This window comes from Acipenser ruthenus, chromosome 29 (assembly GCF_902713425.1).
Source record: "Acipenser ruthenus chromosome 29, fAciRut3.2 maternal haplotype, whole genome shotgun sequence".
Taxonomy (NCBI): domain Eukaryota; kingdom Metazoa; phylum Chordata; class Actinopteri; order Acipenseriformes; family Acipenseridae; genus Acipenser; species Acipenser ruthenus.
The window spans coordinates 13766308-13838396 of NC_081217.1; the positions used below are offsets into that span (position 1 = coordinate 13766308).

Genomic DNA, 72089 nt, shown 5'->3' on the forward strand with positions numbered 1-72089 from the left:
GTGTAGGCTGCTATTTCACACACTTGGTACATCGGCTTGCTGCTTTTTCCCAGGCAGAGATCACACACTACAGCTGCTGCAACGTACCCGAGGATTCCCTTCAATATTTCTTTTGGTGTCTTAAAATTAAAGACTGTTTCGTGGGGAGACATTGGGTGGGGTAGTTCTTTTAAAAGTGTATTAAGATACTTTTTTGTATACTATATGTATAGTAAAAATACGATTATTTATCATACATCTTGAATATCCAACGCACTTTTTATTAAACCTGAGATAAAAGTGTTTCAAAACGCTCCCTATTGCATTTTCCCATTCTGACAAATGATGCGATGTGGCTGATTTAAAGTTCTTTAATTCCAAAACTACACAGTAAACATCCCCGAATGAACTATACATATAGTAAACATACCATTCTTTATCATACAACTTTAATATCCAATGCACTTTTTAATAAACTTGAGATAAAAAGTGTTTCAAAACGTTCCATATTGCATTTTCCCATTCTGACATGCGACTGCCAGCTGAACTTTGATCTTTGGGACTTTGAATGTCATGAGGGGCACTTTGCCCAGTGACTGGTGAATTGGGGCAGTCCTTAGAATAAGTAATACAAACGGCAGGAAAAACAGACTTGTTAAACAAAATTAAAAGGTTTTATTGAATAAAAGAAAAGACTGGCATGAGAGCTGAACACATTGCAAACACTCAGTTCTGCAGTTACACAACACAGAACCTGAACACACAACCGGGGAACTTTTTATTAGAGAACACAGACCGAACCTTTGCACATTTTCCAAATAGCACCTGCTACAGCACCACAGATAGCCCAACCAGCTTCATGCATTTCTGCAGAACCCCAGTCCTGCACACATTTACCTAAAATACATTTATTGGATCCCTGGGCAAAGAATGACAGCTTCAGCATGGGCACTGGGGAAAAGGTCAACCCAGTCACCCTCCTTTACATTGCCCCTTCCTAAGTTACTTTCTGGCCCAGGAAAGAGGAGGACTGTCCTTGATAACAGAAGGGAGGTTGGTGGTCAGTGGGGCTGAGGAAAGGGGGATCAGTTTGGGCTCCCAAGGCGGTTACTATGTCCAGCTGGTTTGAAGGAGTCCGATTGAACCTCTCCACTGTCAGGTTTGCACATACTCTTTTTATTTATTTTTTATATATATATATATACTCTAAGCACACTCTTAAACTCAGGGGAGACGTTAAATAGGACATTAAGATGTTTCGGACTCTTGTAAGTGGATTGTTCGTGCACTAAAATATATTGGATAGAGGCTGGTAGAAGGCTCATAGCAAACTTCTTAAGCAGGCAACTATATATCCAAGCATTCTCACTTAACCACTTCAACTCCAGATGTAAAAATGAAACCCCTTCCCAGGTACCAGATTTTGAAAATAATAATAATAATATTTTCAAACCTGTAATTGCTATAAAATGTTAACATATGATGAATAAAACACAAATAGACTGTGTTTATCATTAATTAATCCTTTATGCTGCTGTCTACTACATACAGATATTCAATATAGAGATAAAAACTTTTTTTTTTCAATGAAAACAAAAACGCTGGTAATAACGATAATAACAATAATAATCAGTAAATAGTAATTATCAAGTAAAAATCAAACAACATCAAAACGTGTGCCAGTATTGACTTGCTCTGTGCCATTTATTGAAATGTTCAATACAACAGAACCCGGGGTTGCCTTCGCAATCACTGCACATTTTTCTTGTGTCTTTTCTTTTGTTTTCATTTTCGTAGCAGACCCTGCACCTTTTTTACCGTGTCTGCTTCTCTTGTGTCGGAGGGATAGTCAAAAATGCTTGTACACAGCTACTTTGCTCAGGCATTGTGATTGGTCTGGCTGCCACATTGCCTGTACCCAGTGTTGTGTTTTGATAGTATTTCATCACAGTACTGCCATTTCAAACCAAACAGCTTCCCGTTTGCATCTGGCTTACCTGTAAAGTAGCTGCATGCTCTTCTGTTTGTACAGTTTGTACTGTTCTTTGCTCCACATCCTCTTCATCATAATCTCTGAGTGATAAGTTAGCATCACTGTTGCTGGTATAGAAATCCTCCGATCCCGTTGCGCATAGAAAGACCAATTATGTTGCCATGTTTAGCTTTCACTAAAAACTATATAAATTATAGACAGCATTCAGAACTGGGCAGACACATGGCAAATGACATTTAATAGAGAAAAGAGTAAAGTATTGCACACAGGCAATAAAAATGTGCATTATAAATATCATATGGGAGATACTGAAATTGAAGAAGGGATCTATGAAAAAGACCTAGGAGTTTTTAGGACTAGGGAGTGGTTAACATGTAGAAAACAGAAAGTACTGATTAGAGGAGAAACCTCAGAATGGAGCGAGTTAACCAGTGGTGTACCACAGGGATCAGTATTAGGTCCTCTGCTATTCCTAATCTACATTAATGATTTAGTTTCTGGTATAGTAAGCAAACTTGTTAAATTTGCAGACGACACAAAAATAGGAGGAGTGGCAAACACTGTTGCAGCAGCAAAGGTTATTCAAAATGATCTAGACAGCATTCAGAACTGGGCAGACACATGGCAAATGACATTTAATAGAGAAAAGTGTCAGGTACTGCACACAGGCACTAAAAATGTGCATTATAAATATCATATGGGAGATACTGAAATTGAAGAAGGGAACTATGAAAAAGACCTAGGAGTTTATGTTGACTCAGAAGTGTTTTCATTTAGACAATGTGGGGAAGCTATAAAAAGGCCAACAAGATGCTTGGATATATTGTGAGAAGTGTTGAATTTAAATCCAGGGAAGTAATGTTAAAACTGTACAATGCATTAGTAAGAGCTCACCTAGAATATTGTGTTCAGTTCTGGTCACCTCGTTACAAAAAGGATATTGCTGCTCTAGAAAGAGTGCAAAGAAGAGCAACCAGAATTATCCCGGGTTTAAAAGGCATGTCTTATGCAGTCAGGCTAAAAGAATTGAATCTATTCAGTCTTGAACAAGAAGACTACGCGGCAATCTGATTCAAGCATTCAAAATCCTAAAAGGTATAGACAATATTGACCCAGGGGACTTTTTTGACCTGAAAAAAGAAACAAGGACCAGGGGTCACACATGGAGTTTAGATAAAGGGGCATTCAGAACAGAAAATAGGAGGCACTTTTTTTACACAGAGAATTGTGAGGGTATGGAACCAACTCCCCAGTAATGCTGTTGAAGCTGACACCCTGGGATCCTTCAAGAAGCTGCTTGATGAGATTCTGGGATCAATAAGCTACTAACAACCAAACGAGCAAGATGGGCTGAATGGCCTCCTCTCGTTTGTAAACTTTCTTATGTTCTTTCTTATGTTCTTATAACTAAACAAGTAAAACTAATAATAAAAAATAAAAAAAAATTTAAAACACTATATATATATATATATATATATATATATATATATATATATATATATATATATATATATTTGTAAAAGCTGAATGGCTTCCTGCAATATATCACAGCCTTCTAAACGCCCACAGCTAGACTGGAATCGCTACATGACACGCAATTGGATACAAATGTCACCTGACCTTTCCCCAACTTTCATTGCACATTCCACAGTACTAGCACTGCCATAGAGAATGAAACCTGAAACGCTAGACTGAGAAACCGATCATTGAATAGAATGGGAAACTTGACGTACGCAGGTACGGCATGGTACTGTAAGTGGGTTTTCATTTGACGTACGTGCGTACGTCATGGTGTTGAAGTGGTTAAATTCAGTTTATCAGGAACATAATCAAAATATAACAGTCTTGTGGTAGCCATTCAGTGCTTTAAACTAAACGTGACCTCTCTCTGTTTTTCTCTTACAAAAATCCTGTTCAGGCAAGTTCTGAACCACCTGCTTCTCTGTTGAGGTCATCCATCATTAATAGAAGACTCTTTTGTAAGCATCTTCTCAGACGTATGACATACCATGGTCCTATGCTATGGCCCCCCTCATTTGTTCCAATTTCTTATATGTAATAGATCACTCATTATATAAACATTGGATTCCAAACCCCCAAACATCACTTTCCGCCTGGTACTGCAAACAAGCAAGGGTTACCAAAATTAATGACCTTCTCTTTAGCAAGCCTGCTGTATGCTTGACACAGATTGGTACCATTCTGCTTTGACTGAAGTTTTTACTTTAAGTTAATTTCTGCACTATATTCTCTTAGTTCCAAACTTAACAGTTCTTCTGTTAAAATAAAACATTTAGACTTCTATTCTGTTTGAATTATTCTAGAATACCTGTGTTTAGACTATTTTCAGATCTAGCTTACTTCTCTGAATAAGAAACTTGATGCTCGCATCGGCCTTTCTGCTCAAGGTTATAATAGACTAAACAGAAATGTAGAATGCTCTAGCATAACTATAGGTTAATATAGGTTAATAGCATATTGTAACTTTTTGCATGAACAGTGTGTATTTCAGCTGGCTTTATATTCTTTAAAACACGGTACAGTTATTACAACATTTTAACACACATACAGGTTCATAAATGTTCAATTTGTATCCCAAAGATCAGCCTGCCTCCAGTAGCTGTGACAGTCTTGGGTCAGTTTCTGCTCTCAGTGAGTCTGTCAAAGCCACCACAGGTGTGTCTTTAAAAGCCTGATACCTGCAAAAACTTAAATCTTGTTAGCAGAGCTTCCATCTCTACATTCCCATTCCCATCATCATTGGGCAAAAACATTTTAACTGAATCTGGGTCCATCAAAGAACTGCACACCCTTGCAACCAAGGTCTTCCATTAAAAAGGATCTAATGACTTATAGCACAAGGGGCGTGCCAGAACCGTCTGTGACACCACGAGTCCATTGTGCAGGTTTCCCTACTTCCGAGCTCACAGCACAATGCTGCAACAGTGATTTGAAATTCCAGCACTATCGAATGGATAGTACCCTTTCACAAGGGCCTCAGCCACTGTATCTACCTCATGTTGTAAGATTATCCATTGAAACCAGTACAAAACAACTGCCAAGGTCCAAGGTGGGGAAGGGGCCCAGAATGTCACTGGCTACCCTTTCCATTGGTTCTCCAGCTGGAAACTGCTGAGGGCAGTCTTTGTATCTCCAACAGAAATGTTCAACATTCTGACAACTGTGGCACCAGAAGTTGGTTTTCTGAGTGCCCGCAACTGTGGCCACAGAAGAAATTAGTTTTCTGAGCACCCGACAGTAGTATGCAGACACCCTCTCCCTGATTCGCCACAACTGGGGAAGGACCGCCCCAATTCACCAATCACTGGACAAAGTGCCTGTGGCAGAGTGTCCCGCCCCTTTGTTTATTATTTAATTATTTTATGATTTATGTTTATATTACGGCGAAGCGCCGCTTATTTTGTTATTGTTTTTGCATTTTAAAAACCTCGTGAGGATGCGTGACTGATCAGCTACTGATTATTTAACTAGCTGACAGTCACGCATCCTTACTAAACTCGTGCAGACTATGGCCGAGGGGTAATAATTAATTAACAGCTAGTTAACCCCTCGGCCAGAATATAAAAGTCTCCAGCTGTCTGCGCAAGGAGGAGAGTGTATTAGGAGTGAGAGCGGAGAGAGCGAGGAGAGAGAAAACAAAACTTAAAAATAACTGCTAAGCGTGCTGGTTTACACCAGCACGATACTTATTTGTTTGGCCAACGCGCCTTTTTGTTTGTCGTTTGTTTAAATCTTTTGTTTTGGTTTATTATTTAATAAAATGCTGAGCGCCATTGCGTTCAGCTTCACCATCACCATTCCATCCATTGTTTGGTTTCCGTTTACTTCCTGGTCCGTGACGTCACCAGTCACATGCCACTCAACAGCTGCTCGGTCATAGTTCCACTCAGGGCATCAAAGTCCTAAAGATCAAAGTTCAGCTGGCAGTCGCATGTCAGAATGGGAAAATGCAATATGGAGCGTTTTAAAACACTTTTTTTTATCTCAAGTTTATTAAAAAGTGCACTGGATATTAAAGTTGTATGATAAAGAATGGTATGTTTACTATATGTATAGTTAATTCAGGGATGTTTACTGTGTAGTTTTGGAATTAAAGAACTTTAACCCAATGTCTCCCCACGAAACAGTCTTTAATTTTATGACCCCAAAAGAAATATTGAAGGGAATCCTCGGGTACGTTGCAACAGCTGTAGTGTGTGATCTCTGCCTGGGAAAAAGCAACAAGCCGATGTACCAAGTGCGTGAAATAGCAGCCTACACAATGGTTAAAAAATATTCCCTAGAAAAAAAAAAAAAAAAAAAAACATTAGATATCAGTGCAGAAAACAATAAAAAAAAAAACATAAGCAATCAGTGCAGAAAATGTATAATACTTGTTCATAATCTTATTGTAAAATTTATCGTAATTTATCTCGTATGTGATCATGCCGCAATCGAAATAGATGAAAAGTATTTCAACCCAAAATTAGAACAGCGTGCTGACTTTACTGCAGGTGCACTGCTGTCATGGAGTCGGTGCTGTGTCACTCCCACTGCTCTCCAGGAGTCCCACATTCTTCTTAGCAGATTCTTGGAAGAGTAACTGGATTTATTATTATTATTATTAATTTATTTCTTAGCAGACACCCTTATCCAGGGTGACTTACAATTGTTACAAGATATCACATTATTTTTACATACAATTACCCATTTATACAGTTAGGTTACTGGAGCAATCTAGGTAAAGTACCTTGCTCAAGAGTACAGAAGCAGTGACCCCCTAGGATTGAACCCACGACCCTCCGGTCAAGAGTCCAGAGCCCTAACCACTACTCCACACTGCTACTCTATGCTTACATTTACTGCACCCCCCTCCCCTTTCCCCTCCAATCTTTATCTAACCGTATTCACAGAATGTTCCCGAATGAGATATATCAGTCTAGCCTTGCGTTAGTATTTATTTATTTATTTATTTATGTTCTTGTTAATTATACCTTTCACCTGCTGTCTCAATAGGCACTGAGTGAATCCTAAATGAATCCTAGCACATGTAAAGAGTAATTAGCTACAAGCCATTTCCATTGCTTTTCTTTTTCCTCCTCTTACTGTTTCATGCTGTTTACAATCATTCAGAGTGGTTCTGGGTTGTGTTGCTACAGCATAGAGCAATCATTTAAAAAAGAAAATCTAAATCTGTCCTTGCTTTTCAATATAAACGGGAGAGCTTTCTAAAGCTAGCATGCAACCTGCTTTAAGATTGTCTGGAGAATCCTAACTGCCTTGCACTGAACAGCCTTCCTCGTGCCATTCATAGCATGTGACAGTGTCACATGCAGCCCCGATCTGCAGCCCCGCCTGCTCTCTCTGTAGATACAACAGGTGGGCCTGGCTGAGCTGACACATGGCATGTGACAGAGTGCCCTATCGATCTGCTGACACTGAGCATTCCATAGTTACACACACTCTGCCCACTGCATTGTTATACACAGACTCTACCCACTCCATTGTTACACACAGACTCTGCCCACTCCATTGTTACACGCAGACTCTACCCACTCCATTGTTACACACAGACTCTCCCCACTCCATTGTTACACACAGACTCTGCCCACTCCATTGTTACACACAGACTCTGCCCACTCCATTGTTACACACAAAATCTACCCACTCCTTCAGGGGTGGAGAGGAGATCTGGAGGGGTTTGAATCGTCTCGGTATGGGACTCCTTCAGGAGTGGAGAGGAGATCTGGAGGCGTTTGATTCGTCTCGGTATGGGACTCCTTCAGGGGTGGAGAGGAGATCTGGAGGGGTTTGAATCGTCTCGGTATGGGACTCCTTCAGGGGTGGAGAGGAGATCTGGAGGGGTTTGAATCGTCTCGGTATGGGACTCCTTCAGGGGTGGAGAGGAGTTCTGGAGGGGTTTGAATCGTCTCGGTATGGGACTCCTTCAGGGGTGGAGAGGAGATCTGGAGGGGTTTGATTCGTCTCGGTATGGGACTCCTTCAGGGGTGGAGAGGAGATCTGGAGGCGTTTGAATGGTCTCAAGGTGTCTCATAACTACACTTCAATTTATACTGAAAACGTATTGTTTAAAATAAGATGGTGGCCCTGAACTATTTCCTTTTATTTGTTCTTAAGAAACTGTCATAAACCGATTTCTATCAATCAGGCCATCATGCTTCTCTCCCAGCCATCATCTTACAATATATATATATATATATATATATATATATATATATACCATAGATTAAATATAGGGCAGTATATATATATATATATATATATATATATATATATATATATATATATATATATATTCATATTCATATTCTCTTGCCAAAGCCTGATATAATACATGTCTTTGAACCTACAGTACTCTAGTTTTAGGCAGGTGTGAAAAAATGCTGTAAAGTAAGAATGCTTTCAAAAATAGACATGTTAATAGTTTATATTTATCAATTAACAAAATGCAAAGTGAATGAACAGAAGAAAAATCTAAATCAAATCCATATTTGGTGTGACCACCCTTTGCCTTCAAAACAGCATCAATTCTTCTAGGTACACTTGCACACAGTTTTTGAAGGAACTCGGCAGGTAGGTTGGCCCAAACATCTTGGAGATCTAACCACAGTTCTTCTGTGGATTTAGGCAGCCTCAGTTGCTTCTCTCTCTTCATGTAATCCCAGACAGACTCGATGATGTTGAGATCAGGGCTCTGTGGGGGCCATACCATCACTTCCAGGACTCCTTGTTCTTCTTTACGCTGAAGATAGTTCTTAATGACTTTCGCTGTATGTTTGGGGTCATTGTCATGCTGCAGAATAAATTTGGGGCCAATCAGATGCCTCCCTGATGGTATTGCATGATGGATAAGTATCTGCCTTTACTTCTCAACATTGAGGAGACCATTAATTCTGACCAAATCCCCAACTCCATTTGCAGAAATGCAGCCCCAAACTTGCAAGGAACCTCCACCATGCTTCACTGTTGCCTGCAGACACTCATTCGTGTACCGCTCTCCAGCCCTTCAGCGAACAAACTGCCTTCTGCTACAGCCAAATATTTCAAATTTTGACTCATCAGTCCAGAGCACCTGCTGCCATTTTTCTGCACCCCAGTTCCTGTGTTTTCATGCATAGTTGAGTCGTTTGGCCTTGTTTCCACGTCGGAGGTATGGCTTTTTGGCCGCAAGTCTTCCATGAAGGCCACTTCTGACCAGATTTCTCCGGACAGTTGTACCAGGGTCCCACTGTTTTCTGCCAATTCTGAGCTGATGGCACTGCTGGACATCTTCCGATTGCGAAGGGAAGTAAGCATGATGTGTCTTTCATCTGCTGCAGTAAGTTTCCTTGGCCGACCACTGCGTCTACGGTCCTAACGTTGCCCGTTTCTTTGTGCTTCTTCAGGAGCTTGGACAGCACATCTGCAAACCCCTGTCTGCCTTGAAATTTCTGCCTGGGAGGGACCTTGCTGATGCAGTATAAATACCTTGTGTCTTGTTGCTGTGCTCAGTCTTGCCATGGTGTATGACTTTTGACAGTAAACTGTCTTCAGCAACCTCACCTTGTTAGCTGAGTTTGGCTGTTCCTCACCCAGTTTTATTCCTCCTACACAGCTGTTTCTGTTTCAGTTAATGATTGTGTTTCAACCTACATATTGAATTGATGATCATTAGCACCTGTTTGGTATAATTGTTTAATCATACATCTGACTATATGCCTACAAAATCCCTGACTATGTGCAAGTGTACCTAGAAGAATTGATGCTGTTTTGAAGGCAAAGGGTGGTCACACCAAATATGGATTTGATTTAGATTTTTCTTCTGTTCACTCACTTTGCATTTAGTTAATTGATAAATATAATCTATTAACATGTCTATTTTTGAAAGCATTCTTACTTTACAGCATTTTTTCACACCTGCCTAAAACTTTTGCACAGTACTGTATCTTTCGTACACTCATTTCCACTGGACATTTTTACTTTCTATATAGTTCACTGAGCCCATAATTCAAACTCCCACTTACCCCTAATTATTCTCCACTCAGAGCTATAAAACCCTCTCACTCCAGTGGCTGGTGCACTTGGTTTACATGACCATTGCCTTTCTCTACAATGTTCAAGACAAATCATTTCTTCAAAAATATTTGCTATATCAAACTTAAAGTAATGTTAACAAGCTAACGAACAATTCCATCAATCTTACCTGTGCTGCACTTCCATTGGCTGCATGGGTCTCAAACTGCAGTTTCGAAAGAACCACGTGTTATAGTGCACATGGATTGTCATTGTGAAACACCTGGTACTGCTTCAGGCTAAAGGAAGCTCTCAGTTTCTACGCTTTATTCTTAGATATGTGTTACACTTTCTGGGTCATTTCACCTCAGTAGTGTCTTGTGGGTCATGTTACTGACTGAAAGCATGCTAGTCAATAGAGGAAGCAGCTGGTTGGTTAATGACAGGAAAGAAGCCTTAGTGAGGGTGGGGACAATTTCACCCTCCAAGTGACAAAGCAAGTGCAACACTATCTGAAAGCATGGTTTGCAAACAGAGATGTCTTAAACCAAGTGTAGTGTCAAATATCATGTTTCACAATAAAAATGTGTTTACTATAACGTGTTTCTTTGAAAACGTTGGGACCTACATAACGAATGGAGGTACACAGCAGGTACAAAGAACCGCCTTCATGTTGAACACTCCACTCCAGGGGCACAGTACTTCAGCTGGAAGAACTTGAGTTTTACTCTGAAATAGCTATAGTTTCTAGAAACTAAAATAATACTAATAATTATGTCAATGTTTTGTGGGCTGTGACTATTGGAGTGTGGCCTTCTGCACCTGCTGTGGTTAATGATCAAAGTAACCCATCCCTCCTCCACTTCCTCTAGTATAATCAACCCCAATAACACTTTACACACAGATACAGCACAACTACACCGTAGAATAAAACCCAATAACACTTTACACAGTGATACAGCACAGCTACACCGTAGAATAAAACCCAATAACACTTTACACAGTGATACAGCACAGCTACACCGTAGAATAAAACCCAATAACACTTTACACACTGATACAGCACAGCTACACCGTAGAATAAAACCCAATAACACTTTACAGTGATACAGCACAACTACACTGTAGAATAAAACCCAATAACACTTTACACAGTGATACAGCACAACTACACCATAGAATAAAACCCAATAACACTTTACACAGTGATACAGCACAACTACACTGTAGAATAAAACCCAATAACACTTTACACAGTGATACAGCACAGCTACACCGTAGAATAAAACCCAATAACACTTTACACAGTGATACAGCACAACTACACTGTAGAATAAAATACCTGGCCCCCATTACCATGAAACACTCCATAGTGCTGAATTTAGCAATGCTGAAAGACACTTCAGAAATTAAATGACAATCTATTTTATATATTTTAAAACCTGGTATTTGGTACTCACTGCATGTAGGCAGAAGAAATCGGTTTGCAAACCATGCTTTCAGTCTTTTCTATCAGAACATTATATACAGTGGTTCTCAAAAGTATTCACGCCCCTTGGACTTTTCCACATTTTATGGAATCAAAATGGATTTAATTAGGAGTTTTTGCCACTGATCAACACAAAAAAGTCCATAATGTCAAAGTGAAAAATAAAATCTACAAGTTGTTCTAAATTAATTACAAATACAAAACAGAAAATAATTGATTGCATAAGTATTCACCCCCTTGAGTCAATATTTGGTAGAGGCACCTTTGGCAGCAATTACAGCCATGAGTCTATTTGGATAAGTCTCTACCAGCTTTGCACATCTGGACACTGCAATTTTTGCCCATTCTTCTTTGCAAAATTGCTCAAGCTCTGTCAAGTTGGATGGGGACCTTTGGTGAACAGCAATTCTCAACTCTTTCCACATATTCTCAATTGGATTGAGGTCCGGGCTTTGACTGGGCCACTCCAGGACATTGACCTTTTTGTTTTTAAGCCACTCACTCCAGTGTGGCTTTGGCTGTATGTTTGGGGTCATTGTCCTGCTGGAAGATGAATCTTCTCCCAAGTCCCAGGTCTCTTGCAGACTTCAGTAGGTTTTCCTCCAGGATTTCTATGTACTTTGCTGCATCCATTTTGCCCTCTATCTTCATGAGCTTTCCAGGCCCTGACGCAGAGAAGCATCCTCATAGCATGATGCTGCCACCACCATGCTTCATGGTAGGGATGGTGTTCTCAGGATGATGTGCGGTGTTAGGCTTGTGCCAAACATAGCGCTTAGCGTTCAGGCCAAAAAGCTCTATTTTGGTCTCCTCAGACCATAGAATATTCTTCCACTTGGTCTCAGAGTCTCCCACATGCCTTCTGGCAAACTCTAGCCGAGATTTGATTTGAGTTTTTTTCAACAATGTCTTTCTTTTTGCCACTCTCCCATAAAGGCCAGTTTTGTGAAGCACCCGGGCTATTGTTGCTATATGCACAGTGTCTCCCAGCTCAGCCGTGGAACACTGTAACTCCTTTAGAGTTGCCATAGGCCTCTGTCTTGGCTTCCCTGACTAGTGCCCTTCTCGCCCGGATACTCAGTTTTTGAGGACGGCCTGTTCTAGACAGATTCACAGTTGTGCCATATACTCTCCATTTCTTAATAATGGACTTTACTGTGCTCCGGGGGATATTCAATGCCTTGGAAATGTTCTTATATCCTACCCGATTGGTGTTTTTGAAGAACATGATGTAGTTTTTGTTAGGAAATGTACTAACCAACTGTGGGACCTCCCAGAGACAGGTGTATTTAACCTGAAATCATGTGAAACACCTTCATTGCACACAGGTGGACTCCATTCAACTAATTATGTGACTTCTGAAGACAATTGGTTGCACCAGAGCTTATTTAGGTGTGTCATAGCAAAGGGGGTGAATACTTATGCAATCAATTATTTTCTGTTTTATATTTGTAATTAATTTTTGTAGATTTTATTTTTCACTTTGATATTATGGACTTTTTGTGTTGATCAGTGGCAAAAACTCCTAATTAAATCCATTTTGATTCCATGTTGTAACACAATAAAATGTGGAAAAGTCCAAGGGAAATGAATACTTTTGAGCGCCACAGTATATCTTTCATGACAGTTAGATAGAAGGAAGATGAAAATGATTATGGTGACCCAGGAGAGAGTCCAACGAAGAGCAACCAGAGTAACACCAGGAGTGCAACGAAGACCAGAGTAACACCAGGAGTGCAATGAAGCACAACCAGAGTAACACTAGGAGTGCAACGAAGAGCAACCAGAGTAACACCAGGAGTGCAACGAAGAGCAACCAGAGTAACACCAGGAGTGCAACGAAGAGCAACCAGAGTAACACCAGGAGTGCAACGAAGACCAGAGTAACACCAGGAGTGCAATGAAGCACAACCAGAGTAACACCAGGAGTGCAACGAAGACCAGAGTAACACCAGGAGTGCAACGAAGCACAACCAGAGTAACACCAGGAGTGCAACGAAGCACAACCAGAGTAACACCAGGAGTGCAACGAAGACCAGAGTAACACCAGGACTGCAACGAAGCGCAACCAGAGTAACACCAGGAGTGCAATGAAGCACAACCAGAGTAACATCAGGAGTGCAATGAAGCGCAACCAAAGTAACACCAGGAGTGCAACGAAGAGCAACCAGAGTAACACCAGGAGTGCAACAAAGACCAGAGTAACATCAGGAGTGCAACGAAGACCAGAGTAACACCAGGAGTGCAACGAAGACCAGAGTAACACCAGGAGTGCAAAGAAGAGCAACCAGAGCAACACCAGGAGTGCAAAGAGCAACCAGAGTAACACCAGGAGTGCAACAAAGAGCAACCAGAGTAACACCAGGAGTGAAACGAAGAGCAACCAGAGTAACACCAGGAGTGCAACGAAGAGCAACCAGAGTAACACCAGGAGTGCAACAAAGACCAGAGTAACACCAGGACTGCAACGAAGCGCAACCAGAGTAACACCAGGAGTGCAACGAAGAGTAACCAGAGTAACACCAGGAGTGCAACAGACCAGAGTAACACCAGGACTGCAACGAAGCGCAACCAGAGTAACACCAGGAGTGCAATGAAGCACAACCAGAGTAACACCAGGAGTGCAAAGAGCAACCAGAGTAACACCAGGAGTGCAACGAAGACCAGAGTAACACCAGGAGTGCAATGAAGCACAACCAGAGTAACACCAGGAGTGCAACGAAGAGCAACCAGAGTAACACCAGGAGTGCAATGAAGACCAGAGTAACACCAGGAGTGCAACGAAGACCAGAGTAACACCAGGAGTGCAAAGAAGAGCAACCAGAGCAACACCAGGAGTGCAAAGAGCAACCAGAGTAACACCAGGAGTGCAACGAAGAGCAACCAGAGTAACACCAGGAGTGCAACGAAGAGCAACCAGAGTAACACCAGGAGTGCAATGACGCGCAACCAGAGTAACACCAGGAGTGCAACGAAGCACAACCAGAGTAACACCAGGAGTGCAACAAAGTCCAGAGTAACACCAGGAGTGCAACGCAGACCAGAGTAACACCAGGAGTGCAATGAAGCACAACACCAGGTCTTAAAGGGATGAGCTATGAAGAGACGTTGAAGGACCTGAATCTTTTTGGCCTAGAAAAAAGAATTGTGGTGTCTGAACAGGGACTTGATTTAAGACTTTAAAATCTTAAAATGAGTTGACAAAGTTAACTCCAATCAATAAGCACTGAAACCAGGACCAAAGGTGACAGTCGGAAAATAAGTAGAGTAGGAGACTTTTTCAGAGTGATGAGGGATGGAATGGGTTACCATGTTGTTGATGCTGAATCATTGGGATCCTTACGACCCAACTTGACAAAGTTTTGAGATCAATCAGATACTAGGAAATGGAGGATCTTAGATGAGCTGAATGGCCTCCTCTCATTTGTAACTTTGTGTTCTTCAAAAAAAAAAAACTGAAAACTAACACATGGTGGGCAATATTTTGGTTGTGTGGGCAGTTATCAGTCTTCTGCTCCTAACATATTTCACCAAAAAAGTTGGGTCGAATCAGTTCAGTGTAGACCAAGCTTGAGACGATACTGTGGAACATAGATCAGCTTACATGCGGAGGTGTCTGCCAATAGCTTGTGGGTCAGCCACATTGGCAAAGTAGATCAGTGCTCAATGGTTTTGTTATCGTTGCAAAGTTTTATAGGGAGAAAGTAGGCTTGGGTTTCACATAAAACAATGGTAACCTATAGACAGTGAAAGCTGATGCTTCCACAGTAGTATACATCATACAGAACACAATTTCATAACCCTCATCTCAAGTGTGTAGTTTTTGTTATTTGTTTGTTTGTTTTTTGTCCCATAAACATGTTATATTGCCTAATGTGTATTAACACTGTGAAGATACTAAACCCTTAGTTCTAAGAAACTTTAATTATTTTTTTTTTTATTAGGTTGAGAAGTGATTTAGTAGATGAACTTGGAGCTATTATAAAGTTGTCTAAAAATGCTTTTGGTTTGTATGAAATTTGCATACACTACAAGTTCCTATCACCTTTAGTGGACAGATCTGAGTGCACTGTATACACTCCAAGGGCGTTGTAGCTGGACGTTTTTATTGTGACATCATTTTCACCTGATTCAAAGACATTTCAAATGGCTGTTTCAAATCAATACCAGGCTCCAATATAACTTAACAGTATAGGTAATCTTAATGTGATTTATTTACCATTTGATACAACCAAACACATTTCAGTGTTGCAGCTGGACAGTCATCTATGCAATTGAAACAATATGCTGCTTGACTAAGAACTGAAGACCGGGTTGTAAAAATGGTTTCTAAAATGATTTTTGTTCTTTGCTTGTTTGATTTTCCAAATGTGCAGTAGATCTGAATATAGTTAGTCCACTGGACTGAAACTAAGCTTCAGAAAAAAAGTGATTTCAAGCCAGGACACTTCTATAGCATTGTCTATGAAACAGCTGCATGTTCAAATTCAAATGTAAAATACAAGCAAAGAACCAAAAGATCTTTAACAGAAGAATGGGAGGCTGCCGATGCTGCTGCTGAAGGTAATTCAAGGGAGGAATGGGTTGAACTCTTTAAATGGTTTGTTCTCACATACCAAAACCTCCTGTCATTTAAAAAGCATTGGAGTTTGTGTTTCAGAAAGAAGAGGCACTAAATGAAGCACTTGCAAAGCTTTTCTCATTATCAAACACAATTCTTCGGATTGAGTGACAATGCCTCCACCGTTTGTAGTCACACAACTAGTTACATCATCTCAAACAGATTCTGCACAACTTTGCTGCTTCCTCATGAAAAACTGATTCAGCAAAAAGCCAGTTGCTGAAACACCAGAATGTGTCCCGCCCCAGCCCCACCCCCCATTCCCAGAGGACAATAGAAATGGAGTTCACACACCGTTTACACTCAATAACAACAAGATTTATGTTATTGTACAACTTGTATTCATAACAAATAATAATAATAATTATAATTAAAAAAAAAAAAAGATTAGTAGCATGTACAGTATTTTAATGGTGTGGTCTATACTGCAGAGCCTCAGATCCCTCTCTCTCTCTCTCTCTGTCCAATGGGGTGTCTTCAGGGAGGAAGGGCAGTCGAAGCCTCACAGAAGGCTGGGAAAGGGCTGCTATTTGCCAGTGGATGGGTGGAAGGAAGGATGAACAGACTGGTAAAGGGAAGGTAGAGGAGAAGTCTGGGATCAGTTGCTGTAGCTCTGTCCTTCAGGGGGCTGGGGGAGTTTCATGTTTTCCTTACACATCATGAGCCGTCGTAACTCGTGCAGAACCACCCTGATGCTGAAGGAGTTCTGCCACTTGGCCAGGGCCGACACTGCTCGAGTGTCCACCTGAGAAGACAAGCGTGTTAGTGACTTCCACCCACACCACGGCTCTCTATCTGCGCAGCATTCAAACACTGCAAGCACATTCAAGATGAAACATAGTTTTTCACAATATTATTAGATCAGCTCTTCTATAGCTATATATGGTGTAATGTATAGTAAAGACAGGCTGGCAGACATCTCCTCATATCCCGATTCTGATATTCTCTATAAGCAAGTGGATGTCTAGATACTGTATATGTAAGTGTAATTGTGGTATTCCTGATGGACAGTAATCAAAATGTATCTTATACAACAAGTATTGGGACAGATGAATAAATGTAGAATTGGGCTGGGGCATTTGTACTTAATCCTACCCTAAAAAACACAGTTGACATTCAATGACATGAAGTCCTTTTAGAGCTTCCGTTTACTAAACATCTACCTATCCCTGATAGATAATCTCCCTCTTTGGATTCTAGCAATGCAGAACATCATGACCATCCTTGTGGTTTAAAATAATCTTCACAGAACATCACATAGGGTGCTCTATGATACAAGCTGATATCCACTAGTGGCTAACCACAAGCAGGCTTACTGGCCGCTTTGAAAATCAACTTTTATCTCGCAGCACCCTACACTCGCTATGTCTTTTATAATACATGCATTCATAGAATATACTTAGACTAGCTAGTTTTATTGTGACATAATTTTCACCTGATTCAAAGACATTGCAGATGGCTGTTTCAAATCAATACCAAGGTCTACTGTACATTATAGTTACATGGGAATAATTTAACAGTATAGGTAAACTTAATGTGATGTCATTTGATACAAACATTTCAGACAGCTGCATCACATCAATATCAGGTTTTACTATATATTAAGAGTAATGATAGTGTTTTGAAGCTATCCTTTAATGCAGTAATGCTTATGAAGCTGCAGTTGGGCTCTTGTTGCTAAGTTTTGCACATGTGCAGCCAATTTAAAAAATGAAGGCGCACATTAAAAAAAAAAAAAAAATACACACACAACAGGTATAACAATGTCCCTGGCCCTGCTTTTTCATTTCCATTCACACAGATGATATTGGACATCAGACAAACACATTGATGCTGGGAGTCAGCCAATAAGACTCCAGAAAGCGCATGCTTTTAAAACGTCAGCACATTCACACACACACACACACACACACCGGGAGTCAGCCAAAAAGACTCCAGAGAGCACACGCTTTTAAAACGTCAGCACATTCACATAGTTGTTCTTGCTCTGCTCAAGCCATTCTTTCTTCTTGGAATGGAAGTGCTTACAGAATCATTCATGCATCAAATCTTTTAAAAATAGCAAGGTTAGAAAAATGAAGAAGCAACCAGAAATCCATAGTTTGTAAGAAATTAAGTAATTTGTATTGCTTACACTGTGTGTGTTCACACCTTTAAATTAGAGAAGAACAGCTACCCATTGTTTCTGTTGGGATTGGGTAAGTTTAGCAGCAGTTGTTTGGTAGCGGAATATAAAATATAACAGAGAGGCTTGAACTGTCAAGTACTGCAAGTCAGGGCAGTTTAAAATATGCACGTTCCATGCTCAGTTATTCTTGAGGTAAAGATGCACTTCCTACAGGAGTACAGCAAGTCATCAAGCAGGCTGTGTGCAATGACTTGCCAGAGTGTTTTTTTTTTTTTTTTATGTATTTTTTAGTTAATTATAGGCATACATTGTTATTGCCTTTTAATTATCGAGAATAAAAAAAAGTTTTAAGCAATTTTAACTGCATTTGCATGGTGGCAGATGCTGGCACACGACGGATGCATCTTTACTATAGGCTTGCCTACTGTTTTGTAGTTTGTGTATTTATCCCACTCTTATTGTAACAAGAAAGTAACTATTACAGGACAAGTTCAACACCCTCTTGAAGATCAATCCAATCCAATGTGCTTCTGCAGAGACTGGGGCACTTTATCAGCAATAATACAATCACCACTTAGAGTTAACTGCTGCTGTTAACATTACATTAGTCAGATAGATGGTGATCGTGGCGTTTTTCATCCGAAAATTGAATCTTTTTCAATTTTTTTTCTGCAGCGAATTTCGCATTTTTTCTCACAGCAATCACGCTCAAGTGTAAAAGGTAGTATTCAATTCCATAGGTTCAATTTTTAACCTAGAAAACGCAACCAATAAACGCTATAGTGTGAATAGCCCTTTAGAATGTCATTTCTTTTGTCATGAGGAGGGTGTTCTTTCGTGAGGTTCTTTTGTTCTCACAAAAAAAGATGCACTTTGGCGAAAAAAGATTGTGGACAGCCATCGCCGAGTCCTCGGGAGAGGTTTGCCCAAGACAGAGAGGACTTCGCGGGGCAGCAGTGCGAGGTACCTCCCTTACATTTGAATTGCTGATATCTCAGCCTCTGTTCGAATTAGAAATACAAGAGACCCATCATTCTGTTCCTCTGCTCTCACTCTACTGGAACATGGGATACTGGTTTGTTTCCAGTGAAAACCGAAATAACAACCATTAACAGCCGCCAGGTCCTTGGCTAATAATAAAGGTCGGGCATGAAGCTTCAATCTGTTGTGTAAAGGTTAGCGTGTTCACCTAGCACGCCAAAGATCAGTGCATCGAAAACTGTCGAAAACTATTTTTTTATCATATTATACTTTTATACTAACACAATTTATTGGTTTTTGTTCATGAGTGCGAACATCTAAAATGCTACAGTGTATTACATTTTATATATTAAATATTTGGTATGATGGTTATAGTAAACTTAAACGTCCTCACTTGAAAACTATTAACTATTAGGTCTATGTTTTTACATATTTTTTGCCAAGAGATGGTACAGCTATGGCCACAACATAATTTTGATGTTTTATTTAACGTTGTGTAATCAAAGAAACTACAGAATGATAACACTTAGGCTTAGGCTTTTAACTTACATCATGGTTTCATTTTAATAATAAGTTGTACACTGGCAAAGCAGGACTGGTTTTTTGACATAAATTTTTTTTTAAATAAAACTAAAAACACTAGCTCACTGTAAAATTACTGCAGAAAAGTGAAAGTTTTGACTATTAAACATTTTGACACAGGATGTTTTTTTTTTTTTTTTTCTTAACGTGAATTGAATAAATTGCAAAACGAAAACAAAAAACACTTAAGATAGCCTGAATAACGTGTTGCTTCTTTAAATTACAGTAAAGACATGAGTACTATACTGCAGCCTACGCACCGCATGGGCAAAAATAAGCAGGCGCTCATCACCCTTGTGTATATATATATCTGTTCTCATGGCGTTGCTATTGTACAAAAGGGTAGTTGCATAAATAGAAGAGAGTTAACTTTTAATGGAAGGATAGGCAGTTTATTTTATTAAACTGTCTGCATACAAGCAGCCATGTGCAAAACTCAGTACGTTCCTAATAGTATATACAACTCTATATACAGAGACACGCACGCACGCACGCACGCACGCACGCACACACACACACACACACACACACAAACCTAGTTCCATTCTCTTAAATGGAAGATTCACCACACAAGTAACGAAAACAAATGCTTCCAGGTAACGTTAGCAATTTTTTTCGTTATATTAATACATTTGGTGGCACTTTTTTTTATGAAAGTAAACGTTCTCAAATTAACATAAATGTTTAAATTAGAAATATATGTATTATTTTCTAGAAAAACTACATCATTTATTAATATACAAATTACAATAGGTGTATTTTTATACTCGCGTTTCTGGGCATACACGGTCTAGTTTTTTTTCTTCTAAACTCAGTGACTTAGACTGCTGGTTGTCATGCTGCTCAAGTATAAATTTGATAAAAATAATTTTAAATATTTTATTTATTCCGCTGCTAATCACAATTTTCATAATAATTTACAGACAATTGGTAGCTGAAAATGTCATTATCGTCTAACCCTATCGCAAAGGTCTACCAGAAGCCACAATAGTTGTGCAATAGTATTTAAGGCATGTCGGATTTCGAAATGTCACATTTATATTTGTCACAGTTTTTCATTAAGTATGGAAAACTACAAAGCGGTATGTAATGTGGTATGTTAATGTAGCATTATTACACAGGCTTCATTCGACTCGTGAAGAAAAATGATTTAATTATATAGGGAACTTTTGGCCATAGCTGTACTGCTGATTAATTCACTGTATTCTAAGAGATACATTACAACTGTACATGCAATACTGGCAAAACGCAATAAACACAGCCTCGATTTACGATGGTCTGTACTGTACAGCGAGATGTGTTTATATATTTGACCCATAACATTAATGTTATATTACATATGATTAGGGGTCTACTTAAATCGCGATAAATTTACGTATTTTTCACAGGTATTTGCGGAATAAAATTAGGAATACACAGACATTTCGCAGACCTGTTTAAACATTAAATAAACCTAAGTAGACAGTATTTCAGAACACTATAAAGCCTAAAAATAGTGCTACTTGCTTCCTTACTAAAACAGAGTGCTGTCATTTGTTAAAGGCAAGCATGCAGCATCCCCCAGCAGTTGACCTGCCCATACTATTGAGACTGCACGTTCGGCATCCACTGAATTGGTTGGAAGCTTTGCCAAGTTATACAGATGTGGAAATCGATTAGAAACAGCCCAAAAACTCGGTTACACAAGGACATCTGGCATACTTTAATGAAGGCAATGTATGCAGCACGTTCATTGTCATATTATTTGTCCCAACGTGGCTATTCCGGTCTAAAATTCCAACTGCGAAAAAGTAAGCAGCAGGTTGAAGCAAGGTGGCTGTGCTGGATCGTTTTAGTACTGATTTAACTTGCAGACAGGAATACTTTTTGTCTGGGCTGATTTTCCAGTTTGGTTTACGAAAGCTGTTTATTTTACGTTCTGTTCAGCAGCCTCTGTAGTAGCCTTTTGTTTAATGTGTGATTCTGAAGCTAAATAGCGATCGATCGTATTTTCTCTAAAGACACATTAAGATATACAAAACAATTAGGCCTACCTCAGTATGCATGTACAGTTTCTTTGGGAAATATCGTGAAACGATCATCAGCCGAAATATACCTTGCTTTTTTTGTCGTCCATTTCTACTATTTTACCTCCAATGCTGAAAACTAGATTTTAGCAACCTGAATCAAAACAATGCAGCACCAACTTTGTCCCACCCCCTACTGCACAGTACAGGTCACAGAAAGCAGTACAGACCCACTGATAGGCTGATTAAAACGTTGTCATTTGAATAGTAAACAAGAACGTTAAGCGCTTTGGAGAATTTTGTAAATGTTATTTGTGGACGTTTTTAGTTTGTTTGGTTTTTGCTTAAGTGCAATGCACACAGGACAGCGAAGGAATCAAAAAGGGCTATCTAAACAAGGAAGACATGTAGTTTTCGTCGCTTGCGTTGTGCAGTAGTTGATTTAAACAAGGTTTTTTTTTTCCTCTCTGTACTTGTTTGTAAGCATTGGCCCCTAAGAGGTGAATTTCGCGGTGACCTCTCAATTTCACAATTTCCACGAAATCGCGATTTAGGTAGACCCCTACATATGATGTAACTACTGCTTGGAACTTTTTGTCAATGCACAAACAGCATCCCCAAATTGCTGTCAGCCAAAAGGCTAAAATCTGTTTATGTTCCACATCGAACAAGCTGAAAGTGTCGGAGTCTTCCTGCTTCACAAAATTCCATCGACTCTAAATATTATTAACAGATGGTCAAAATTCTGTATTAAAAAAAGACATGCTTTTGGGATATTACTTTGTTAAAGTTTGTTCGTAGAAGGATGTTTTCTCTTATGAGTTGTAATGAATGCATTTGTACTGTGGGCTGGGTTTTGACATGTATAGAAACATTTCGTACTTTTGTACTTGATAACATTAATTTAAAAATCCAATTGCTGCCTATGATTAATACATTTTGTGACTGATGTGAAGGTATTAACAGTGGCGGCACCAGGCTCTCCCCGGTGAGGGAGCGGGGCTACACTCCACTTTGTGTGGGCACGTATAGAGTCAATGCTTTGATATGTCTCGCAAAACTCCAGTATTAGGATGGCGGAATCTGCTGCAGATTAAATGCCTGTTAATAATAATCATTAACACAATGTACAAGGGTGACAGTGCAGTATGAAGTAAGTGCTCTTTGTAAAAGGTGCTCTCGGCTCGTTGGGGCAATCGACCCTGGTGCAGATCTAATGTTGTTGCCCTGTGTGAATGCTAACCTGTCTGGGGGTGGATCGTTTGTAATCACACCAGCCCAGGGCTCACACAGCAGGTATGATCATATTTATCTAAACACTATAGTCTTCATACACTGTGAAGTTTCTGCTAGCTCTGAAATCAGATCTATTCTACAGAGTCATTTGGTAACAAGTTTGATGCTAATAGTAGACCCAGTCCTTCATTTCACATTTTGTATTATTATTTTGAATTTGGTTTTTAAGCATACAGATTTTAAAGCAGACCAAGCAGATTGTAAAATGGATGCATGTATGCTGTTTGTTCAAATCTGGTTTGGTACACAGTTATATACAAAGCTGCAATTTTCAACTATGGTATTTTTGCATAATTGTTACATTGTATTGTTGTGTGTTGTAATTATACAAAAGCGTTGCAAAGAAGAAAAATCCTCAGACAATGTAACGTAACAAAACCGGACAATTTCTCTGTCGTATCACTTTTAGTGCCTACTTATGTCGCACATTGATACAATGTTGAAGTAAAACCTTAAACACAAATGACATAGACATAATAAAAAATCCCCAAGTTTACAAATAGAGTCAGTTTTATTTCTGTGCTCTACAACAGAATATACAGGCTTTCTAGCACAAATATATTCTTAAAAACTAAGGAAATTCTTGGCCAAAAACGTTGTTAATGCATCAGTTAGGGTTGATATTAAAACAACAGAAGTAGGGGAATGCGATGTTAGGGTTTTTAACCCTAACTCTGCATTCCCTCCCACCCCCTTACAACCAGTGGAAGTGGCAAGGCAACACAAGCAACCACAGACAGCCATCATCAGTTAAGAGAACAACATACAACTCTCTGCAAAACACAGGAGACATCCATCATCATGGTCCACTAGGTGTATGAGGTCTGCTGCCATGCCAGTGTGTTGGGGGGTCGTGTATATCTGGCCACTGCTTATGCAGGTCTAGGAGGAGACAGATGCATAATAGTGGCACCAACATCACACTGTGCCTCTATGAATTCCACTACCATGTTCAATGTCCAGTGTGGCATCCACATGTTTGATGTGCGTCAGTTTGTTGGGTGGGAGGTGTGGAACTGCATGCAGGGTAACATGAGGGGAAGTGTATATGTGTGGTAAATCGTGAGACACAGGTGCATGACAATCCATGCACCATGCGTTCATGTGCTAAACTCACTTTCTAATCACCCTGTGTATATAATAGCCAGGAGTGCATTACCAGCTCAAAACCAACAACAGACATATTTTTGTGTGGTAATACATTCTGACCCATATTATTATTGTATATATTCTATGTTTCCTACCTTCTTTCTTGATTGGCCGTGATAGTTTCATTTTGTTTGTGTAAACTGCGACATGCTACTGTAGAAAATGCTGTATTCATAGTTCTGTCCGCGCGACGCTGCTGAGAATGCTTCGGAGAGAACTTGGTTCAATCATCCCCATTTTACGACAAGGTGAAATTCAAAAGGTGTCTGTCCAGGTCTTTTTCAGGTATCTGGTGAAATTCTCTCGTTTCTCCCACTGAACGCAAGTACAACTTTATGCGAGTAAGTGTTTTTCTTGTATTTTTATTTTCTTGCTCTTTTAAAAACGTTTGTTTAAATTCTTCTGTTATTGGTGAACCTTGTTTTTTTTCAAATTGTCTATATGTTTGTTGTAACCTATGTAGCCTATTGTTGTCCACATTATACTGCTTGTTGTGATTAGTGATAAATATAGCTGCTGTTGACATTAAGAGGCACTGACTGAAGGAGGTATAAATAAATGTATAATTATTGTATTATTATTATTATTATTACACATTTATTTAGAATGCAGTTACCTGGAGACATTTTTACATCTTCCAAAACTGTACATAAAATGAAAGCTTGTCGATCCTGACTAGATATGGGATGAGAAACAAAAACGAAAGTGTACATTCCTATTTTTTTTTGTTTTTGTTTTATACAACATTTTTTGGTTGTAACTGCAAGCCCCACGCAGCCCTCTAGGTCTTTCCGCAGCTCTACACACTGCTGGCTGTGTTACTCACCACCCCATTTGAGTTGTGCACGCCATTCAAATTGATCTTCGTAACAAATCTGACACAGGGAGGCATCTCAGGGTATTTGGGCCCACACTCCACCTTAAGGCTGTAAATCCTGTTCTCATAGATTGTCTGAAAAAAAGAAGTAAGCGAGAGAGACAGAGGGAGTATGGCATGGAGGGATGTACATAGCTTAAATAAGAACATTTTCCAAGTGTTACACATTTCATTTCTCCTAAACGTAGAACCATTGTCAAATATATGCATGTCAAATATTCATTTGTATTTTTTCATGTACACAGGTGCTGTACACATGCAGGTTCATGCACAGTCATCTTAGGAGTTTAAATAACAGAACATGGGAATGATTCTTGCAAAGATTCCCAGTATGTTCAAGTTTAAGCGCTTAGGAAATTAAACACAATGTAATATCCTTAGTCACATGGTCTGACTGCAGCTAGTGTTGGACGATACCAGGGTAAGTAAGGTGAAAGAATCACAGCCATAATAAAACCTTTCAGTTCAATAGCGGCGTTTTCAAATCAGCCCTATAATGGACTAGCTCCAAGTCAGTGAAGTGCAGACACCGTTTTGTCCATCTCCATGTGCTTTTTAAAAGTCAATGAGCAGGGGTGCAGCACATACTAGCTAAAATCATGCTGCCCTGCTTCCATAAGTCAAGCTACATTGCTTTGCAGACTGTTTCACAGCAGAAGTGATTCGCTGTGTATAAAATAAACCATCCTCAGGTCTGTTGAATGAATGTCTAAATATAAAATATACCATGGAGGGCTAAAAGCTAGTCTCATCACATTCAATACAGATTATTTTGGATGCTTGTACATGAAGGACACTACACAAATCTACAGGTAACTGATAAGGCATTTACATCCTACAATAGAATATATTGGAGACTGTACATGTTTCTCCATATATTCCTTGATTTTGATATTCAGTCATTTTTGCTAAGAATGTCATTACCAAGTTTCACAATGGGATAGTGCTAAAGATATATGTACAAATGTAAGTGTAAAAATGTACATGAAGACAGGTCGTCTCCTTGTATCCCCAGAATATGATCCGCTCAATAATTTGTGCTAAAGAATTGGGTCAGTGTTTCTCTAGATATATGCGTGGGATAAGAAATATGTCAAAGCACTGTTTTATGGAAGCATATGGTCAACTTGATATTTCTGTTTTTGAACAACTGGAGTGTAATGTGAGCCATGCTCTGCAGAATAAGAGCTCTCCTAGTGCAATCAGGAGGAATGTACCACAACAATATTCTATTAATCTTCACAATTAAATAGAGTACAAACCCACTGGCATATATGAAAAGATATATACTCTTACCTTCAAAATGGATATTTTATTAAAGGAAAAGTGTACAATTCAGCAATCAAACACACAACTGTAAGTTTCAGTAACACATGCCACTGTACTTGTACTATCATAGTATGCAATACCATATTGGTGAACAGGTCTGCCTATTGCAGTCACTCAAATACATTCATTTAAATGTTACAAACATTACCTACTGAATTACAAGTAAGTCAATAAATCTGTGTCTCGCATTCAAAGGGTTAAAAGTGAAACTCAATCCCTGTGTTGGCCATGTTATTATTATTATTATTATTATTATTATTTATTTATTAGCACAGACGCTCTTATCCAGGGTGACTTACAACTGTTTCAAGATATCACATTATTTTTACATACAGTTACCCATTTATACAGTTGGGTTTTTACTGGAGCAATCTAGGGTACAGCAGCAGTGTCCCCCACCTGGGATTGAACCCACGACCCTCCGGTCAAGAGTCCACAGCCCTAACCACTACTGCACACTGCTGCCTATGTTGGCTCTGGCCCTGCTATTTCAGTTCACTGTGCAGACTGTTGGAGCCACAATGGCATCAGATTCCTAGCCTCCTCTACTCCATAGCTGTTAACCCCTCTCAGACTGCGATCTCATTATTTAAATACAGAACCCCCCCCCCCCCCCTCCTATTCTGCAGGTAAAAACAAGCTCCCTGTCCCTGTGACAGTGCAGCAGCAGGCCAGTACTCACCCTGGGAGGTCCGATGATCATGCCTCTCCAGTGGGTGAGGGTCATGTCTTCATCATCCTCCAGTCCCCAGCTCACCGTCCCGTCCCCAACACCCTTCTGACCCTCCTCAAGCTCTTCAAGCAGTCGGAAATTCCGCGGAACCTTCACGCCTGCGCACACACACAGGTTACTGCAGGAACAGGATCAACTGTATACACACACTCTGCGGTCCTAGCCAAGCGAGACCACAGGGGCTACTAATGCCTCCAACTCAGCTACTTCTCTCATATCAAAAGACTGGTTTACTGGCATCATGCGATCAGGAATTGGAACTGGCTCTAGCCCTGCACCTAGTCCTAGATCTCATAACATGCCTTGTTCTGGTTTATTATTAAAATTCACTTCTTCAAAAGAGTTTGAACAATAAGGTCTCTGTTAAATCTGCTCTGAACTGATCCCACATATCAAACCTGGAGGTTTACTAATAAGAGTTGTTCATGCAGCTGTAAAGGAGAACCATTTAAAAAATATACATCATTGGTGATTTCTCCTGGCGAACATTTCCAAGTAAAGATTTAAAATAAGTGCTTCTCTAATACTCACAATCAGGAGTATGTTGAAAAATGTATTGCTGTGATATGGATTCACGGGACACAGTACCGTGTGTCCTGTAACACTGCAGGGGGGGTCTGTAATGGATTACACAGGACACAGCAAAGGCACAGTACCGTGTTTCCTGTAACACTGCAGATGGGGTCTGTAACACATTACAGTAAGAGGGCAGCATGTATAAAGGGTATGCTGTGTGCCTTTATAAATAATCTATAGATCTGATACAGATACATGTCACACCTTTACCTATATCAGAAGAGACAATTACTACAGTGCATCCCTACTTTAAGTTTTTTAAATGGTTGGCAATTTGTATTTTAATATTTTTAGGCAGATCACCTTTTTAAAGTGCATTTTTGTTTCAAGAATAAGGTAAACCGTGCTTACTTCAAACTATCATTACATTACCCTTAGAAGTGTCTCTTTAGCAGACAGAAGGTGGAAATCACATTCTAACCTGCATACTTTCTGCTGTGAAACAGCTTAGTAAGAAGCACAGATCATTGTGTTCAGATCATAAGGTTATGTTGCTGGTTGCATATACAACACATTTATGGGTGGGGTTTAAATGATAGGTCTGGCAGGTTTTCAGCAATATGATTAAGGCCCAGACTTATACATACAGGTTTATTGCTCAATCTAGTTTTCATATGTCTAAGATGGTTGTTTTTAGAAGTCCAGACTGAAACTATAAACTATAATGGTTCTTCCTGTTTAATTTAATCAATAAGGTTAAAAATATTTCCCCTTTTTAAATTTCTGTTTTACTTCCTGGCCTTCACAGAGATTGACAAAACTGCTGCGTACAATTGCTGGAGGATTTCTCCTATCAGTTTGCACTGGCACTCAAAGGAGGTGGTATGTGCCTACAAAAAACTGCATGTAAGGAATATAAACCAATTGAAGTGTCAGCCAAGTCTGTTTTTCTAACAGCTACAAATGAACTAGCGTGGCGAGAATCGAAATAACGCAATTACATTTCTTTATAAAAATTAAACAGGATGTGGACCTGTATGTAATGCACACACACAATTGTGGAGATTATATATATATATAATTATATATATATATATATATAATTATATTTATATATATATATATATATATATATATATATACACACACACACACACACACACAGATACACACACGACAAATGAATGAAAAGGCACATTATAATAATACAACACAGTACAGAATTATGTAATGTAGGTGTTTGGTTTAGCAATATGTTAATCGCTCAATTTAAAGTTAAAATGTTAAGAGCTGATGCAGCTCGAACGACATAGCAGTCTGAAAAACATTTTTCAACTCGTAAGTTTGGCTAAGCTGTCGCGTATTTTTTTCTTTTAAAACCAATCCCCCTTTTTGTTATTACTTGATACGCAGTGAGCCCGGACACGCGACTATTTACACGATTCTGTTGGTTTATCGTGCACCATTTCTCAGCTATTTACTTAAGCAGTTCAACACCGGTAACTGCAACGCTAAGTACACAGCATTAAACATTTATTTTTAGAAATATAAACAGACGAGAACTCGCCCGACATGAGCCAATGCATCCCATAATAATCCGGGTGTTTTTTTTTAAGTTCCTTTTTTATTTTTAATTTAATATCCGATTTGCGGATTGCCTCACCAGATCCGGCGGCGCCCGCCATCTTCTCGTTTCTTCGCGGGTACGCGCACGCAGCCATGCGCCCCTTGCTGTGCTTTATAAAAGTTCGCAGCGCCCTGACTCGCGCATACTCAGGCACGCGCATACGCTCGGCACATGCTTGCACAGAGCGCGCCCGTGAAACGCAGCAGAGAAGGCGGAGCGCGCCTTGGAAGTACGGGCACCGATGCGGTCAGTTCTAAATAGCGTTTAAAGGTAGTGGTGTCCAATATGTTTGTTTTTAGGAAAATGACATTCTTACCCTACCCTTTATCTGTATAGAATTATACTCCTGTGCCCTGGCAATTAAACTTATTTTTGAAAATATAAACAAACTGGCCAGACAAAACAGTCTACTTTCATAAGAGTGAATATGAGTGGTATATAACAAAGCAATACTGCAAAGATGGAAATGAGTTCGTGAGGAACGAGGTGATGCCAATACAGACTGAATGCTGGGATACATGCTGAATGAATAACAACTACTGTGGCTCCGTGGCAAATCTAGGGTGCTGTATTATTGGCTATTTAAGAACATAAGAAAGTTTACAAACGAAAGGAGGCCATTCAGCCCATCTTGCTTGTTTGGTTGTTCGTAGCTTATTGATCTCAGAATCTCATCAAGCAGCTTCTTGAAGGATCCCAGGGTGTCAGCTTCAACAACATTACTGGGGAGTTGGTTCCATACCCTCACAATTCTCTGTGTAAAAAAGTGCCTCCTATTTTCTGTTCTGAATGCCCCTTTATCTAATCTCCATTTGTGACTCCTGGTCCTTGTTTCTTTTTTCAGGTCAAAAAAGTCCCCTGGGTCGACATTGTCTATACCTTTTAGGATTTTGAATGTTTGAATCAGATCGCCGCGTAGTCTTCTTTGTTCAAGACTGAATAGATTCAATTCTTTTAGCCTGTCTGCATACGACATGCCTTTTAAACCTGGGATAATTCTGGTTGCTCTTCTTTGCACTCTTTCTAGAGCAGCAATATCCTTTTTGTAACGCGGTGACCAGAACTGAACACAATATTCTAGGTGAGGTCTTACTAATGCATTTCAGAACATATTTTAAAAACAGAGTGGCAGTGGCACTTTAAAACTGAAGACCAAAGCACAGGTCATGTGATCAGTATAAAGTCAACACCCTGGTCATGTGATCAGTATAAAGTCAAAGCCTGGGTCATGTGATCAGTATAAAGTCAACACCCCGGTCATGTGATCAGTATAAATCCCATTCCAGATTAGCATTGATACTGTTTTACTGCTCCATTCATCATTGCATATTTTTCATTGTCTTCACTTTGTAAAGGCTGTCCTTTGTTCCCTTTATTATTATTTATTTCTTAGCCGACGCCCTTATCCAGGGCGACTTACAATTGTTACAAGATATCACATTATTTTTTTATATACAATTACCCATTTATACAGTTGGGTTTTTACTGGAGCAATCTAGGTAAAGTACCTTGCTTAAGGGTACAGCAGCAGTGTCCCCTCCCAGGGATTGAACCCATGACCTTCTGCTCAAGAGTACAGAGCCCTAACCACTACTCTACACTTTGGAGTGTGTCTGCTGGTATTCGGGTCCCCAATCCGCTCTCCCACCGCCCTGCAGTCCTAATGAAGCACAGCATGTATTACATGCAGCAGCAACAAAAAATAACACCGGTAATATACAAATTATATTATTTAACACATCTCAAGAATTCAACTGAGTTTTCATGGCTACTAGTCACACAATCAATGAATTTTCAATTCCAGTGCTTTGTAACAAAATAGCTCTATAGTGTTGTTGAGGAGCCAGGCTGGGACCATGAACAGGAGCTCAGGAGAGGAGTGCAGTGTGGAAGTGAGTGAGGAGCCAGGCTGGGACCATGAACAGGAGCTCAGGAGAGGAGTGCAGTGTGGAAATGAGTGAGGAGCCAGGCTGAGACCATGAACAGGAGCTCAGGAGAGGAGTGCAGTGTGGAAGTGAGTGAGGAGCCAGGCTGAGACCATGAACAGGAGCTCAGGAGAGGAGTGCAGTGTGGAAATGAGTGAGGAGCCAGGCTGAGACCATGAACAGGAGCTCAGGAGAGGAGTGCAGTGTGGAAATGAGTGAGGAGCCAGGCTGGGACCATGAACAGGAGCTCAGGAGAGGAGTGCAGTGTGGAAGTGAGTGAGGAGCCAGGCTGGGACCATGAACAGGAGCTCAGGAGAGGAGTGCAATGTGGAAGTGAGTGAGGAGCCAGGCTGAGACCATGAACAGGAGCTCAGGAGAGGAGTGCAGTGTGGAAGTGAGTGAGGAGCCAGGCTGGGACCATGAACAGGAGCGCCGAGGAGAGGAGTGCGATGCTGGCCACACCATTCTGCGCTGCAGGACTGGATGCGAGTGCTGCTGCAACACCCCTACAGGTAGACAGGGCAGATTGCTGCTCCTCAGAGGAGTGGCAGGGACAGAAGAGGAGTGTGCTGGACTGTGTGGGGGTCAGGGACAGAAGAGGAGTGTGCTGGACTGTGTGGGGGTCAGGGACAGAAGAGGAGTGTGCTGGACTGTGGGGGTCAGGGACAGAAGAGGAGTGTGCTGGACTGTGGGGGTCAGGGACAGAAGAGGAGTGTGCTGGACTGTGGGGGTCAGGGACAGAAGAGGAGTGTGCTGGACTGTGGGGGTCAGGGACAGAAGAGGAGTGTGCTGGACTGTGGGGGTCAGGGACAGAAGAGGAGTGTGCTGGACTGTGGGGGTCAGGGACAGAAGAGGAGTGTGCTGGACTGTGAGGGGCCAGGGAAAGAAGAGGAGTCTGCTGGAATGTGTGGGGGTCAGGGACAGAAGAGGAGTGTGCTGGACTGTGGAGGTCAAGGAGGGGCAGGGACAGGTTTTCCACGCAGTGTTTGTATTTTCCTTGTTCATGTATTGCAGTGTTTGTATTTTTCGTTGTTCATGTGTCGCAGTGTTTGTATTTTCGTTGTTCTATCGCAGTGTTTGTATTTTCGTTCTTCATGTATCGCATTGTTTGTATTTTTCGTTCTTCATGTATCGCAGTGTTTGTATTTTCGTTGTTCTATCGCAGTGTTTGTATTTTTCGTTGTTCACGTATCGCAGTGTTTGTATTTTTCGTTGTTCATGTATCGCAGTGTTTGTATTTTCGTCGTTCTATCGCAGTGTTTGTATTTTCGTTAGTCATGTATCGCAGTGTTTGAATTTTCGTTGTTCATGCATCGCTGTGTTTGTATTTTCGTCGTTCTATCGCAGTGTTTGTATTTTTCGTTGTTCATGTATCGCAGTGTTTGTATTTTTGTTGTTTTATCGCAGTGTTTGTATTTTTCGCTGTTCCCGTATCGCAGTGTTTGTATTTTTCGTTGTTCATGTATCGCAGTGTTTGTTTTTTCATTATTCTATCGCAGTGTTTGTATTTTTCGTTGTTCATGTATCGCAGTGTTTGTATTTTTCGTTGTTCATGTATCGCAGTGTTTGTATTTTTCATTGTTCATGTATCGCAGTGTTTGTATTTTCGTCGTTCTATCGCAGTGTTTGTATTTTCGTTAGTCATGTATCGCAGTGTTTGTATTTTCGTTGTTCATGTATCGCAGTGTTTGTATTTTCGTCGTTCTATCGCAGTGTTTGTATTTTTCGTTGTTCATGTATCGCAGTGTTTGTATTTTTGTTGTTTTATCGCAGTGTTTGTATTTTTCGCTGTTCCCGTATCGCAGTGTTTGTATTTTTCGTTGTTCATGTATCGCAGTGTTTGTATTTTTCGTTGTTCATGTATCGCAGTGTTTGTTTTTTCATTATTCTATCGCAGTGTTTGTATTTTTCGTTGTTCATGTATCGCAGTGTTTGTATTTTTCGTTGTTCATGTATCGCAGTGTTTGTAATTTCGCTCTTCATGTATCGCAGTGTTTGTATTTTTCGTTGTTCATGTATCGCAGTGTTTGTATTTTCGTTGTTTTATCGCATTGTTTGTATTTTTCGTTCTTCATGTATCGCAGTGTTTGTATTTTTCGTTGTTCATGTGTCGCAGTGTTTGTATTTTCATTGTTCTATCGCAGTTTTTGTATTTTCATTGTTCATGTGTCGCAGTGTTTGTATTTTCGTTGTTCTATCGCAGTGTTTGTAATTTCGCTCTTCATGTATCGCAGTGTTTGTATTTTCATTGTTCATGTATCGCAGTGTTTGTATTTTCATTGTTCATGTGTCGCAGTGTTTGTATTTTTCGTTGTTCTATCGCAGTGTTTGTAATTTCGTTCTTCATGTATCGCAGTGTTTGTATTTTTCGTTGTTCATGTATCGCAGTGTTTGTATTTTCGTTGTTTTATCGCAGTGTTTGTATTTTTCATTGTTCATGTATCGCAGTGTTTGTATTTTTCGTTGTTCATGTATCGCATTGTTTGTATTTTTCGTTGTTCATGTGTCGCAGTGTTTGTATTTTCGTTGTTCTATCGCAGTGTTTGTAATTTTGTTCTTCATGTATCGCAGTGTTTGTATTTTTCATTGTTCATGTATCACAGTGTTTGTATTTTCGTTGTTTTATCGCAGTGTTTGTATTTTTCGTTGTTCATGTATCGCAGTGTTTGTATTTTTCGTTGTTCATGTATCGCAGTGTTTGTATTTTCGTTGTTTTATCGCAGTGTTTGTATTTTTCATTGTTCATGTATCACAGTGTTTGTATTTTCGTTGTTTTATCGCAGTGTTTGTATTTTTCGTTCTTCATGTATCGCAGTGTTTGTATTTTTCGTTGTTCATGTGTCGCAGTGTTTGTATTTTTCGTTGTTCATGTGTCGCAGTGTTTGTATTTTCGTTGTTCTATCGCAGTGTTTGTAATTTCGTTCTTCATGTATCGCAGTGTTTGTATTTTTCGTTGTTCATGTGTCGCAGTGTTTGTATTTTCGTTGTTCTATCGCAGTGTTTGTAATTTCGTTCTTCATGTATCGCAGTGTTTGTATTTTTCATTGTTCATGTATCACAGTGTTTGTATTTTCGTTGTTTTATCGCAGTGTTTGTATTTTTCGTTGTTCATGTATCGCAGTGTTTGTATTTTTCGTTGTTCATGTATCGCAGTGTTTGTATTTTCGTTGTTTTATCGCAGTGTTTGTATTTTTCGTTGTTCATGTATCACAGTGTTTGTATTTTCGTTGTTTTATCGCAGTGTTTGTATTTTTCGCTGTTCCCGTATCGCAGTGTTTGTATTTTTCGTTGTTCATGTATCGCAGTGTTTGTTTTTTCATTATTCTATCGCAGTGTTTGTATTTTTCGTTGTTCATGTATCACAGTGTTTGTATTTTTGTTGTTTTATCGCAGTGTTTGTATTTTTCGCTGTTCCCGTATCGCAGTGTTTGTATTTTTCGTTGTTCATGTATCGCAGTGTTTGTTTTTTCATTATTCTATCGCAGTGTTTGTATTTTTCGTTGTTCATGTATCGCAGTGTTTGTATTTTTCGTTGTTCATGTATCGCAGTGTTTGTATTTTTCATTGTTCATGTATCGCAGTGTTTGTATTTTCGTCGTTCTATCGCAGTGTTTGTATTTTCGTTAGTCATGTATCGCAGTGTTTGTATTTTCGTTGTTCATGTATCGCAGTGTTTGTATTTTCGTCGTTCTATCGCAGTGTTTGTATTTTTCGTTGTTCATGTATCGCAGTGTTTGTATTTTTGTTGTTTTATCGCAGTGTTTGTATTTTTCGCTGTTCCCGTATCGCAGTGTTTGTATTTTTCGTTGTTCATGTATCGCAGTGTTTGTATTTTTCGTTGTTCATGTATCGCAGTGTTTGTTTTTTCATTATTCTATCGCAGTGTTTGTATTTTTCGTTGTTCATGTATCGCAGTGTTTGTATTTTTCGTTGTTCATGTATCGCAGTGTTTGTATTTTCGTTGTTTTATCGCAGTGTTTGTATTTTTCATTGTTCATGTATCACAGTGTTTGTATTTTCGTTGTTTTATCGCAGTGTTTGTATTTTTCGTTCTTCATGTATCGCAGTGTTTGTATTTTTCGTTGTTCATGTGTCGCAGTGTTTGTATTTTTCGTTGTTCATGTGTCGCAGTGTTTGTATTTTCGTTGTTCTATCGCAGTGTTTGTAATTTCGTTCTTCATGTATCGCAGTGTTTGTATTTTTCGTTGTTCATGTGTCGCAGTGTTTGTATTTTCGTTGTTCTATCGCAGTGTTTGTAATTTCGTTCTTCATGTATCGCAGTGTTTGTATTTTTCATTGTTCATGTATCACAGTGTTTGTATTTTCGTTGTTTTATCGCAGTGTTTGTATTTTTCGTTGTTCATGTATCGCAGTGTTTGTATTTTTCGTTGTTCATGTATCGCAGTGTTTGTATTTTCGTTGTTTTATCGCAGTGTTTGTATTTTTCGTTGTTCATGTATCACAGTGTTTGTATTTTCGTTGTTTTATCGCAGTGTTTGTATTTTTCGTTCTTCATGTATCGCAGTGTTTGTATTTTTCGTTGTTCATGTGTCGCAGTGTTTGTATTTTCGTTATTCTATCGCAGTGTTTGTAATTTCGTTCTTCATGTATCGCAGTGTTTGTATTTTTCGTTGTTCATGTGTCGCAGTGTTTGTATTTTCGTTGTTCTATCGCAGTGTTTGTAATTTCGTTCTTCATGTATCGCAGTGTTTGTATTTTTCGTTGTTCATGTATCGCAGTGTTTGTATTTTCGTTGTTTTATCGCAGTGTTTGTATTTTTCGTTGTTCATGTATCGCAGTGTTTGTATTTTCGTTGTTTTATCGCAGTGTTTGTATTTTTCGTTGTTCATGTATCGCAGTGTTTGTATTTTCGTTGTTCATGTATCGCAGTGTTTGTATTTTCATTGTTCTATCGCAGTGTTTGTATTTTTCGTTGTTCATGTATCGCAGTGTTTGTATTTTCGTTGTTTTATCGCAGTGTTTGTATTTTTCGTTGTTCATGTATCGCAGTGTTTGTATTTTTCGTTGTTTTATCGCAGTGTTTGTATTTTTCGTTGTTCATGTATCGCAGTGTTTGTATTTTCGTTGTTTTATCGCAGTGTTTGTATTTTTCGTTGTTCATGTATCGCAGTGTTTGTATTTTCGTTGTTTTATCACAGTGTTTGTATTTTTCGTTGTTCATGTATCGCAGTGTTTGTATTTTCATTGTTCATGTATCGCAGTGTTTGTATTTTCGTTGTTTTATCGCATTGTTTGTATTTTTCGTTGTTCATGTATCGCAGTGTTTGTATTTTCGTTGTTCATGTATCGCAGTGTTTGTATTTTTCATTGTTCATGTATCGCAGTGTTTGTATTTTCGTTGTTTTATCGCATTGTTTGTATTTTTCGTTGTTCATGTATCGCAGTGTTTATATATTCATTGTTCTATCGCAGTGTTTGTAATTTCGTTCTTCATGTATCGCAGTGTTTGTATTTTTCGTTGTTCATGTATCGCAGTGTTTGTATTTTCGTTGTTTTATCGCAGTGTTTGTATTTTTCGTTGTTCATGTATCGCAGTGTTTGTATTTTCGTTGATTTATCGCAGTGTTTGTATTTTTCGTTGTTCATGTATCGCAGTGTTTGTATTTTTCGTTGTTCATGTATCGCAGTGTTTGTATTTTCATTGTGTAGATTTATTCGGTCCTCAGCTGACCATGGTATGAATCTTTTAGGTTGTTTTTTCTTTTTCAGTTATCTGATTCAAAGACATTGCAGATGGCACTATCACATCAATATCAAGCTCTAGTGTATATTATACAGAATATTATCTAGGGTTCTGTGTGAGGTGCAAGCAGATTGCCACCCACTCAAGGTCAGAGCGGCCAGGTAGGGTTAATCTTAACCCTTCAGAGGAATGCAAAATAAAAACAACACAAGAACACATAGCCACACATAACCCCTCCAACCTCATTTCTCTGCCTCTCCGCCCCTCCTGCACACTCTCTGGTGCACTCTGGAACTGTCACTCTTCTGCTAACAAAGCTGATTTCATCTCTGCCTTTGCCTCCCACCTCTCGCGCGATTTCCTTGCTCTCACTGAAACCTGGCTGTCCCCTGATAACACTGTTACTCCTGCTGCCCTGTCCTCTCTCTACGTCCTGCCCCATACCCCGCGTCTCACTGGACGGGGAGGTGGGACGGGTCTTCTCCTCTCTCCCTCCTTACTCTTTTCTGTCCCCTCCGATCTCACCTCACTCTCTGTCAATACCTTTGAATTTCATGCAGTCCAACTAACCTCTCCCTGTCAACTCCTGCTCATTGTTCTGTACCGCCCCCCTGGGCTTCTCACTCACTTTCTAGATGAACTCGACTATCTACTCTCCTCCCTCCCCTCTCTGTCTACCCCACCTGTCCTGTTGGGTGACTTCAACATCCATCTCTCCAACCCCAGCCACTCTGCTGGATTCCTCCCTCTCCTTCGACTTCTGTCTCTCTCCGTCCCCTCCTACCCACAAAGCTGGCCGTCAACTGGACCTCACCTTCTCCAGGGCCTGCTGCCCCTCCACCCTCTCTGTCACCCCCCTGGACCTCTCTGATCACTATTTCATCTCTTTTTCTCTGTCTCTCCCCCCTCTCCCTGCTCCTCCTACCCCCACTGTCACCTCTCGCCGTAACCTCCGCTCTCTCTCCCCCTCTGTCCTTGCCTCCACTGCTCTCTCTCACCTCCCTCCTATTGACTCCTTTTCACAACTCTCCGTAGACTCTGCTACCTCCACCCTCTTCTCCTCACTCACCTCCTCCCTCAACTCCCTCTGTCCCCTCACCTCCCGACCTGCTCGCCCCTCCCCTCCCCATCCCTGGCTCTCCTCTGCGCTCCGCTCGGCAAGAATCACACTGCGATCTGCTGAAAAGAAATGGAAGAGAACCAAACTCCCTGCTGCCCTAGACCTTTACCGCACTCTCCTCTCCTCCTTCTCCTCTACTCTCTCCTCTGCTAAATGTGCTTATTTCCAATCTGTAATCCAAGCCTCCACTAACAACCCACGTAAACTATTCTCTACCTTCTCCTCCCTCCTAAACCCTCCCCCTCCTCCTCCCTCCTCTATCTCCCCTGATGACTTTGCCTCCTTCTTCTCTTCTAAAATCTCAGATATCCGCAAACTCTTTAACACCTCTCCTTCCCCCGCACCCTCTCCTGCTCCAACCCCTACACCCACTACATCCCCTACTTACTCGCCCTCCTTCTCCACCTTCTTGCCCCTCTCAGACTCTGACCTCTCCTCCCTGCTCCAGGGTCACAAACCCACCACGTATGCCTTGGACCCCCTCCCCACTCACCTCTTTTAAGCTGCTGCTCCTGCTCTACTCCCCTTCATCTCCTCCCTCCTCAACACCTCTCTACTTTCTGGTATCTTTCCCTCTGCCTTCAAAAAAGCCTCTATCACTCCTCTCCTCAAAAAACCTACCCTCGACCCCACCTCCCTCCAGAGCTACCGTCCTGTCTCCCTCCTACCCTTCCTCTCCAAAACCCTTGAGCGGACTGTACACCACCAGCTCTCTGCTTTCCTGTCCAACCACTCTCTGCCTGACCCTCTCCAATCTGGCTTCCGCTCTGCCCACTCCACTGAAACCGCCCTCCTGTCTGTCACCAACTCACTTAAGTGTGTCCGAGCTGCCTCTCTCTCTCCTCTGTCCTAATTCTCCTCGACCTCTCTGCTGCCTTTGACACTGTTGATCACTCTATTCTACTATCATCTCTTGCTGACCTGGGGATCTCTGGCACTGCTCTGGCCTGGTTCTCCTCCTACCTCTCCAACCGCACTTACCAGGTAACCTGGTGTCGAGCAACCTCCACACCTCACCCTCTCTTAACTGGAGTCCCCCAAGGGTCAGTCTTGGGTCCTCTCCTGTTCTCTCTCTACACCCACTCCCTGGGCCCCCTCATCGCATCCTATGGTTTCTCATACCATTTCTATGCTGATGATGCTCAGATTTTCCTCTCCTTCCCCACCTCTGACTCCACCATCTCCTCCCGTATCTCTACCTGTCTGTCTGCCGATTTCCTCCTGGATGCACTCGCATCACCTCAAACTCAACTTCTCTAAATCTGACCTCCTTTTCTTTCCCTCCTCCTCCCCCTCCTCTGATCTCTCCATCTCTGTTCCTCTGGAATCTACCACACTCTCTCCCTCTTCCTCAGCTAAGAACCTTGGAGTCACCCTGGACCTCTGCCTCTCTTATTCCCAGCACATCTCCACTCTGGCACGCACTTGCCGATTCTTCCTGAGCAACATCCAAAGAATCCGACCCTTCCTCACCAACTATGCTACCCAGCTCCTGGTCCAGGTCCTGGTACTCTCCCGCCTAGACTACTGCAACTCCCTCCTGGCTGGCCTCCCTGCGTCCGCCACCCGTCCGCTCCAGCTCATCCAGAACTCTGCTGCCCGCCTGGTGTTCTCTCTGCCTCGCTTCGCCCACACTACTCCACTACTCCGCTCGCTCCACTGGCTCCCAATCACCGCTCGCATCCAGTTCAAGACTCTTGTACTAGCCTACAGATACCTTGACCAGACTGCACCCAGCTACCTCCAGACCCTCATCTCTCCCTACACCCCCACTCGACCTCTCCACTCCGCCTGCACTAGAAGACTAGCTCTACCTCCACTACGCTCTCCTGCCTCCAGAGCCCGCTCCTTCTCCACCCTTGCTCCGCAGTGGTGGAATGACCTTCCTACAGATGTCAGGACTGCCCAGTCCCTGACCACATTCCGGCGCCTCCTTAAGACTCACCTCTTCAAAGAGCACCTGTAGAACTCCTCTGTTTGTATCCTGGGTCACTATCACCCTTCATTTAAATGTGATTTATTTTGCTTCTATCTGCTCCCTATTTTACTGCATTTAATCCTGTACTTCAGAATACTGTAATCTGCCAAGTGTTTAACCTGTAGTACTTTGTATTTAATCACATCCTGATGTAACTATCACTATTTAATCATATCCTGATGTAACTATCACTATTATCTGCTGTATTATTGAATTGTGGTTTGTCACACTTGTACTTTGCTAGAACAAAAGTTATTGTATTTCTTGCTCTTATTGTATGACTTGTATTGTAACAGTTGAAATGTATTTGCTTACGATTGTAAGTCGCCCTGGATAAGGGCATCTGCTAAGAAATAAATAATAATAATAATAATAATAATAATAATAATAACAGTGTACAGAGCTTTATTTTTACAGAGAAATACAATATGTACACATCACACATTTTTTCCAGATTAAAAGAAAACATATTTAAGGCGTTATTGATATGTACAGAAATCCAACCATCATGAAGAGACCCCAGCTTTTAAAAAACGACTGGCAATGCTTTTTTATTTTGGGAAACAGTTTCTAAGGTAGGAATTCCAAATGCTTTTCTAACATTTGAACCCTTTTGTACAAACCACACTCGCAGGTTTAAACAAACCCAATAGAAATGATTGAGTGATATAGAAAGGCCTCTGGTTTGTTGACTCATTGTTGTGTTTCTGCTCATGTTGAAAAGCACTGAAGTGATTAATGAAGGCTGTTTGAAAAGCTATTGACATACTCTGCCCATCTCAATAGTATTCCCCTGAGTTACCTGCACTAAAACACAGATTGAGATATAGGTGAGGCATTGCAGTCCACTCCCAGTGTGGAGTATTGGTCACAAGTGGTCTAGAAGATGGGAAATGTGCTACAAGTGAGGCCTGAAATGAAACATTTCCTCTGGAAGTTGTTTAACTCCCACAGGCTATACCTGCAGGGCTTGTCTGTCGCCTCGTTCTCATGGTGACCCTGTGTGCATCGAAGCCTGTTGGGACCCTTGTGCACATTTCATGGACATTTTTCCTGCATCCATTTTGTTTGTCAGAGCCATCTTTAAACAGCTTCAGAGTGTTCTTCAGTGTTAGGAGACGTGATCAATATTAAAAGATGATACGGTTTGTTCAGTATTAGATGTGATAAATATTAAAATATGATACTGTTTGTTGTTTCTAAGGATATTAGATTTGAAATTCCTGGTACTTAATCACATGCTGTGCTGTAGGTCACATGACCAGATTTCAGTCAGACCACTGGGGTAAATCTGACAGACACAGAAAAGAATGTGCACATCTCCAGCACAAAGAAAGAGATCTCCATTGATCACGTGCTTCTGCAAACAGGCTGTATCAGGAAAGCATGGATGGAAAAAAACAAAGCATGGATAGAATAATACAAAGCATGACAGAACCATCTCCTACTCACCCTCTGTATCTTCCTCATCCAATTCCAATACTCACAATTACAACACAAACTAGACTCAAGTACACATCACCCAAATAGAAGCATGTTATTAATAAGAAAATGGATGTCATGGATTTCACCTTTCATTGTTGGATGGTGTTTCAATCATTCACAATGGATGTCATGGATTTCACCTTTCATTGCTGGATGGTGTTTCAATCATTCACAATGGATGTCATGGGTTTCACTGTTCACTGTTGGATGGTGTTTCAATGGGTTTTGGTTTTGGGTTCTGTTGCTCCAATATTGTTCTCATTCTTCTCTAGCTTTGCCTGGCTTTGAACTTTCTCTGAGCTTGTCTGGAGAATCCTAGCTGCCAACCCCTAGAAAAGTTCATTATGGTATTTTTGCAGTTTCCTGTGCTTTTGCTCATTACACTATGCATTTACCACAGTTTACCCTGGTGCGCCATGTTTATTAACATGCTTTGCCATACCTCGCTATAATTTACAATGCGTCCTATGCTTTACCATGCTTTCCCTATGGGACACTTTTATAAGGGTATCACTAAGCAGGCTTCCTCATTGCATTCAAGCCAGGTGACAATGTGCCCTTTGTACTCTGCTTCCCTACTATCATACAGAAAGGGGAGCAGATGGGACCCACCAAGCTCAAAGGGCTCTGCTTCTCTACTATCATACAGAAAGGGGGAGCAGGTGGGACCCACCAAGCTCAAAGGGCTCTGCTTCTCTACTATCATACAGAAAGGGGGAGCAGGTGGGACCCACCAAGCTCAAAGGGCTCTGCTTCTCTACTATCATACAGAAAGGGGGAGCAGGTGGGACTCACCAAGCTCAAAGGGCTCTGCTTCTCTACTATCATACAGAAAGGGGGAGCAGGTGGGACCCACCAAGCTCAAAGGGCTCTGCTTCTCTACTATCATACAGAAAGGGGGAGCAGGTGGGACCCACCAAGCTCAAAGGGCTCTGCTTCTCTACTATCATACAGAAAGGGGGAGCAGGTGGGACTCACCAAGCTCAAAGGGCATTTTGTCTTTCAGTCCTCTGCAGTTAAGATTCTCCAGACATTTCTGAGTCAACATAAACTCCTAGGTCTTTTTCATAGTTCCCTTCTTCAATTTCAGTATCTCCCATATGATATTTATAATGCACATTTTTATTGCCTGCGTGCAGTACCTGACACTTTTCTCTATTAAATGTAATTTGCCATGTGTCTGCCCAGTTCTGCCATTCCTCATATTTTTGTGTCGTCTGCAAATTTAACAAGTTTGATTACTATACCAGAATCTAAATCATTAATGTAGATTAGGAATAGCAGAGGACCTAATACTGATCCATGTGGTACACCACTGGTTACCTCGCTCCATTCTGAGGTTTCTCCTCTAATCAGTACTTTCTGTTTTCTACATGTTAACCACTCCCTAATCCACGTGCATGCATTTCCTTGCATCCCTACTGCGTTCAGTTTGAGAATTCATCTTTTATGCAGGACTTTGTCAAAAGCTTTCTGGAAATCTAAATAAACCATGTTGTATGCTTTGTAATTATCCATTGTCGATGTTGCATCCTCCGGCCCAGGAGATTTGTTTATTTTAAGAGCTAGTCCCTTTAACACTTCTGCCTCTGTTATGCTAAAGTTATTTAAAAATGGATAGGAACAGGTCAACATGTGGGGCATGTTGCCCGTATCCTCATTTGTGTAAATAGTAATAACTTTATATATCTGCTATTTTTTTCTCTTCGTCTATGATTTTGCCATTTGTATCACTTAGACATTTTACCTCCCGTTTGAATGTTGTCTTGCTGTTATAATATTTGAAAAAAAAATTGGAATTGGTTTTAGGCCCCTTAGCAATGTTCATTTCTATCTCTCTCTTGGCCTTTCTAACTTACTTTTTGACTTGTGTTTGCAGTTCCAAGTACTCTTTCTGTGTACTTTGTTCTTGGTCCCCTTCTCTCAATATATATTTTTTAATTGATCTACTAAACCATTTTGGCCAATTTGTTTTAGATTTAACAGCCATCCTTTTTCTGTGGATGTTTTCTCCATTTTATTCCAATCTACTTCTGTTAGTCTTTTTCATACCTTCATATAGTTTGCCTTTCTAAAATCGTAAGTCTTAGCTTTAGTCATTACTTTTTGGATTTTTAAAAGCACTTCAAAATGTGACCATGTTGTGGTTTGAGTTTGCCAATAGCTCTCTGACCTCTGTTTTAGTTATTCTGTCTCGTTATTTGAAAAGACTAAATCAAGGAATGCCTCCCCTCTAGTTGGTGCCTTGACAAATTGCGTTAGGAAGCAGTCATTTGTCATTTCCACCATTTCAATTTCGCCTGTCGTGCTCTCCACTGGGTTTTCCCATTTTATATGTGGGAAGTTGAAATCCCCCATTAGTATGGCTTCTCCTTTGCTGCACGCATTTCTAATGTCATTGTATAACAGATTATTTTGCTTGGTGTCTGAATTTTGCGGCGTAGCAGGGCAGTAGAAAGCCCTGTACATTTCTTTATTTGTAGAATGGGGTACCCCTCCGCCCCTGTGCAGTTTATTATTTTGTGCCCTGTCGTGCATCGCCTGGGGATGCCTGCCTTTGCAATGCTCAGGGATACCACGTCTGGATCCCATGGGGTCACTGCCGGCTCTGCTCCGCCTGGGGCCGCTGCCGGCTCTGCTTCGCCTGGGGCCGCTGCCAGTCCTGAATGGCAGCAGGATGTACTGTGGCCAGAGCCCCGCAAAGGGGAGCTGCTGGCTACGAAGAAGTGGGGGGGAGGTTAGGAGACCAGCTCCCCCAGCCGCACTTTCGCGGCAGGAGAAATGGTGGCCTGCGACCCAATAGAGGGCTGCTGAAATTTCCTTGGCCGGCCTGTGCGCGGCCCACCGGGACGCTAGTGCTGTTTGGGTGGGAGGAGGACCTCCCGCCATGGCCGCCACCATGGACACCTGGCTTCCCCTCTTCCGGGACTTTGGGACTGAGGGGGGAGGTGGCCGTTGGGGCCAAGTGTGCGTTGCACAAGGAGGGGGATATGTAGCAGGGCGGTAGAAAGCCCTGTACATTTGTTTATTTGTAGAACGGGGTACCCCTCCGCCCCTGTGCAGTTTATTATTTTGTATTTGTCTTGTTGTTTTGTTGTTGTTGTATTATTATTATTATTATTATTATTATTATTATTATTATTATTATTATTATTATTATTATTATTATTATTATTATTATTGTGGTTTATTGTTTTATAAATATAGTGGCGGAGCCGTGTTTTGTTATTGTTTTGACAGTGTAGCTGCGCGTTGTTTGTTATTGTTTTTATTTAAATGTCCTCTGCCAGGAGTAATTAGAAAACTCGTGCAGAATGTGACCGAGGGATTAATAAATAATGGATAGCTAGTTAATCCCTCAGTCACTAATATTAAAGCCTGCAGCTCTCGGCACTTGTGGTGGGTGTTCGAGAGGAGGAACGGGAGCGAGAGAGGAGTTGAAAAGTAAAATTAAATACAGGATCAGTGAAAGCGACTGCCCAGCCTGATCGTATTATTTGTGTTCAAGATTTGTTTTTGTTTAAACTTTTGTTTCGGCTCTGTGAGCAATGTTTATGTAAAACCTTTTACTTTATTTTTGGTGTTTAAAAATAAACGGCGCCGCAGCGTCTTTTTGCAACTGCAATATTTTTGGGTTTGTTTTCTTTCCTGCTTCTGGCCTGACGTCACCACTCGTCATCCTGTCACAGGCGGTCTACAGCATGCCCCTATTATTATACCTTGGAGGGCTGTAAGATGACCCCCTCCCCTCCCCCTCACACATGCAGGCTAGGCTGGCTCCCTTCACTCCCCTGGAGGGCTGTATGATGAGCCCCTCCCCTACCCTACCCTACCCTCCCCTCCCCCTCACACATGCAGGCTAGGTTGGCTCCCTTCACTCCCCTGGAGGGCTGTATGATGACCCCCTCCCCTCCCCTCCCCTCACACATGCAGGCTAGGCTGGCTCCCTTCACTCCCCTGGAGGGCTGTATGATGACCCCCTCCCCTCCCCTCCCCTACCCCTCACACATGCAGGCTAGGTTAGCTCCCTTCACTCCCCTGGAGGGCTGTATGATGACCCCCTCCCCTCCCCTCCCCTCCCCCTCACACATGCAGGCTAGGTTGGCTCCCTTCACTCCCCTGGAGGGCTGTATGATGACCCCCTCCCCTCCCCTCCCCTACCCCTCACACATGCAGGCTAGGTTAGCTCCCTTCACTCCCCTGGAGGGCTGTATGATGACCCCCTCCCCTTCCCTCCCCCTCACACATGCAGGCTAGGTTGGCTCCCTTCACTCCCCTGGAGGGCTGTATGGTGAACCCACCCCACACAAAAACAGGGTTTCAAGAACACTTGCAATGTTAGGAATGGAACAATAATTATTATTTTGTATATAATAATAATAATAATAATAATAATAATAATAATAATAATAATAATAATAATAATATGCATACTGCCCCCTCCATATGTTAGTAAGTGCAAACACAGACCCAAAGCCCAGTCTGCTGGTTAAACTATGCTGACTAAACATAGCCAGCTCCTTGTGGAAAAAGGCTGCAGTTTTGGCAAGTTAACTGAAGGCAACCCCAAAACTATGAGGCGAAAGTGAGATGAAAAATATTTCTACCAGGTGCAGTATCAACAGGAAATACAGTCTGGTGGTTTAAGAAAGTGTCACATGGCAACCAGGAAAATCACTTAAAAAAAACTGCTTGTTTACTAGCAGCCATTTTGTTTTTCAAGTATTTCAATAAAAAAAAGGTACAAAGATGAGTATTTGTGGAGGGGAGGGGCTTGATATCCATCTCTTTTCTTATTGAACAAAAGCATTACTGGAGGAGGAGGAGGAGATCCAGGGATTACTTGGTTTTTTGAGCCCACTTGAGGTCATCTGCTCTGGGCTCCTCTCCAGTCAGGCTCTGGATGAGATCCTCCAGGCCTCGCCAGAAGCCTAGCCGCTCCAGAGGGTAGTTCAGCCAGCCTGCAGGGGAGCACATCAGAGAGGAGAAATTAACATACCAGTCAAGAGGGGAGGGGGGGGAGGGGGGGGGGGGGAGAGAGAGCACCAGTCAAGGGGAAATGGAAGGTATGTCAGTAACATCTATCCCCCGCCACGGCTGTACATTGAAAATCTGTTAGCATGACGTGTTTCAACAGAATTTACAGATTAGTAGTGCTTTTCCAGATATATGGAGGAATGCAAGTTCACCTCCATTCAGGTTTCATATGTGGTTTTGAAAGAAATATGTTTTAGCAAGCATGTATTTTCCTTATAAAACATATGTGGTATTACTCAAAGTGAAATAAATCTGCATACAAGCCACACTTTTATACTCTTTTATAGCCATGCACTTCCTGTAATTACACTTGGAGAATGAAATTGTCCCCACCCCTTGACTGGCTTCTTTCCTGTCAATAACCAGTGAGCTGCTTCCCCTGCTGACTGACATGCTTTCAGACAGTAACAGGAAGACACTGATGAGGTAACCCAGGAAGTGCAAACACATAACCAGAGAATAAGGCATAGAAATTGAGAGCTTCCGTTAAAACTAATCATACCAGATATCAGGTTTTAAAATGAAAAAGCATGCATGCCATGTGGTTCTTTCAAAACTCCACTTGAGACCTATGTAGCTAATGGAAGTGAAAACGGTAGGATTCTCTATAATCCCTGTAATGCTTGTGGTGGCCGGCTGACCTGTGGTGATAATAATAATAATTTATTTCTTAGCAGACGCCCTTATCCAGGGCGACTTACAAGATATCACATTATTTTTACATACAATTGCCCATTTATACAGTTGGGTTTTTACTGGAGCAATCTAGGTAAAGTACCTTGCTCAAGGGTACAGCAGCAGTGTCTCCACCTGGGATTGAACCCACAACCCTCCGGTCAAGAGTCCAGAGCCCTAACCACTACTCCACACTGCTGCCGATGCAGAAGAAGGTCTCGTGGGGGGACACGTGGTGAATACGGTGGTGTTTGCGGGGCAGAATGATGTGACATTCCTGGAGGAACGTGACCCAGCAGGGCTGCCCGAACTAGGTGTGACACCACTTGTGGATCTGGTTGGTGAGCGGCACAAAGATGGCCAAGACAAACAGGAAGCACTCCCAGGGGTAGGTCCTGTGGATCTCCTCTGCAGGGGAGAGGGGAGAAAGGTCAGTAACGCATGCTGAACTGGCATTACCGGTGTGTGTGTGTGGAGGGGACAGGTCAGCAACACATCCTGAACTGACAGACCTGATTACCAGTGTGCGGAAGGGACAGGTCAGCAACACATCCTGAACTGACAGACCAGATTACCGGTGTGTGTGTGTGGAGGGGACAGGTCAGTAGCACATCCTGAACTGACAGACCAGATTACCAGTGTGTGGAAGGGACAGGTCAGTAACACATCCTGAACTGACAGACCAGATTACCGGTGTGTGTGTGTGTGGAGGGGACAGGTCAGCAACACATCCTGAACTGACAGACCAGATTACCAGTGTGTGGAGGGGACAGGTCAGCAACACATCCTGAATTGACAGACCAGATTACCGGTGTGTGTGTGGAGAGGACAGGTCAGTAACACATCCTGAACTGACAGACCAGATTACCGGTGTGTGGAGGGGACAGGTCAGTAACACATCCTGAACTGACAGACCAGATTACCAGTGTGTGGAGGGGACAGGTCAGTAACACATCCTGAACTGACAGACCAGATTACCGGTGTGTGTGTGTCTGGAGGGGACAGGTCAGCAACACATCCTGAACTGACAGACCAGATTACCAGTGTGTGTGGGGAGGGGACAAGTCAGTAACACATCCTGAAATGACAGACCAGAATACCGGTGTGTGGAGGGGACAGGTCAGCAACACATCCTGAACTGACAGACCAGATTACCAGTGTGTGTGTGGAGGGGACAGGTCAGTAACACATCCTGAATAGACAGACCAGATTACCGGTGTATGGAGGGGACAGGTCAGCAACACATCCTGAATTGACAGACCAGATTACTGGTGTGTGTGGAGGGGACAGGTCAGTAACACATCCTAAATTGACAGACCAGATTACCAGTGTGTGGAGGCGACAGGTCAGTAACACATCCTGAATTGACAGACCAGAATACCGGTGTGTGTGTGTGTGGAGGGGACAGGTCAGCAACACATACTGAACTGACAGACCAGATTACCAGTGTGTGGAGGGGACAGGTCAGCAACACATCCTGAACTGACAGACCAGATTACCGGTGTGTGTGTGTGGAGGGGACAGGTCAGCAACACATCCTGAATTGACAGACCAGATTACCGGTGTGTGTGTGTGGAGGGGACAGGTCAGCAACACATCCTGAACTGACAGACCAGATTACCGGTGTGTGTGTGGAGGGGACAGGTCAGCAACACATCCTGAACTGACAGACCAGATTACCGGTGTGTGTGTGTGTGGAGGGGACAGGTCAGCAACACATCCTAAACTGACAGACCAGATTACCAGTGTGTGGAGGGGACAGGTCAGCAACACATCCTGAATTGACAGACCAGATTACCGGTGTGTGTGTGGAGAGGACAGGTCAGTAACACATCCTGAACTGACAGACCAGATTACCGGTGTGTGGAGGGGACAGGTCAGTAACACATCCTGAACTGACAGACCAGAATACCGGTGTGTGGAGGGGACAGGTCAGCAACACATCCTGAACTGACAGACCAGATTACCAGTGTGTGTGTGGAGGGGACAGGTCAGTAACACATCCTGAATTGACAGACCAGATTACAGGTGTGTGGAGGGGACAGGTCAGCAACACATCCTGAATTGACAGACCAGATTACTGGTGTGTGTGTGGAGGGGACAGGTCAGTAACACATCCTGAATTGACAGACCAGATTACCGGTGTGTGTGTGGAGGGGACAGGTCAGTAACACATCCTAAACTGACAGACCTGATTACCAGTGTTTGGAGGGGACAGGTCAGTAACACATCCTGAATTGACAGACCAGATTACCGGTGTGTGTGTGTGTGGAGGGGACAGGTCAGCAACACATCCTGAACTGACAGACCAGATTACCAGTGTGTGGAGGGGACAGGTCAGCAACACATCCTGAACTGACAGACCAGATTACCGGTGTGTGTGTGTGGAGGGGACAGGTCAGCAACACATCCTGAACTGACAGACCAGATTACCGGTGTGTGTGTGGAGGGGACAGGTCAGCAACACATCCTGAACTGACAGACCAGATTACCGGTGTGTGTGTGTGTGGAGGGGACAGGTCAGCAACACATCCTGAACTGACAGACCAGATTACCGGTGTGTGTGTGTGTGGAGGGGACAGGTCAGTAGCACATCCTGAACTGACAGACCAGATTACCAGTGTGTGGAAGGGACAGGTCAGTAACACATCCTGAACTGACAGACCAGATTACCAGTGTGTGGAGGGGACAGGTCAGTAACACATCCTGAATTGACAGACCAGATTACCGGTGTGTGTGTGTGTGGAGGGGACAGGTCAGCAACACATCCTGAACTGTGTGGAGGGGACAGGTCAGCAACACACCCTGAACTGACAGACCAGATTACCGGTGTGTGTGTGTGTGGAGGGGACAGGTCAGCAACACATCCTGAACTGACAGACCAGTTTACTGGTGTGTGGAGGGGACAGGTCAGTAACACATCCTGAACTGACAGACCAGATTACCAGTGTGTGGAAGGGACAGGTCAGCAACACATCCTGAACTGACAGACCAGATTACCGGTGTGTGTGTGTGTGGAGGGGACAGGTCAGTAGCACATCCTGAACTTACAGACCAGATTACCATTGTGTGGAAGGGACAGGTCAGCAACACATCCTGAACTGACAGACCAGATTACCGGTGTGTGGAGGGGACAGGTCAGTAACACATCCTGAACTGACAGACCAGATTACCGGTGTGTGGAGGGGACAGGTCAGCAACACATCCTGAACTGACAGACCAGATTACCGGTGTGTGTGTGTGTGGAGGGGACAGGTCAGTAACACATCCTGAACTGACAGACCAGATTATAGGTATGTGTGTGTGTGGATGGGACAGGTCAGCAACACATCCTGAATTGAGAGACCAGATTACCGGTGTGTGTGTGTGGAGGGGACAGGTCAGTAACACATCCTGAACTGACAGACCAGATTACCAGTGTGTGTGGGGAGGGGACAAGTCAGTAACACATCCTGAACTGACAGACCAGATTACCGGTGTGTGCGTGGAGGGGACAGGTCAGCAACACATCCTGAACTGACAGACCAGATTACCAGTGTGTGGAGGGGACAGGTCAGCAACACATCCTGAACTGACAGACCAGATTACCGGTGTGTGGAGGGGACAGGTCAGTAACACATCCTGAACTGACAGACCAGATTACCGGTGTGTGGAGGGGACAGGTCAGCAACACATCCTGAACTGACAGACCAGATTACCGGTGTGTGTGTGTGTGGAGGGGACAGGTCAGTAACACATCCTGAACTGACAGACCAGATAACCGGTGTGTGGAGGGGACAGGTCAGCAACACATCCTGAATTGACAGACAAGATTACCGGTGTGTGTGTGGAGGGGACAGGTAAGTAACACATCCTGAACTGACAGACCAGATTACCAGTGTGTGGAGGGGACAGGTCAGTAACACATCCTGTTCTGACAGACCAGATAACCAGTTTGTGGAGGGGACAGGTCAGTAACACATCCTGAACTGACAGACCAGATTACCGGTGTGTGTGTGTGTGGAGGGGATAGGTCAGCAACACATCCTGAACTGACAGACCAGATTACCGGTGTGTGTGTGTGTGTGGAGGGGACAGGTCAGCAACACATCCTGAACTGACAGATCAGATTACCGGTGTGTGTGTGGAGGGGACAGGTCAGCAAAACATCCTGAACTGACAGACCAGATTACCGGTGTGTGGAAGGGACAGGTCAGTAACACATCCTGAACTGACAGACCAGATTACCAGTGTGTGGAGGGGACAGGTCAGTAACACATCCTGAACTGACAGACCAGATTACCAGTGTGTGGAAGGGACAGGTCAGCAACACATCCTGAACTGACAGACCAGATTACCGGTGTGTGTGTGTGTGGAGGGGACAGGTCAGCAACACATCCTAAACTGACAGACCAGATTACCAGTGTGTGGAGGGGACAGGTCAGCAACACATCCTGAACTGACAGACCAGATTACCGGTGTGTGGAGGGGACAGGTCAGTAACACATCCTGAACTGACAGACCAGATTACCAGTGTGTGTGTGGAGGGGACAGGTCAGTAACACATCCTGAATTGACAGACCAGATTACCGGTGTGTGGAGGGGACAGGTCAGCAACACATCCTGAATTGACAGACCAGATTACTGGTGTGTGTGTGGAGGGGACAGGTCAGTAACACATCCTGAATTGACAGACCAGATTACCGGTGTGTGTGTGTGTGGAGGGGACAGGTCAGCAACACATCCTGAATTGACAGACCAGATTACCAGTGTGTGGAGGGGACAGGTCAGCAACACATCCTGAATTGACAGAACAGATTACCGGTGTGTGTGTGTGTGGAGGGGACAGGTCAGCAACACATCCTGAACTGACAGACCAGATTACCGGTGTGTGTGTGGAGGGGACAGGTCAGCAACACATCCTGAACTGACAGACCAGATTACCAGTGTGTGGAGGGGACATGTCAGTAACACATCCTGAATTGACAGACCAGATTACTGGTATGTGTGTGTGTGGAGGGGACAGGTCAGCAACACATCTTGAACTGACGGACCAGATTACCAGAGTGTGGAGGGGACAGGTCAGCAACACATCCTGAACTGACAGACCAGATAACCAGTGTGTGGAGGGGACAGGTCAGTAACACATCCTGAACTGACAGACCAGATTACCAGTGTGTGGAGGGGACATGTCAGTAACACATCCTGAATTGACAGACCAGATTACTGGTATGTGTGTGTGTGGAGGGGACAGGTCAGCAACACATCCTGAACTGACAGACCAGATTACCGGTGTGTGTGTGGAGGGGACAGGTCAGCAACACATCCTGAACTGACAGACCAGATTACCAGTGTGTGGAGGGGACATGTCAGTAACACATCCTGAATTGACAGACCAGATTACTGGTATGTGTGTGTGTGGAGGGGACAGGTCAGCAACACATCTTGAACTGACGGACCAGATTACCAGAGTGTGGAGGGGACAGGTCAGCAACACATCCTGAACTGACAGACCAGATAACCAGTGTGTGGAGGGGACAGGTCAGTAACACATCCTGAACTGACAGACCAGATTACCAGTGTGTGGAGGGGACATGTCAGTAACACATCCTGAATTGACAGACCAGATTACTGGTATGTGTGTGTGTGGAGGGGACAGGTCAGCAACACATCTTGAACTGACAGACCAGATTACCAGAGTGTGGAGGGGACAGGTCAGCAACACATCCTGAATTGACAGACCAGATTACCGGTGTGTGGAGGGGACAGGTCAGTAACACATCCTGAACTGACAGACCAGATTACCAGTGTGTGGAAGGGACAGGTCAGTAACACATCCTGAATTGACAGACCAGATTACCGGTGTGTGTGTGTGTGGAGGGGACAGGTCAGCAACACATCCTGAACTGTGTGGAGGGGACAGGTCAGCAACACATCCTGAACTGACAGACCAGATTACCGGTGTGTGTGTGTGTGGAGGGGACAGGTCAGTAACACATCCTGAACTGACAGACCAGATAACCGGTGTGTGGAGGGGACAGGTCAGCAACACATCCTGAATTGACAGACAAGATTACCGGTGTGTGTGTGGAGGGGACAGGTAAGTAACACATCCTGAACTGACAGACCAGATTACCAGTGTGTGGAGGGGACAGGTCAGTAACACATCCTGTTCTGACAGACCAGATAACCAGTTTGTGGAGGGGACAGGTCAGTAACACATCCTGAACTGACAGACCAGATTACCGGTGTGTGTGTGTGTGGAGGGGATAGGTCAGCAACACATCCTGAACTGACAGACCAGATTACCGGTGTGTGTGTGTGTGTGGAGGGGACAGGTCAGCAACACATCCTGAACTGACAGATCAGATTACCGGTGTGTGTGTGGAGGGGACAGGTCAGCAAAACATCCTGAACTGACAGACCAGATTACCGGTGTGTGGAAGGGACAGGTCAGTAACACATCCTGAACTGACAGACCAGATTACCAGTGTGTGGAGGGGACAGGTCAGTAACACATCCTGAACTGACAGACCAGATTACCAGTGTGTGGAAGGGACAGGTCAGCAACACATCCTGAACTGACAGACCAGATTACCGGTGTGTGTGTGTGTGTGGAGGGGACAGGTCAGTAGCACATCCTGAACTGACAGACCAGATTACCAGTGTGTGGAAGGGACAGTTCAGTAACACATCCTGAACTGACAGACCAGATTACCGGTGTGTGTGTGTGTGGAGGGGACAGGTCAGCAACACATCCTAAACTGACAGACCAGATTACCAGTGTGTGGAGGGGACAGGTCAGCAACACATCCTGAACTGACAGACCAGATTACCGGTGTGTGGAGGGGACAGGTCAGTAACACATCCTGAACTGACAGACCAGATTACCAGTGTGTGTGTGGAGGGGACAGGTCAGTAACACATCCTGAATTGACAGACCAGATTACCGGTGTGTGGAGGGGACAGGTCAGCAACACATCCTGAATTGACAGACCAGATTACTGGTGTGTGTGTGGAGGGGACAGGTCAGTAACACATCCTGAATTGACAGACCAGATTACCGGTGTGTGTGTGTGTGGAGGGGACAGGTCAGCAACACATCCTGAATTGACAGACCAGATTACCAGTGTGTGGAGGGGACAGGTCAGCAACACATCCTGAATTGACAGAACAGATTACCGGTGTGTGTGTGTGTGGAGGGGACAGGTCAGCAACACATCCTGAACTGACAGACCAGATTACCGGTGTGTGTGTGGAGGGGACAGGTCAGCAACACATCCTGAACTGACAGACCAGATTACCAGTGTGTGGAGGGGACATGTCAGTAACACATCCTGAATTGACAGACCAGATTACTGGTATGTGTGTGTGTGGAGGGGACAGGTCAGCAACACATCTTGAACTGACGGACCAGATTACCAGAGTGTGGAGGGGACAGGTCAGCAACACATCCTGAACTGACAGACCAGATAACCAGTGTGTGGAGGGGACAGGTCAGTAACACATCCTGAACTGACAGACCAGATTACCAGTGTGTGGAGGGGACATGTCAGTAACACATCCTGAATTGACAGACCAGATTACTGGTATGTGTGTGTGTGGAGGGGACAGGTCAGCAACACATCCTGAACTGACAGACCAGATTACCGGTGTGTGTGTGGAGGGGACAGGTCAGCAACACATCCTGAACTGACAGACCAGATTACCAGTGTGTGGAGGGGACATGTCAGTAACACATCCTGAATTGACAGACCAGATTACTGGTATGTGTGTGTGTGGAGGGGACAGGTCAGCAACACATCTTGAACTGACGGACCAGATTACCAGAGTGTGGAGGGGACAGGTCAGCAACACATCCTGAACTGACAGACCAGATAACCAGTGTGTGGAGGGGACAGGTCAGTAACACATCCTGAACTGACAGACCAGATTACCAGTGTGTGGAGGGGACATGTCAGTAACACATCCTGAATTGACAGACCAGATTACTGGTATGTGTGTGTGTGGAGGGGACAGGTCAGCAACACATCTTGAACTGACAGACCAGATTACCAGAGTGTGGAGGGGACAGGTCAGCAACACATCCTGAACTGACAGACCAGATTACAGTTGTGTGTGTGTGGAGGGGACAGGTCAGCAACAAATCCTGAACTGACAGACCAGATTACCGGTGTGTGTGTGTGTGGAGGGGACAGGTCAACAACACATCCTGAACTGACAGATCAGATTACCGGTGTGTGTGTGTGGAGGGGACAGGTCAGCAACACATCCTGAAATGACAGACCAGATTACCGGTGTGTGTGTGTGGAGGGGACAGATCAGCAACACATCCTATACTGACAGACCAGATTACCAGTGTGTGTGGGGAGGGGACAAGTCAGTAACACATCCTGAAATGACAGACCAGAATACTGGTGTGTGGAGGGGACAGGTCAGCAACACATCCTGAACTGACAGACAAGATTACCAGTGTGTGTGTGGAGGGGACAGGTCAGTAACACATCCTGAATTGACAGACCAGAATACTGGTGTGTGGAGGGGACAGGTCAGCAACACATCCTGAAATGACAGACCAGATTACCGGTGTGTGTGTGTGGAGGGGACAGATCAGCAACACATCCTGAACTGACAGACCAGATTACCAGTGTGTGGAGGGGACAGGTCAGCAACACATCCTGAACTGACAGACCAGATTACCGGTGTGTGGAGGGGACAGGTCAGTAACACATCCTGAACTGACAGACCAGATTACCGGTGTGTGGAGGGGACAGGTCAGCAACACATCCTGAACTGACAGACCAGATTACCGGTGTGTGTGTGTGTGGAGGGGACAGGTCAGTAACACATCCTGAACTGACAGACCAGATTACCGGTGTGTGGAGGGGACAGGTCAGCAACACATCCTGAATTGACAGACAAGATTACCGGTGTGTGTGTGGAGGGGACAGGTAAGTAACACATCCTGAACTGACAGACCAGATTACCAGTGTGTGGAGGGGACAGGTCAGTAACACATCCTGAACTGACAGACCAGATAACCAGTTTGTGGAGGGGACAGGTCAGTAACACATCCTGAACTGACAGACCAGATTACCGGTGTGTGTGTGTGGAGGGGATAGGTCAGCAAACACATCCTGAACTGACAGACCAGATTACCGGTGTGTGTGTGTGTGTGGAGGGGACAGGTCAGTAACACATCCTGAACTGACAGATCAGATTACCGGTGTGTGTGTGGAGGGGACAGGTCAGCAAAACATCCTGAACTGACAGACCAGATTACCGGTGTGTGGAAGGGACAGGTCAGTAACACATCCTGAACTGACAGACCAGATTACCAGTGTGTGGAGGGGACAGGTCAGTAACACATCCTGAACTGACAGACCAGATTACCAGTGTGTGGAAGGGACAGGTCAGCAACACATCCTGAACTGACAGACCAGATTACCGGTGTGTGTGTGTGTGTGTGGAGGGGACAGGTCAGTAGCACATCCTGAACTGACAGACCAGATTACCAGTGTGTGGAAGGGACAGGTCAGTAACACATCCTGAACTGACAGACCAGATTACCGGTGTGTGTGTGTGTGGAGGGGACAGGTCAGCAACACATCCTAAACTGACAGACCAGATTACCAGTGTGTGGAGGGGACAGGTCAGCAACACATCCTGAATTGACAGACCAGATTACCGGTGTGTGTGTGGAGGGGACAGGTCAGCAACACATCCTGAACTGACAGAGCAGATTACCGGTGTGTGTGTGTGTGGAGGGGACAGGTCAGCAACACATCCTGAACTGACAGACCAGATTACCGGTGTGTGGAGGGGACAGGTCAGTAACACATCCTGAACTGACAGACCAGATTACCAGTGTGTGTGTGGAGGGGACAGGTCAGTAACACATCCTGAATTGACAGACCAGATAACCGGTGTGTGTGTGGAGGGGACAGGTCAGTAACACATCCTGAACTGACAGACCTGATAACCAGTGTTTGGAGGGGACAGGTCAGTAACACATCCTGAATTGACAGACCAGATTACCGGTGTGTGTGTGTGTGGAGGGGACAGGTCAGCAACACATCCTGAATTGACAGACCAGATTACCAGTGTGTGGAGGGGACAGGTCAGCAACACATCCTGAACTGACAGACCAGATTACCGGTGTGTGTGTGTGTGGAGGGGACAGGTCAGCAACACATCCTGAACTGACAGACCAGATTACCGGTGTGTGTGTGGAGGGGACAGGTCAGCAACACATCCTGAACTGACAGACCAGATTACCAGTGTGTGGAGGGGACATGTCAGTAACACATCCTGAATTGACAGACCAGATTACTGGTATGTGTGTGTGTGGAGGGGACAGGTCAGCAACACATCTTGAACTGACAGACCAGATTACCAGAGTGTGGAGGGGACAGGTCAGCAACACATCCTGAACTGACAGACCAGATTACCAGTGTGTGGAGGGGACAGGTCAGTAACACATCCTGAACTGACAGACCAGATTACCAGTGTGTGGAGGGGACATGTCAGTAACACATCCTGAATTGACAGACCAGATTACTGGTATGTGTGTGTGTGGAGGGGACAGGTCAGCAACACATCTTGAACTGACAGACCAGATTACCAGAGTGTGGAGGGGACAGGTCAGGAACACATCCTGAACTGACAGACCAGATTACCGTTGTGTGTGTGTGGAGGGGACAGGTCAGCAACAAATCCTGAACTGACAGACCAGATTACCGGTGTGTGTGTGTGTGGAGGGTCAGGTCAACAACACATCCTGAACTGACAGATCAGATTACCGGTGTGTGTGTGTGGAGGGGACAGGTCAGCAACACATCCTGAACTGACAGACCAGATTACCGGTGTGTGTGTGTGTGGAGGGGACAGGTCAGCAACACATCCTGAAATGACAGACCAGATTACCGGTGTGTGTGTGTGGAGGGGACAGATCAGCAACACATCCTATACTGACAGACCAGATTACCGGTGTGTGGAGGGGACAGGTCACCAACACATCCTGAACTGACAGACCAGATTACCGGTGTGTGTGTGTGGAGGGGACAGGTCAGCAACACATCCTGAATTGACAGACCAGATTACCGGTGTGTGTGTGTGGAGGGGACAGGTCAGCAACACATCCTGAACTGACAGACCAGATTATCGGTGTGTGTGTGTAGGGGACAGGTCAGCAACACATCCTGAACTGACAGACCTGATTACCGGTGTGTGTGTGGAGGGGACAGGTCAGTAACACTTCCTGAACTGACAGACCAGATTACCGGTGTGTGTGTGTAGGGGACAGATCAGCAACACATCCTGAACTGACAGACCTGATTACCGGTGTGTGTGTGTGTGGAGGGGACAGGTCAGCAACACATCCTGAACTGACAGACCAGATTACCAGTGTGTGGAGGGGACAGGTCAGCAACACATCCTGAACTGACAGACCAGATTACCGGTGTGTGTGTGTGGAGGAGACAGATCAGCAACACATCCTATACTGACAGACCAGATTACCGGTGTGTGGAGGGGACAGGTCACCAACACATCCCTGAACTAACAGACCAGATTACCAGTGTGTGGAGGGGACAGGTCAGTAACACATCCTGATCTGACAGACCAGATTACCGGTGTGTGGAGGGGACAGGTCAGTAACACATCCTGAACTGACAGACCAGATTACCGGTGTGTGGAAGGGACAGGTCAGCAACACATCCTGAATTGACAGACCAGATCACTAGTGTGTGTGTCTTGGAGGGGACAGGTCAGCAACACATCCTGAATTGACAGACCAGATTACCAGTGTGTGGAGGGGACAGGTCAGCAACACATCCTGAACTGACAGACCAGATTACCGGTGTGTGTGTGGAGGGGACAGGTCAGCAACACATCCTGAACTGACAGACCAGATTACCAGTGTGTGGAGGGGACATGTCAGTAACACATCCTGAATTGACAGACCAGATTACTGGTATGTGTGTGTGTGGAGGGGACAGGTCAGCAACACATCTTGAACTGACAGACCAGATTACCAGAGTGTGGAGGGGACAGGTCAGCAACACATCCTGAACTGACAGACCAGATTACCAGTGTGTGGAGGGGACAGGTCAGTAACACATCCTGAACTGACAGATCAGATTACCGGTGTGTGTGTGTGGAGGGGACAGGTCAGCAACACATCCTGAAATGACAGACCAGATTACCGGTGTGTGTGTGTGGAGGGGACAAATCAGCAACACATCCTATACTGACAGACCAGATTACCAGTGTGTGTGGGGAGGGGACAAGTCAGTAACACATCCTGAAATGACAGACCAGAATACTGGTGTGTGGAGGGGACAGGTCAGCAACACATCCTGAACTGACAGACAAGATTACCAGTGTGTGTGTGGAGGGGACAGGTCAGTAACACATCCTGAATTGACAGACCAGAATACTGGTGTGTGGAGGGGACAGGTCAGCAACACATCCTGAAATGACAGACCAGATTACCGGTGTATGTGTGTGGAGGGGACAGATCAGCAACACATCCTGAACTGACAGACCAGATTACCAGTGTGTGGAGGGGACAGGTCAGCAACACATCCTGAACTGACAGACCAGATTACCGGTGTGTGGAGGGGACAGGTCAGTAACACATCCTGAACTGACAGACCAGATTACCGGTGTGTGGAGGGGACAGGTCAGCAACACATCCTGAACTGACAGACCAGATTACCGGTGTGTGTGTGTGTGGAGGGGACAGGTCAGTAACACATCCTGAACTGACAGACCAGATTACCGGTGTGTGGAGGGGACAGGTCAGCAACACATCCTGAATTGACAGACAAGATTACCGGTGTGTGTGTGGAGGGGACAGGTAAGTAACACATCCTGAACTGACAGACCAGATTACCAGTGTGTGGAGGGGACAGGTCAGTAACACATCCTGAACTGACAGACCAGATAACCAGTTTGTGGAGGGCACAGGTCAGTAACACATCCTGAACTGACAGACCAGATTACCGGTGTGTGTGTGTGTGGAGGGGACAGGTCAGCAACACATCCTGAACTGACAGACCAGATTACCAATGTGTGGAGGGGACAGGTGAGCAACACATCCTGAACTGACAGACCAGATTACCGATGTGTGTGTGTGGAGGGGACAGGTCAGCAACACATCCTGAACTGACAGACCAGATTACCGGTGTGTGGAGGGGATAGGTCAGCAACACATCCTTAACTGACAGACCAGATTACCAGTGTGTGGAGGGGACACGTCAGTAACACATCCTGAACTGACAGACCAGAATACCGGTGTGTGTGTGTGGAGGGGACAGGTCAGCAACACATCCTGAATTGACAGACCAGATTACCTGTGTGTGTGTGGAGGGGACAGGTCAGCAACACATCCTGAACTGACAGACCAGATTACCAGTGTGTGGAGGGGACAGGTCAGCAACACATCCTGAACTGACAGACCAGATTACCGGTGTGTGTGTGTGGAGGGGACAGGTCAGCAACACATCCTGAACTGACAGACCAGATTATCGGTGTGTGTGTGTGGAGGGGACAGGTCAGTAACACATCCTGAACTGACAGACCAGATTACCAGTGTGTGTGGGGAGGGGACAAGTCAGTAACACATCCTGAATTGACAGACCAGATTACCGGTGTGTGGAGGGGACAGGTCAGCAACACATCCTGAATTGACAGACCAGATCACTGGTGTGTGTGTCTTGGAGGGGATAGGTCAGCAACACATCCTGAACTGACAGACCAGATTACCGGTGTGTGTGTGTGGAGGGGACAGGTCAGCAACACATCCTGAACTGACAGACCAGATTACCGGTGTGTGCGTGGAGGGGACAGGTCAGCAACACATCCTGAACTGACAGACCAGATTACCAGTGTATGGAGGGGACAGGTCAGCAACACATCCTGAACTGACAGACCAGATTACCGGTGTGTGGAGGGGACAGGTCAGTAACACATCCTGAACTGACAGACCAGATTACCGGTGTGTGGAGGGGACAGGTCAGCAACACATCCTGAACTGACAGACCAGATTACCGGTGTGTGTGTGTGTGGAGGGGACAGGTCAGTAACACTTCCTGAACTGACAGACCAGATTACCGGTGTGTGGAGGGGACAGGTCAGCAACACATCCTGAATTGACAGACAAGATTACCGGTGTGTGTGTGGAGGGGACAGGTAAGTAACACATCCTGAACTGACAGACCAGATTACCAGTGTGTGGAGGGGACAGGTCAGTAACACATCCTGAACTGACAGACCAGATAACCAGTTTGTGGAGGGGGCAGGTCAGTAACACATCCTGAACTGACAGACCAGATTACCGGTGAGTGTGTGTGTGGAGGGGATAGGTCAGCAACACATCCTGAACTGACAGACCAGATTACCGGTGTGTGTGTGTGTGTGGAGGGGACAGGTCAGCAACACATCCTGAACTGACAGATCAGATTACCGGTGTGTGTGTGGAGGGGACAGGTCAGCAAAACATCCTGAACTGACAGACCAGATTACCGGTGTGTGGAAGGGACAGGTCAGTAACACATCCTGAACTGACAGACCAGATTACCAGTGTGTGGAGGGGACAGGTCAGTAACACATCCTGAACTGACAGACCAGATTACCAGTGTGTGGAAGGGACAGGTCAGCAACACATCCTGAACTGACAGACCAGATTACCGGTGTGTGTGTGTGTGTGTGGAGGGGACAGGTCAGTAGCACATCCTGAACTGACAGACCAGATTACCAGTGTGTGGAAGGGACAGGTCAGTAACACATCCTGAACTGACAGACTAGATTACCGGTGTGTGTGTGTGTGGAGGGGACAGGTCAGCAACACATCCTAAACTGACAGACCAGATTACCAGTGTGTGGAGGGGACAGGTCAGCAACACATCCTGAATTGACAGACCAGATTACCGGTGTGTGTGTGGAGGGGACAGGTCAGCAACACATACTGAACTGACAGAGCAGATTACCGGTGTGTGTGTGTGTGGAGGGGACAGGTCAGCAACACATCCTGAACTGACAGACCAGATTACCGGTGTGTGGAGGGGACAGGTCAGTAACACATCCTGAACTGACAGACCAGATTACCAGTGTGTGTGTGGAGGGGACAGGTCAGTAACACATCCTGAATTGACAGACCAGATTACCGGTGTGTGGAGGGGACAGGTCAGCAACACATCCTGAATTGACAGACCAGATTACAGGTGTGTGTGTGGAGGGGACAGGTCAGTAACACATCCTGAATTGACAGACCAGATTACCGGTGTGTGTGTGGAGGGGACAGGTCAGTAACACATCCTGAACTGACAGACCTGATAACCAGTGTTTGGAGGGGACAGGTCAGTAACACATCCTGAATTGACAGACCAGATTACCGGTGTGTGTGTGTGTGGAGGGGACAGGTCAGCAACACATCCTGAATTGACAGACCAGATTACCAGTGTGTGGAGGGGACAGGTCAGCAACACATCCTGAACTGACAGACCAGATTACCGGTGTGTGTGTGTGTGGAGGGGACAGGTCAGTAACACATCCTGAACTGACAGACCAGATTACCGGTGTGTGTGTGGAGGGGACAGGTCAGCAACACATCCTGAACTGACAGACCAGATTACCAGTGTGTGGAGGGGACATGTCAGTAACACATCCTGAATTGACAGACCAGATTACTGGTGTGTGTGTGTGGAGGGGACAGGTCAGCAACACATCTTGAACTGACAGACCAGATTACCAGAGTGTGGAGGGGACAGGTCAGCAACACATCCTGAACTGACAGACCAGATTACCAGTGTGTGGAGGGGACAGGTCAGTAACACATCCTGAACTGACAGACCAGATTACCAGTGTGTGGAGGGGACATGTCAGTAACACATCCTGAATTGACAGACCAGATTACTGGTATGTGTGTGTGTGGAGGGGACAGGTCAGCAACACATCCTGAACTGACAGACCAGATTACCGTTGTGTGTGTGTGGAGGGGACAGGTCAGCAACCAATCCTGAACTGACAGACCAGATTACCGGTGTGTGTGTGTGTGGAGGGGACAGGTCAACAACACATCCTGAACTGACAGATCAGATTACTGGTGTGTGTGTGTGGAGGGGACAGGTCAGCAACACATCCTGAACTGACAGACCAGATTACCGGTGTGTGTGTGTGTGGAGGGGACAGGTCAGCAACACATCCTGAAATGACAGACCAGATTACCGGTGTGTGTGTGTGGAGGGGACAGATCAGCAACACATCCTATACTGACAGACCAGATTACCGGTGTGTGGAGGGGACAGGTCACCAACACATCCTGAACTGACAGACCAGATTACCGGTGTGTGTGTGTGGAGGGGACAGGTCAGCAACACATCCTGAATTGACAGACCAGATAACCGGTGTGTGTGTGTGGAGGGGACAGGTCAGCAACACATCCTGAACTGACAGACCAGATTATCGGTGTGTGTGTGTAGGGGACAGGTCAGCAACACATCCTGAACTGACAGACCTGATTACCGGTGTGTGTGTGGAGGGGACAGGTCAGTAACACATCCTGAACTGACAGACCAGATTACCGTTGTGTGTGTGTGGAGGGGACAGGTCAGCAACACATCCTGAACTGACAGACCTGATTACCGGTGTGTGTGTGTGTGGAGGGGACAGGTCAGCAACACATCCTGAACTGACAGACCAGATTACCAGTGTGTGGAGGGGACAGGTCAGCAACACATCCTGAACTGACAGACCAGATTACCGGTGTGTGTGTGTGTAGGAGACAGATCAGCAACACATCCTATACTGACAGACCAGATTACCGGTGTGTGGAGGGGACAGGTCACCAACACACCCTGAACTAACAGACCAGATTACCAGTGTGTGGAGGGGACAGGTCAGTAACACATCCTAAACTGACAGACCAGATTACCGGTGTGTGGAGGGGACAGGTCAGTAACACATCCTGAACTGACAGACCAGATTACCGGTGTGTGTGTGTGTGGAGGGGACAGGTCAGCAACACATCCTGAACTGACAGACCAGATTACCAATGTGTGGAGGGGACAGGTGAGCAACACATCCTGAACTGACAGACCAGATTACCGATGTGTGTGTGTGGAGGGGACAGGTCAGCAACACATCCTGAACTGACAGACCAGATTACCAGTGTGTGGAGGGGATAGGTCAGCAACACATCCTTAACTGACAGACCAGATTACCAGTGTGTGGAGGGGACACGTCAGTAACACATCCTGAACTGACAGACCAGAATACCGGTGTGTGTGTGTGGAGGGGACAGGTCAGCAACACATCCTTAATTGACAGACCAGATTACCTGTGTGTGTGTGGAGGGGACAGGTCAGCAACACATCCTGAACTGACAGACCAGATTACCAGTGTGTGGAGGGGACAGGTCAGCAACACATCCTGAACTGACAGACCAGATTACCGGTGTGTGGAGGGGACAGGTCAGTAACACATCCTGAACTGACAGACCAGATTACCGGTGTGTGGAGGGGACAGGTCAGCAACACATCCTGAACTGACAGACCAGATTACCGGTGTGTGTGTGTGTGGAGGGGACAGGTCAGTAACACATCCTGAACTGACAGACCAGATTACCGGTGTGTGGAGGGGACAGGTCAGCAACACATCCTGAATTGACAGACAAGATTACCGGTGTGTGTGTGGAGGGGACAGGTAAGTAACACATCCTGAACTGACAGACCAGATTACCAGTGTGTGGAGGGGACAGGTCAGTAACACATCCTGAACTGACAGACCAGATAACCAGTTTGTGTAGGGGACAGGTCAGTAACACATCCTGAACTGAAAGACCAGATTACCGGTGTGTGTGTGTGTGGAGGGGATAGGTCAGCAACACATCCTGAACTGACAGACCAGATTACCGGTGTGTGTGTGTGTGTGGAGGGGACAGGTCAGCAACACATCCTGAACTGACAGATCAGATTACCGGTGTGTGTGTGGAGGGGACAGGTCAGCAAAACATCCTGAACTGACAGACCAGATTACCGGTGTGTGGAAGGGACAGGTCAGTAACACATCCTGAACTGACAGACCAGATTACCAGTGTGTGGAGGGGACAGGTCAGTAACACATCCTGAACTGACAGACCAGATTACCAGTGTGTGGAAGGGACAGGTCAGCAACACATCCTGAACTGACAGACCAGATTACCGGTGTGTGTGTGTGTGTGTGGAGGGGACAGGTCAGTAGCACATCCTGAACTGACAGACCAGATTACCAGTGTGTGGAAGGGACAGGTCAGTAACACATCCTGAACTGACAGACCAGATTACCGGTGTGTGTGTGTGTGGAGGGGACAGGTCAGCAACACATCCTAAACTGACAGACCAGATTACCAGTGTGTGGAGGGGACAGGTCAGCAACACATCCTGAATTGACAGACCAGATTACCGGTGTGTGTGTGGAGGGGACAGGTCAGTAACACATCCTGAACTGACAGAGCAGATTACCGGTGTGTGTGTGTGTGGAGGGGACAGGTCAGCAACACATCCTGAACTGACAGACCAGATTACCGGTGTGTGGAGGGGACAGGTCAGTAACACATCCTGAACTGACAGACCAGATTACCAGTGTGTGTGTGGAGGGGACAGGTCAGTAACACATCCTGAATTGACAGAAAAGATTACCGGTGTGTGGAGGGGACAGGTCAGCAACACATCCTGAATTGACAGACCAGATTACTGGTGTGTGTGTGGAGGGGACAGGTCAGTAACACATCCTGAATTGACAGACCAGATTACCGGTGTGTGTGTGGAGGGGACAGGTCAGTAACACATCCTGAACTGACAGACCTGATAACCAGTGTTTGGAGGGGACAGGTCAGTAACACATCCTGAATTGACAGACCAGATTACCGGTGTGTGTGTGTGTGGAGGGGACAGGTCAGCAACACATCCTGAATTGACAGACCAGATTACCAGTGTGTGGAGGGGACAGGTCAGCAACACATCCTGAACTGACAGACCAGATTACCAGTGTGTGTGTGTGTGGAGGGGACAGGTCAGCAACACATCCTGAACTGACAGACCAGATTACCGGTGTGTGTGTGGAGGGGACAGGTCAGCAACACATCCTGAACTGACAGACCAGATTACCAGTGTGTGGAGGGGACATGTCAGTAACACATCCTGAATTGACAGACCAGATTACTGGTATGTGTGTGTGTGGAGGGGACAGGTCAGCAACACATCTTGAACTGACAGACCAGATTACCAGAGTGTGGAGGGGACAGGTCAGCAACACATCCTGAACTGACAGACCAGATTACCAGTGTGTGGAGGGGACAGGTCAGTAACACATCCTGAACTGACAGACCAGATTACCAGTGTGTGGAGGGGACATGTCAGTAACACATCCTGAATTGACAGACCAGATTACTGGTATGTGTGTGTGTGGAGGGGACAGGTCAGCAACACATCCTGAACTGACAGACCAGATTACCAGAGTGTGGAGGGGACAGGTCAGCAACACATCCTGAACTGACAGACCAGATTACCGTTGTGTGTGTGTGGAGGGGACAGGTCAGCAACAAATCCTAAACTGACAGACCAGATTACCGGTGTGAGTGTGTGTGGAGGGGACAGGTCAACAACACATCCTGAACTGACAGATCAGATTACCGGTGTGTGTGTGTGGAGGGGACAGGTCAGCAACACATCCTGAACTGACAGACCAGATTACCGGTGTGTGTGTGTGTGGAGGGGACAGGTCAGCAACACATCCTGAAATGACAGACCAGATTACCGGTGTGTGTGTGTGGAGGGGACAGATCAGCAACACATCCTATACTGACAGACCAGATTACCGGTGTGTGGAGGGGACAGGTCACCAACACATCCTGAACTGACAGACCAGATTACCGGTGTGTGTGTGTGGAGGGGACAGGTCAGCAACACATCCTGAATTGACAGACCAGATTACCGGTGTGTGTGTGTGGAGGGGACAGGTCAGCAACACATCCTGAACTGACAGACCAGATTATCGGTGTGTGTGTGTAGGGGACAGGTCAGCAACACATCCTGAACTGACAGACCTGATTACCGGTGTGTGTGTGGAGGGGACAGGTCAGTAACACATCCTGAACTGACAGACCAGATTACCGGTGTGTGTGTGTAGGGGACAGGTCAGCAACACATCCTGAACTGACAGACCTGATTACCGGTGTGTGTGTGTGTGGAGGGGACAGGTCAGCAACACATCCTGAACTGACAGACCAGATTACCAGTGTGTGGAGGGGACAGGTCAGCAACACATCCTGAACTGACAGACCAGAATACCGGTGTGTGTGTGTGGAGGAGACAGATCAGCAACACATCCTATACTGACAGACCAGATTACCGGTGTGTGGAGGGGACAGGTCACCAACACATCCTGAACTAACAGACCAGATTACCAGTGTGTGGAGGGGACAGGTCAGTAACACATCCTGAACTGACAGACCAGATTACCGGTGTGTGGAGGGGACAGGTCAGTAACACATCCTGAACTGACAGACCAGATTACCGGTGTGTGTGTGTGTGGAGGGGACAGGTCAGCAACACATCCTGAACTGACAGACCAGATTACCAATGTGTGGAGGGGACAGGTGAGCAACACATCCTGAACTGACAGACCAGATTACCGATGTGTGTGTGTGGAGGGGACAGGTCAGCAACACATCCTGAACTGACAGACCAGATTACCGGTGTGTGGAGGGGATAGGTCAGCAACACATCCTTAACTGACAGACCAGATTACCAGTGTGTGGAGGGGACACGTCAGTAACACATCCTGAACTGACAGACCAGAATACCGGTGTGTGTGTGTGGAGGGGACAGGTCAGCAACACATCCTGAAATGACAGACCAGATTACCTGTGTGTGTGTGGAGGGGACAGGTCAGCAACACATCCTGAACTGACAGACCAGATTACCAGTGTGTGGAGGGGACAGGTCAGCAACACATCCTGAACTGACAGACCAGATTACCGGTGTGTGTGTGTGGAGGGGACAGGTCAGCAACACATCCTGAACTGACAGACCAGATTATCGGTGTGTGTGTGTGGAGGGGACAGGTCAGCAACACATCCTGAACTGACAGACCAGATTACCGGTGTGTGTGTGGAGGGGACAGGTCAGCAACACATCCTGAACTGACAGAGCAGAATACCGGTGTGTGTGTGTGTGTGGAGGGGACAGGTCAGCAACACATCCTGAACTGACAGACCAGATTACCGGTGTGTGGAGGGGACAGGTCAGTAACACATCCTGAAATGACAGACCAGATTACCAGTGTGTGTAAGGGACAGGTCAGCAACACATCCTGAACTGACAGACCAGATTACCGGTGTGTGTGTGTGTGTGTGTTGAGGGGACAGGTCAGTAGCACATCCTGAACTGACAGACCACATTACCAGTGTGTGGAAGGGACAGGTCAGTAACACATCCTGAACTGACAGACCAGATTACCGGTGTGTGTGTGTGTGGAGGGGACAGGTCAGCAACACATCCTGAACTGACAGACCAGATTACCAGTGTGTGGAGGGGACAGGTCAGCAACACATCCTGAACTGACAGACCAGATTACCGGTGTGTGTGTGTGGAGGGGACAGGTCAGCAACACATCCTGAACTGACAGACCAGATTATCGGTGTGTGTGTGTGGAGGGGACAGGTCAGCAACACATCCTGAACTGACAGACCAGATTACCAGTGTGTGGAGGGGACAGGTCAGCAACACATCCTGAACTGACAGACCTGATTACCGGTGTGTGTGTGTGTGGAGGGGACAGGTCAGCAACACATCCTGAACTGACAGACCAGATTACCAGTGTGTGGAGGGGACAGGTCAGCAACACATCCTGAACTGACAGACCAGATTACCGGTGTGTGTGTGTGGAGGAGACAGATCAGCAACACATCCTATACTGACAGACCAGATTACCGGTGTGTGGAGGGGACAGGTCACCAACACATCCTGAACTAACAGACCAGATTACCAGTGTGTGGAGGGGACAGGTCAGTAACACATCCTGAACTGACAGACCAGATTACCGGTGTGTGGAGGGGACAGGTCAGTAACACATCCTGAACTGACAGACCAGATTACCGGTGTGTGTGTGTGTGGAGGGGACAGGTCAGCAACACATCCTGAACTGACAGACCAGATTACCAATGTGTGGAGGGGACAGGTGAGCAACACATCCTGAACTGACAGACCAGATTACCGATGTGTGTGTGTGGAGGGGACAGGTCAGCAACACATCCTGAACTGACAGACCAGATTACCGGTGTGTGGAGGGGATAGGTCAGCAACACATCCTTAACTGACAGACCAGATTACCAGTGTGTGGAGGGGACACGTCAGTAACACATCCTGAACTGACAGACCAGAATACCGGTGTGTGTGTGTGGAGGGGACAGGTCAGCAACACATCCTGAAATGACAGACCAGATTACCTGTGTGTGTGTGGAGGGGACAGGTCAGCAACACATCCTGAACTGACAGACCAGATTACCAGTGTGTGGAGGGGACAGGTCAGCAACACATCCTGAACTGACAGACCAGATTACCGGTGTGTGTGTGTGGAGGGGACAGGTCAGCAACACATCCTGAACTGACAGACCAGATTATCGGTGTGTGTGTGTGGAGGGGACAGGTCAGCAACACATCCTGAACTGACAGACCAGATTACCGGTGTGTGTGTGGAGGGGACAGGTCAGCAACACATCCTGAACTGACAGAGCAGAATACCGGTGTGTGTGTGTGTGTGGAGGGGACAGGTCAGCAACACATCCTGAACTGACAGACCAGATTACCGGTGTGTGGAGGGGACAGGTCAGTAACACATCCTGAAATGACAGACCAGATTACCAGTGTGTGTAAGGGACAGGTCAGCAACACATCCTGAACTGACAGACCAGATTACCGGTGTGTGTGTGTGTGTGTGTGGAGGGGACAGGTCAGTAGCACATCCTGAACTGACAGACCACATTACCAGTGTGTGGAAGGGACAGGTCAGTAACACATCCTGAACTGACAGACCAGATTACCGGTGTGTGTGTGTGTGGAGGGGACAGGTCAGCAACACATCCTGAACTGACAGACCAGATTACCAGTGTGTGGAGGGGACAGGTCAGCAACACATCCTGAACTGACAGACCAGATTACCGGTGTGTGTGTGTGGAGGGGACAGGTCAGCAACACATCCTGAACTGACAGACCAGATTATCGGTGTGTGTGTGTGGAGGGGACAGGTCAGCAACACATCCTGAACTGACAGACCAGATTACCAGTGTGTGGAGGGGACAGGTCAGCAACACATCCTGAACTGACAGAGCAGATTACCGGTGTGTGTGTGTGGAGGAGACAGATCAGCAACACATCCTATACTGACAGACCAGATTACCGGTGTGTGGAGGGGACAGGTCACCAACACATCCTGAACTAACAGACCAGATTACCAGTGTGTGGAGGGGACAGGTCAGTAACACATCCTGAACTGACAGACCAGATTACCGGTGTGTGGAGGGGACAGGTCAGTAACACATCCTGAACTGACAGACCAGATTACCGGTGTGTGTGTGTGTGGAGGGGACAGGTCAGCAACACATCCTGAACTGACAGACCAGATTACCAATGTGTGGAGGGGACAGGTGAGCAACACATCCTGAACTGACAGACCAGATTACCGATGTGTGTGTGTGGAGGGGACAGGTCAGCAACACATCCTGAACTGACAGACCAGATTACCGGTGTGTGGAGGGGATAGGTCAGCAACACATCCTTAACTGACAGACCAGATTACCAGTGTGTGGAGGGGACACGTCAGTAACACATCCTGAACTGACAGACCAGAATACCGGTGTGTGTGTGTGGAGGGGACAGGTCAGCAACACATCCTGAATTGACAGACCAGATTACCAGTGTGTGGAGGGGACAGGTCAGCAACACATCCTGAACTGACAGACCAGATTACCGGTGTGTGTGTGTGTGGAGGGGACAGGTCAGCAACACATCCTGAACTGACAGACCAGATTACCGGTGTGTGTGTGTGGAGGGGACAGGTCAGCAACACATCCTGAACTGACAGACCAGATTATCGGTGTGTGTGTGTGGAGGGGACAGGTCAGCAACACATCCTGAACTGACAGACCAGATTACCGGTGTGTGTGTGGAGGGGACAGGTCAGCAACACATCCTGAACTGACAGAGCAGAATACCGGTGTGTGTGTGTGTGTGGAGGGGACAGGTCAGCAACACATCCTGAACTGACAGACCAGATTACCGGTGTGTGGAGGGGACAGGTCAGTAACACATCCTGAAATGACAGACCAGATTACCAGTGTGTGGAAGGGACAGGTCAGCAACACATCCTGAACTGACAGACCAGATTACCGGTGTGTGTGTGTGTGTGTGTGGAGGGGACAGGTCAGTAGCACATCCTGAACTGACAGACCACATTACCAGTGTGTGGAAGGGACAGGTCAGTAACACATCCCGAACTGACAGACCAGATTACCGGTGTGTGTGTGTGTGGAGGGGACAGGTCAGCAACACATCCTGAACTGACAGACCAGATTACCAGTGTGTGGAGGGGACAGGTCAGCAACACATCCTGAACTGACAGACCAGATTACCGGTGTGTGTGTGTGGAGGGGACAGGTCAGCAACACATCCTGAACTGACAGACCAGATTATCGGTGTGTGTGTGTGGAGGGGACAGGTCAGCAACACATCCTGAACTGACAGACCAGATTACCGGTGTGTGTGTGTGGAGGGGACAGGTCAGCAACACATCCTGAACTGACAGACCAGATTACCAGTGTGTGGAGGG

At 44.7% G+C, this 72089-nt stretch overlaps 1 protein-coding gene across 2 annotated transcripts; it reads right to left on the minus strand.

The window, feature by feature from the left end:
- Positions 1–16391: 16391 nt before the first annotated feature.
- On the minus strand, positions 16392–29494 carry LOC117430615 (ubiquitin-conjugating enzyme E2 variant 1-like). 2 transcript variants are annotated; one of them, XM_034050872.3, is made up of 4 exons: positions 29356–29494; positions 27126–27274; positions 25064–25189; positions 16392–16840 (listed from the first exon to the last, which is right to left on the minus strand). In XM_034050872.3, the coding sequence occupies exons 1-4, from the start codon at positions 29477–29479 to the stop codon at positions 16694–16696; spliced, it is 546 nt and encodes a 181-aa protein (XP_033906763.2). In that variant the 5' UTR covers positions 29480–29494; the 3' UTR covers positions 16392–16693. The 2 variants fall into 2 exon arrangements, with proteins under 2 accessions (XP_033906763.2, XP_033906755.1); XM_034050864.3 differs by lacking the exon at positions 29356–29494 and adding an exon at positions 27708–28601.
- Positions 29495–72089: the final 42595 nt, after the last annotated feature.

What these genes read in the sequence shown, in the direction of transcription:
- LOC117430615 (XM_034050864.3), bottom strand. Translation starts at nt 27,891, where the DNA reads ATGCTGCCCTCTTACTGTAATGTGTTACAGACCCCATCTGCAGTGTTA. An exon ending in TTTTCAACATACTCCTGATT is followed by an intron (nt 27,275 to 27,707) that starts GTGAGTATTAGA and finishes GTGTGTGCGCAG; the next exon opens with GCGTGAAGGTTCCGCGGAAT. An exon ending in TGATCATCGGACCTCCCAGG is followed by an intron (nt 25,190 to 27,125) that starts GTGAGTACTGGC and finishes TCTTTTTTTCAG; the next exon opens with ACAATCTATGAGAACAGGAT.